Genomic DNA, 60948 nt, shown 5'->3' on the forward strand with positions numbered 1-60948 from the left:
GTTGGGGATAAGCATGGCGGATGTGTTGTTACCTACCCTTACCACCTGGGGGCGGCCCGTCAGGAAGTCCAGTGTCCAGTTGCAGAGGCAGGTGTTTAGTCTCAGGGTCTGTAGCTTAGTGGTGAGCTTTGAGGGCACTATGGTGTTGAGCGCTGAGCTGTAGTCATTTAGTCAGTTGGTCAGAGCATGCTCGGAGACTTCCCAGTTGGTCAGCGCATGCTCGGAGTACACGTCCTGGTAATCCGTTTGGCCCTGCGGCCTTGTGAATCATCATTATAAAGGCAACGTACTGTAATTTTCTGTGTTTTTTGTATTTTATTGCGAAATGTAATTCTCACATAAGTTAAAGTTATTACAGTTACTGAAAGTAGTATACACTCATTTGAAATAACACTGAAAACATTAAAAGAACAATAAGATCCATTTTCAATAGAAAGCAATATTGTGTCAGCAACACTGACAGCATTATCTCACTGCTTGGTGTTGTTCTCACAGCATCTCTGATGACATCCACGTCTTCCTCTAAACCTCTGGAAAAGTAAACCTTTTCCTTTGCGTCACCTGAGTAAGCAATCTTTGCTTATTCCTCATCATCTGGAGAGAGAGAGAGAGAGAGATGCAGACAGAGAAAGAGAGAGAGATACAGACAGAGAAAGATAGAGGGAGACATAGCAAAGGGAAAGAAACAGACCAACAGTGAAATAAAAATATGTATCAGATAAAATTACACATTCAGTATCGTCAATGGTATGGGCTATGTAGGAACAATGGTAGATGGTTATTGACCTTGTGCTTGAGGACAGGTTTTCTTCTTGTAGAAACAGGATGATCCCAGACAGACTGTCATCAGAAAGATGACCTCAGCAAGTTGGAAATAAACAAACACATTGACCCCTAGTCCTGGGGAAAGTAAGGTAGACACTAGATACAAGCTATATAAAATAATATATAATGCTATATTATAAACATACACACTATTAGTAACAATGCGCTGCATTTAAAAGGAAGGTAGACACTAGATACAAGCTATATAAAATAATATATAATGCTATATTATAAACATACACACTATTAGTAACAATGCGCTGCATTTAAGACACTTGCCACTAGGTCTGCATAAGAAGATTTCTTGATTGACGGTAACATTGCTGATATGGTGTTTCACTGTACAAGAGAGAGTCCCCACTACGCCCTTCTTCAGAATGACGGTGTCTGTCATGTCACTGAGAAAAGCCTTCATTCCGTTCAGTGTCTGTCTGTCCAGAGTCCAGCTGTACTGGGGACTGTCCCCCTCAGAGGAGCAGGACACCCTCATCTCTCCATGGGACAGACACTCAGAGGACAGCTGAGGAGAGGACACTGGGGCTGTGGAGGAATGAGAAAAGACAGCTATTATTTCATTCTATAAAACAGTCATGAAGGTTAGGTAATGGTTAAGGTTAGGGCTAGGGATAGTTAGAGTCAGTGGATAGTTAGTTAAATAGTTTGTTGACAGTTAGTTAAACATCTATAAACCATCTATTGGCGACTATCCACATAAAGTGTTTCAAAGTTCTATACCTTCAGTAACCAGGAGTAGGTCTATTTGTCTTGTGTTCAGAAGCATCCCCTCTGAGTTGTAAATGTTCAAGTCATATTTTCCATATTCAGTCGTCTCTGTGTTACTGAGCATCAACATCCCACCTTCCACATAGAACACTGCTCTGTGTTTTAATGGGGGGTTTGCCGTTTTGTCATTTGAAAACTTTTGTCCCTGTGATGTTGCTCCTGAATTCAAGGTCTTGTCCGCTGGCGTTGGTGATCAACTGGAGATAGACAGTTCCTCCCGGAGATCCATAACACTGAGCTCCATCCTCTCTAGCATCACAGGAGTTCTCCATGCCTGTGAAGAGAGAAAAAGGGCCGTTTTTAAGAAAATGATAACATTTCTCATTTACTTTTCACTTTGTGGCCAAACTTTACAAGCGAACATTGAACAAATTTGCATTGAAAAGAAAGATTGTTTATTGCTGATTTTAGTCAAAAGATGGAGAGACAATTCAAATGTATCTTTGAGACACTACATAAGTGATTTTGCTTGCCATAAGACAGTCCCACGGTCATCATTAGAAGTCCATACACAGGATGCATGTTGATAAAGTGTCTTTCTTAACAAAAGCCTGCAGCCATTGACTCACAACGGGCATCTCCACTTTGTATTACAAACAAAATGTCACAATCTTATTCAAATGGTCACTAAAGCTGCTTGAACAGTCTAGCTATGTATTGTGTTTGTAGGTTCTACAGGAAAGGAAGTGTTTAAACAGATACACTTTCATTTCACAGTGTCAGTAATGATTATTTAAGAACATTTCTAAAGATACAACAGTGACAGGGTATAAGCGGCCGGGTATTAACTTGAGTCGTCAACACGTCTCGATAATTTTATCCCACCATTCAAGGAAGGAGGAGACCACAGAACTGGTGCTCTTCATGAAGTGAAGCATTACAGTATGTGTGGTAACATTTCTTTCAGTGGGCCGATAGAACATTCTGAAACCCTGCACGTAGTCACTTAGTTTGTTGTGCTTCAAACAAAAAGTAGAAGATAATGACAAATTAGGTCCAAAATGTTTCAGAAGGAGCTTGCTTTTAATTTTCTATGCATTCAAAACCACACAGAGACATCGAATCAAAACATGATGGATTTACAGTCAGAAGGAAAGTGTCTTTATGTTACATGCCCTCATTTCAAAAGACTTCCCAATCTCATACATTTCTGTGACTGCACCATATCACAAGCAACATATAATTAAAGCTTCATTAAAAGGTTAAAATAACGATATTAAACATTTTCAACTGTGAGCAGTATTACATTATCATTAGCAGTTGTCATGAGGTGATCCCACTGTGATCCACTTCACACACTGCTGACCATCATCTGGAGAGAGAGAGTGAGAGAGAGAGAGAGAGAGAGAGAGAGAGAAAGAGAGAGAGAGAGAGCATTGAACAGAATAAAATGAAAACGTATCAAGCAAAATTAGACCTTAATTAAAAGGTACAATGCATGGATACTGATCTTGTGCTTGAAAATGGTTTTCTTCTTGAAAAACTAGTATGATCCCAGACAGACTATCAGCAGAATGAAGACTTCGAGAAGTGGAAAATAAACAAACACATTGACCCCTGGTCCTGTGGAAGACAAGAGAGACAAATGAACAGCAAATTAATAAAATATGTGAAAATGACAACATTAAACATACATGAGGCGATTTCCTGGTTGATGGTTTGATTGTTGATGTCATTTTTCAACGTGGGCCTACTGGCTGTTCTAGCCTCAACACACAGGGTATTGTCAGCTCCATTTACCCACTTGATATATTTGTATTGTTGGAGAAGGTGACATACAGTGAGGTGCAAAAGTATCTGGATAGTGAATGTTGTTTAGTTTTTGTTGGCTCTGTGCTCCAACACTTTGGATTTGAAATGATACAATGACTATGAGGCTAAAGTGCAAACTGTCAGCTTTAATGTGAGGTTATTGTCATCCATATCGGGTGAATCATTTAGAAATTACAGCCCTTTCTGTACATACAGTTGAAGTCGGAAGTTTACATACACCTTAGGCAAACACATTTCAACTCAGTTTCTCACAATTCCTGACATTTAATCCAAGAAAACATTCCCTTTCTTAGGTCAGTTAGGATCACCACTTTATTTTAAGAATGTGAAATGTCAGAATAATAGTAGAGAGAATGATTTATTTCAGCTTTTATTTTTATCATCACATTCCCAGTGGGTCAGAAGTTTACATACACTCAATTAGTATTTGGTAGCATTTCCTTTCAATTGTTTAACTTGGGTCAAACGTTTCGGGAAGCCTTCCACAAGCTTCCCACAATAAGTTGGGTGAATTTTGGCCCATACCTCCTGACAGAGCTGGTGTAACTGAGTCAGGTGTGTAAGGCCTCCTTGCTCGCACACACTTTTTCAGTTCTGCCCACAAATGTTCTAAAGGATTGAAGTCAGGGCTTTGTGATGGCCACTCCAATACCTTGACTTTGTTGTCCTTAAGCCATTTTGCCACAACTTTGGAAGTATGCTTGGGGTCATTGTCCATTTGGAAGACCCATTTGCGTCCAAGCTTTAACTTCCTGACTGATGTCTTGAGATTTTGCTTCAATATATTCACATAATTGTCCTGCCTCATGATGCCATCTATTTTGTGAAGTGCACCAGTCCCTCCTGCAGCAAAGCACCCCCACAACATGATGCTGCCACCCCTGTGCTTCACAGTTGGGATGGTGTTCTTCAGCTTGCAAGCCTCCCCCTTTTTCCTCCAAACATAACAATGGTCATTATGGCCAAACAGTTCTATTTTTGTTTCATCAGACTAGAGGACATTTCTCCAAAAAGTACAATCTTTGTCCCCATGTGCAGTTGCAAACTGTAGTCTGGCTTTTTTATGGCGGTTTTGGAGCAGTGGCTTCTTTCTTGCTGAGCGGACTTTCAGGTTATGTCGATATAGGACTCATTTTACTGTGGATATAGATACTTCTGTACCTGTTTCCTCCAGCATCTTCACAAGGCTGTCATTCTGCTCATGAACAAGGCAGTTAACCCACTGTTCCTAGGCCGTCATTGAAAAGAATAATTTGCTTTTAACTGACTAACCTAGGGTACTGCTATGGGATCCCCCATGGCTCCTAACTACGCTAATTTGTATGTGAGTTACATGGAGAAACAGTCCATTTTCAATCCTGTCAAAAACGTTTTCTTGCCTAATGTCATTATTTGGAAATGGTATATTGATGATATGTTTTGTTCTATGGAGGGGTGATGCAAAACAGCTCCAGGCATTCCATGCTTTTCTTAACTCTTGTTCTGAGCATCTGAGATTCACTATGCAATCGGACACACGTCAAATTAGTTTCCTAGATCTTCTGATCTTGTGTGAGGATATGTTCTATACACTGATTTTTACAGGAAACCTACTGATCATAACAGTTTGTTGAGGGCTGATAGTCATTACCCGCTTCCCTTGAAAAACAGTTTGCCCTACAGCCATTTCTGTCGAATCAAAAGAATTAAAAAAAGAATAATCCAGTTTTGACAGAAATATGGCTGAGACTCAAAGAAAATTCAAGGAGAGGGGGTACAAAAATGGTCAGATTAATACTGCCATTGAGAAAATTCAAAACAAACCGAGACATGATCTTTTTCAAGGACAGTCTCGCAAAAAGAAGCATTCTTGCGTTCTAACTACCCGCTATTCAAAGTGCTCTGAACAATTTAAGGGAATCGTTCACAAACATTGGCACATTCTAAGCTCCGATGACAGTATCGGTAATGTGTTTTCTGACCCTCCCTTGATCGTATTCTCGCTGGGCAGAAATCTCCGAGATCAATTGGTAAACTCTGATTTACCTCCCCAAGATATCCCTGCACAACGTATATTTGCGCCCCTACTGGATGGAAACTACAAGTGTAATGGCTGTGCTCAATGCAATGGCACTTATAAATGTAAATCCTTTAAACACCCCCAAACAGGGAAACAGATCCCAATCAAAAGTGTTATCACATGCTCCACTAAGGCAGTTATTTATCTTACCTTGTCCTTGTGGTAATAATTATGTTGGTAAAACAAAGTGCGAATTAAAAATAATAATCTCGGAGCATCGTAGCACCATTAGGTGCAAAAACTCGACTTACCCAGTTGCGGCCCACCTTTTGGAAGCCAACCACTCGATTTCGTCCCTAAGTTATATCGGCATCGAACATGTCACACTCCCAAGTAGAGGGTGTGACCTCGACAATTTATTGTTAAAACGAGAGGCTGCCTGGATCTTTAATTTAAAGACTCTTGCTCCCTTCGGTCTCAACGTATACTTTGATCTGAAGCCATTCTTGTGATTTTGCTATTGTAAATGTTTGTAGGCCTATGTAGCCAAATTGTATATATGATCATGTTTTTGGCATGTTATTTTTACATCTCAGAATTCACCAATGATATCAGGCCACGCCCGGCCATGATTACAGACACCTGTGTGTGTCCTTTGACACTATATAAACTAGTGACCCGCAGTGTTTGTCATTATACCCTGATGAGGACATCTTGTCTGTCGAAACATTGGTTATTAGGTTATTCAATTATTGCATCTGAGCTCCTAGAGCATGCAGCTCTTCAATTATTTTAGGTATGGTAAGTTAGCCAGTCTAATAGAGATCAAAACTATTAGTGGGGTGGTTCAATTGTGTATTTTGTTGAAGTTTGTACAGAATCTGATTTCAACCTATGCTTTGAACGACTAACTCTGCATAAGGTAAAGGGATGTTGGCAAAAATATTTACAAGCTGACAGCTAATTTACATGGTATTAACATTCATTGGGTCGTGTTTGTGATATGGGGTTACAAGTGGTTAGAGGTAGTCTGAGGACCACAAAGTACCTTCCAGACCATGTAATCAATTTAGTCTACCTCTCTTTTTATCTAAAACTCAGGTTATCTGGAGTCATTCCACAGTGCCCTGGTGGGTACACAAGCATGAGGGAGCAGACACACCTTGCGGCTATGGAGCATAACAATATTGTGGGGACAGAAACCAGGAAGGGACACCCGAAAGGCATCAAATCAACAGTAATGACACAACCACCTCATTCTTCTCTGCAGATTCTCAAAACAAAATACAAAGACATGTCTGCAAAAATCCCTCGAAGGCTACTATTGACAAGAATGATCTGTCAAAATCAATGGGCTGGGGAAGGTTTACAGACAGTACTTTGAGATGAGAAAGGTTTTATTTGGTTGAATAGGGTTGTGCTTAGACCACCGTTTCCCAAACTCTGCCCTGGGGAGCACATTTAGTTTTTTACCCTAGCACTACACAGCTGATTCAACTCTTCATCAAGCTTTGATTAGTTGAATCGGCTGTTTAGTGTGTCATGACATTCTCTCCTTGGTGAGAATCAAAAGGACCCATCAGCTAGGCAAAAGTTTGACCATAGCCAGAATCCCCTCTCCTGGGGGTGTTGGCCCAGTTTTATGACTTAACCGGTCGTAAATGGTTTCTAACTTTCTCCCTCTGCCTCGCAGTATCCTACAAAGGAATGTGCTGTGTGTAGATTGAGACTCTTGCCTAAAAACGAAAAAAATTACAATTGAGAGGAATATGTTAGTTAATGTAGAGACAAACGATTGTGCAAATTTTGTCAAAGTGAATTTACGAAAATCGCTATTTAGCAAGTTAGCTGACTAGCTAACATTAGCCAGCTTAGCTAGCTAGTGTTATGACATGAGTATGAAATTGTAATTCATGTTGTTTCATGTTTTAGGGACTCTTTGGCAAACCAGGCTGTCGTCTTGTGAAACAGTGGATGTAAAAAGTCTAGCTACCTTTCCTTTGCTGCAAATTGAATGTACAATTGTGTAAGCTTGCTTGCTTATATTTGCCATGCAATGCAGCTGAAGTAACATAGCGAACTATTTATTTGCTTATTGTGTAGTGGAGGATACAAATAACTGTATGGATGTGTAGCTACAGTATGTAGCCGATCTGTGTATGGACGCTAAAATGTTTGGTGTGAATATTAGTTCAGAACCTACAGTATGAGCATCAGATATCATAGTTGTTGTGTCGACTTAGTCTGAATGGCATTAATAAAGCCTATGGATTGAGTAGAATATAATAACTTTATTGTGCAAGTCCTATATACATGTAGTTATTACCACGCATGAGAGCCCCACATTGTAGCCTGTACATTGAATATATTCACTGATCATGTACTTTTCCTTGGCAAATAAAGGTGCGGTTCAGGTATGAATCTCTGTGAGACATTCTTTTTCAGTCATATCCAATACCAAGTGTATCAAACTCCATTATTTGAATGATGCTGTGTCTGTATTACAATTATACACTTCAACAGTGTTTAACCACTCCTGTTCCTTGGGACATCAATGTTTACACATTGTAACTATGCAATAGACTAGAAACATGATTTAAATAAAGGCTGATTTTGTAATTCATAATATACGGTATATACAGAAAAAAACAGTACACTACACATCCAATGCATATCTAACTCCCTTCATCTGCATTAATCTGAGGACACAGGATAGGTGTAGTATTTCAATGAGATACTTAATTTCAACCAGTGGAGAATGTGAAACGCTTTACTGAAAGTTCATTATCCAGGTGTTATAAATACATAGTACATGCATTATAAATATTGTAATCTCTTATAAATACAAGTTCAATCTGTACCTCAATGCACATATTGAAAGTTGAATGCATTATGAAAGTTGGGGAGAGAGGTAAAACAGAGGAGCAGGGAAGACAGCATGATTAATGAATTACAGTGCTACCCTAATATTCTCTCAGTTCATCACAATTACATAGAGTCTCTTGCGGTGTCTCCTATCCAGCCTTGGGCTCCCAGTCGGCCCAAATGTTTTCTTAAGAGCGGGTGACGGGACTGGCTTCCTCTCTCACATCAAAACATACCTGCAGATGAGAGATAGATGGATAGAGAGAGAGCATGATTCAAGCTTTGTTTTTTTAATTCTAACACGGTCAGTCATCATAATCATCAGGTGAAATGCAAAACTGACCTTGGATCATTAACTCTGGGACTACTACATCTCTGTCTGTATTTCAATGTAAAGCATCTCTTTAATAATACTTCCTGTATAATATCCCTTATAACAAATCATGATAACATTGGATAGATAGATGCATGTGCAGCATGTGACAACAGCAGGATCATATCAAGGATAGCTTCACAAATGAATACTTAAATACCACTTGAAGCTTGATGATCATTTCAATCAGCTGTGTAGTGCTAAGGCAAAAACAAAAATGTGCACCCTTTTGAGTCCCTAGGACAAGGACTGAGAACCACTGCTCTTCATTGGGACCTCTTAATCTGCAGACAGGCTTTCACATCTCTCTGTATCTGAAGACAGAAAACCTCACAAGAAATAGACTACACAAAAGTACCTGCTCTATCCAGAATAGGCTACTCTCACACTTTGACAGCTGGGCCTGCTATCCTTTCACCCTCCTCCAAAAATATTTGTGTTGCCATTATCAAGAGTGGTACTGGGGCACTGGGGCTAGGACTGCATCTAAAAAGCAACAGGGGCTTGATAGTCCAGTGAAAATGGCTGAGTGTTTGTGGTGTAAATCTGAAAATTAGCAGCTGACATCTTAAGGGTTTATTAATTAATGCATGAAAGACAAGTTCCATGTACAAGACACTTGTACAACAAGAACAGGCAGAGATGGAGAAAAAGAACACAGAACAGTTTAATTACCTCTGGTTATGGACACTTTTGCCAGCAATAAAGCTTCCACGGCCTGTTCCTTGGACAGTGATCATCTGGCAATATCTACATTTGACCCCTTGATCAGCTCGCACTCTGAAAGTAAAGAAAATAGCTTATTTTTTGTGGATATGAAAACAATAACTGAGATATGACCGTTCAATCTAAAGCAGCAGATGTCATTTTCAGGATACGTCAATACAGCACAGAAAGCTTAACACCAGACTGCTACTCTTGTTGTTCATTAGGTGATGGGAAATATAATACACTTAACTTCCTTGAAAATCCATCTATACCGCCAAAGATGACAATGTTGTACCTTGAAAAAAAGCATTGGAATTAAAAGTGAAATGTTGAACCGATTAAACCTGCTTCATTATTTATGTATTACCAGTTGATGATGATCAACTCCAATGTCATACATCATTGAACATTTGTCTACGAATAAGTAAGAATAAAAAAAGTTAAAATAACTTCTTAGATTTGATGGAGACATTATACATCTTAGTACCTTATCAATTTATGATTTGTATCAATGTGGACGAGAGACAAGGGTGCAGGAACAGAGTATTTTTGCCGAGCCACCATCTACACGCGGCAAAGACTCCCTTACTCTTCACCATTGTACACGATGGCCCATTGTTTGGAGACTTATTTTGACCATTCTAAAGCCCGCATGGGGCATCCTTGCCTCAATGGCCCTGACTTTCTGGTCTAACTCTTCATCTGACATATCAGAATAGCATTCCCTGACAGACATATTGTGTTCTTTCATACTTCTGTACAAAGAGCTAACCGTCACACTGTCATGAAATATGATTATATATCGACTATGAAACAAATAGGACATGGCCTGCTTATGAGATGCCATGAAAGAAAGTAGATGAATTCAACTGAAAATGGCGAGAACAGGCGTTCCTAGCTAAATGTTTCTGGTTAGCTTGAGAATAAAAATTGCATGATTTATCATTCTACGGTATGTACAGTTGAAGTCGGAAGTTTACATACACTTAGGTTGGAGTCATGAAAACAAATTTGTCAACCACTCCACAAATTTCTTGTTAACAAACTATAGTTTTGGCAAGTCGGTTAGGACATCTACTTCGTGCATAACAGAAGTAATTTTTCCAATAATTATTTACAGACAGATTATTTCACTTATAATTCACTGTATCACAATTCCAGTGGGTCAGAAGTTTACATACACTAAGTTGACTGTGCCTTTAAACAGCTTGGAAAATTCCAAAAAATGATGTCATGGCTTTAGAAGCTTCTGATTGACATAATTTGAGTAAATTGGGGGTTTAACTGTGGATGTATTTCAAGACCTACCTTCAAACTCAGTGCCTCTTTGCTTGACATCATGGGAAAATCAAAAGAAATTAGCCAAGACATCAGAAAAAAAACTTGTAGACCTCCACAAGTCTGGTTCACCCTTGGGAGCAATTTCCAAATGCCTGAAGGTACCACGTTCATCTGTACAAACAATAGTATGCAAGTATAAACACCATGGGACCACGCAGCTGTCATACCACTCAGGACGGAGACGCGATCTGTCTCCAATAGATGAACATACTTTGGTGCGAAAAGTGCAAATCAATCCCAAAACAACAGCAAAGGACCTTGTAAAGATGCTGGTGGAAACAGGTACAAAAGTATCTATATCCACAGTAAAATGAGTCATATATCGACATAACCTGAAAGTCCGCTCAGCAAGGAGGAAGCCACTGCTCCAAAACCACCATAAAAAAGCCAGACTATGGTTTGCAACTGCACATGGGGACAATGATCGTACTTTTTGGAGAAAGGTCCTCTGGTCTGATGAAACAAAAATAGAACTGTTTGGCCATAATGACCATCATTATGTTTGGAGGAAAAAGGGGAAGCCTTGCAAGTCAAAGAACACCATCCCAACCGTGAAGCATGGGGGTGGCAGCATCATGTTGTGGGGGTGCTTTGCTGCAGGAGGGACTGGTGCACTTCACAAAATAGATGGCATCATGAGGCAGGAAAATTATGTGGATATATTGAAGCAACATCTCAAGACGTCAGTCAGGAAGTTAAAGCTTGGTCGCAAATGGGTCTTCCAAATGGACAATGACCCCAAGCATACTTCCAAAGTTGTGGCAAAATGGTTTAAGGACAACAAAATCAAGGTATTGGAGTGGCCATCACAAAGCCCTGACCTCAATCCTATAGAACATTTGTGGGCAGAACTGAAAAAGCGTGTGTGAGCAAGGCGGCCTACAAACCTGTCTGAGTTACACCAGCTCTGTCAGGAGGAATGGGCCAAAATTCACTCAGCTTATTGTGGGAAGCTTGTGGAAGGCTACCCAAAACGTTTGACCCCCAAGTTAAACAATTTAAAGGCAATGCTACCAAGTACTAATTGAGTGTATGTAAACTTCTGACCCACTGGGAATGTGATGGAAGAAGTAAAAGATGAAATAAATCATTCTCTCAACTATTATTCTGACATTTTACATTCTTAAAATAAAGTGGTGATCCGAACTGACCTAAGCCAGGGAATTTTTACTTAAATGTCAGGAATTGTGAAAAACTGAGTTTAAATGTATTTGGCTATGGTGTATGTAAACTTCCGACTTCAACTGTATGTGCACATTATATGTCTTCGAGTAGTAAGCAGAATCAATACAAGCCATATATGTCTGGGCTATTAGACGTGAACTCTGAAGCCATTAATCAATAGGTCATTAGGTTAAGGGAAGGCATGTGTGGCAGGGTCATTAGGCTAAGGGAAAACAATAATCAATAGGTCATTAGGATAAGGGAAGCCATTACCTAGTCCCATGAGGTTCATTAGATGTACGTTAGGAGCGTAGGTTTGTATTAATAAAAGCACCATTAGACATACACCTGCATTAGAAGTGTGCGTGTCTGTTTATCTTTGTATCATTGCTATGGTTACGCCACCAAAATAATCTATGCCCTAAGGTCTATGCCAACAAGAAAATGGAAATCAAGCTGAAATAAGTGCAAGGCAAAAAGATAATGGTGGCTAAATGCCCAAGGGGATGAATCATTAACATAAAGAGGAGTGACTATGTGTGTAACGTAAGGATGGAAACTGTAGAAAAAGTGTGTGCCGAGGTTGGAAAGTCAGTTGATCCATGGACCAGCTCAGCTTGTTACTTTGTAATAAAGTCTATTTGAATTCACAAGCTCCGGTTTTTGGGAAATATTATTGAGCAAATATTTCTACGACACAAGCTGACAGTATTTTCTGTTTATTCTGTCATTACAGGAGCAGGCTATCCCGATACAGACATTCATATACAGACATCGCCTTTTTTTCTTAAATTGATTGTTTTATGTAGGATGCTACAGTTTTTGCCAGTTGCAATTGTAAAAATGCCAAATTAAAAACAATCCCACTGATATTAGGACATTTTTTTATTGTGAAAGATGCTGTTAAGCCTCATAGCCTACCTCAGTCAGTTAAGTTATTTCATACAGGCCGAGACTCGGAAGACATAGACTCCAATTAATTCCTCTTGTTTTTTGTAAAGTTAAATTAAAATAAAGATTTTTGTTGAAATGAATTAATTGGCTGGTGTAGGTTTTTTCCATCTGTTGCTGTTCAACACTTGCATAACAAGGTAGCTATATTTTCAGCACCAGGTGCTGTTCACCTCCTATTGATTGCGCTGCGGTTGCAGCTTTATGTTTCAGATTTACGTTTCAGCGCCACAAAATGGTCCGCTACCAGCTTTATTAGTTGACTATCTCCTGCATTCTCTTTTCCTCACGAATGAAGTTAAAATGTAACTTTTACGTTATTTAGGTAGGGTAACTTCCTTCTTTGAAGGTTTTTGCATCTCAGGTCTGAGATTTGTAATAGTTCTTTATTTTCTATTATGAAAGAAACATTCATAATTCATTTGGGGAGCCAAATAATATTGCTGGCTTGCCAGATTTGGCCCGCGGGCCGCCTGTTGGGGAACCCTGCTCTATGATGTTGTCACGTCTGCACCCGCTCCCCCTCTCTGGCGCTCGAGGTCACCATGTTTATCATTATGCACACCTGCCACCATCGTTACGCGCATCAGCGCTTCATTGGACTCACCTGGACTCCATCATGTTATTAATTACCTCCTCTACATCTGTCACTTCCTCAGTTTCTTTCCAGAGTTAGCATTAATGTCGTTATGTGTCCCTTGTCCAGACGCTGTTTGTGTTATGTTTCCTGTCTGTTTATTCATTAACTTCTCTAGGATATGTGGGATGCTAACGTCCCACTTGGCCAAAATCCAGAAAAAATGTAGCGCGCCAAATTCAAAAATATTACTATAAAAATCTATCTTTCATGAAATCACACATGAAAGACACCGAATTAAAGCTATACATGTTGTGAATCCAGCCAACATGTCTGATTTCAAAAAGGATTTACGGGTAAAGCACACCAAACAATTATATTAGCTCAGTACATAGCCACAGAAAAACACAGCCATTTCCCAGCAAAAGATAGCTTTCACAAAAAACAGAAATAGAGATAAAATTTATCACTAACCTTTGAACATCTTCATCAGATGACACTCATATGACATCATGTTACACAATACATGTATGTTTTGTTCGATAATGTGCATATTTATATCCACAACTCTCGGTTTACATTGGCGCCATGTTCAGAAATGCCTCCAAAATATCTGGAGAAATTACAGAGAGTCATGTCAAATAACAGAAATACTCATCATAAACTTTGATGAAAGATACAGGTTTTACATATAATCAAAGATACACTTGTTCTTAATGCAACCGCTGTGTCAGATTTCAAAAATACTTAACGTAAAAGCACACCATGCAATAATCTGAAAAAATAACAAAATTTCTCCGCCATGGAGTCAACAGAAATACGAAATTACATCATAAATATTCCCTTACCTTTGATCATCTTCATCAGAATGCAGTCCCAGGAATCCTAGTTCCACAATAAATCGTTGTTCTGTTCGATAATGTCCATTACTTATGTCTAAGTAGCTACTTTTGCTAGCATGTTTAGTGCACATGTCCAAACGCTCATGCAGATGCATGCGAACTCGGACGAAAACTTCAAAAAGTTGTATAACAGGTCGAATAAACTGGTCAAACTAAGTAGAGAATCAATCTTCAGGATGTTGTTATCATATATATCCAATAACGTTCCAACCGGAGCATTCCTTCATGTCTGTAGAAGTTATGGAATGCAAGGCGATATCATGAGGAAAGCGCATGACCAGGAACTGGCAATCTGCCAGACCACTAACTCATTCCCCTCTCATCCGGCCCCACAACACAGCACGTTCTACAGACTGTTGACATCTAGTGGAAGGCGTAGGAAGTGCAAACAGATCCATATCTTACAGGGAATTGAATAGGCGATGAGTTGAACGTTAACCAGTCTCAGAATTCTCACTTACTGTTTGGATTTTTTCTCAGGTTTTTGCCTGCCATATGAGTTATGTTATACTCACAGACATCATTCAAACAGTTTTAGAAACTTCAGAGTATTTTATATCCAATAGTAATAATAATATGCATATATTAGCATCTGGGACAGAGTAGGAGGCAGTTCCCTATGGGCACGAAATTCATCCAAAAGTTCATCCACAAGTTATCATAAAGAAGTTAACCTCTCTAGGCTAGGGGGCGGTATTTTCACATCCGGATGAAAGTGCCCAAAGTAAACTGCCTGCTACTCAGGCCCTGTCACGTTCGTCGTAGTGAGGAGACCAAAGCGCAGCGTGATGTGAATACATATTTTTAATAGAAGACGACTGAACACGAAGAACACTAACAAACTATACAAAATAACAAACGAACGTGAACGCTATAAACACGGAGTGCAGACATGCAACATCAACATAGACAATAACCCACAAACCAAACTGGAAAATGGCAACCTAAATAGGATCCCCAATCAGAGACAACGATAAACAGCTGCCTCTGATTGGGAACCAATCTAGGCCACCATAGACCTACATAATTCCTAGACTACACACACACACCTAGACATACCAAAACCCTAGACAAGACAAAAACACACATACCACCCTCGTCACACCCTGACCTAACCAAAATAATAAAGAAAACAAAGAATACTAAGGTCAGGGCGTGACAGGCCCAGAAGCTAGGATATGCATATTATTATTCGATTTGGATAGAAAACACTCTGAAGTTTCTAAAACTGTTTGAATGATGTCTGTGAGTATAACAGAACTTATTTGGCAGGCGAAACCCCGAGTACAAACCGTCCAGGAAATTCTTTTTCTGAGGTGACAGTGTTTTCAATGAAGTTTCTAAGGCACTTGCTTGAAGTTCCTATCGCTTCCACTGGATGTCAACAGTCTTTAGAAATTGGTTGATGTTTTTCCTTTGTGTAATGAAGAAGTAGGGCTGTTCAGAACGAGGGTCGAGTCAGTGTACTGTTGTGGTTGGGGCGCGCGACCTGAAAGTTCTCTCCACTTTGTCTATTGAACGCAGTTTATCCCGACTTAAATTTTATCGATTATTTACATTACAAAATACCTAAAGTTGTATAAGGAAAGTTGTTTGAAATGTTTGGACAAAGATTACAGGTAACTTATTAGATATTTTGTAGTCATGTTGCGCGAGTTGGAACTGGTGTTTTTCTGGATCAAACGCGCCAAATAAATGGACATTTTGGAGATATAACTACGGAATTAATCGAACAAAAGGACCATTTGTGATGTTTATTGGACATATTGGAGTGCCAACAGAAGAAGCTCTTCAAAGGTAAGGCATGAATTATATCGTTATTTCTGAGTTTTGTGTCACGCCTGGCGGGATGAAATATGATTCCCTGTGTTTGTTTGATGGGGTGCTGTCCTCAGATAATAGCATGGTTTGATTTCACCGTAAAGCCTTTTTGAAATCTGACACGGTGGCTGGATTAACAAGAAGTAAAGCTTTAATTTGGTGTATTGCACTTGTGATTGTATGAAAGTTAAATATTTCTAATAATTTAATTTAAATTTGGCGCTCTGCCATTTCACCGGATGTTGTCAAATCAATCCCGATTTGATCCCTAAGAAGTACTAAATAATCACTCCCTGTACTTACTTCTCGTCTCCCAGCGTCTGTCCTTACAAATGTAATATCAAAGAAGACAGGCACAGCTTTTGCTTGTTTTAAAACAACTGGATTTTATTTTCAAATTGCAATTTCCCATCACAGAGCGGCATCAATAATGAACCATAACAAGTGGTTCCACTGCATATTCCACAATATTACATTACATTATCAACACTTTGTTAGAAACATCATTATTTTTATTTCTCAACATCCTCTTCTCAATTGTTTATTTTAGCTTAACTTATTTTGATTAAGACTAACATATGGTGAAATAATTTATGCTTTAATTTAAGTTTTAAAAAAATATTTAAACTTTATTTAACCAGGTAGGCCAGTTGAGAACAAGTTCTCATTTACAACTGCAACATGGTCAAGATAAAGCAAAGCAGTGCGACACAAACAACAACACAGGGTTACATATGGAATAAACAAACGTACAGTCACTAACACAATAGAAAAAAAGAAAGTCTATATACAGTGTGTGCAAATGGCGTGAGGAGGTAAGGCAATAAATAGGCCATAGTAGCGGAGTAATTACAATTTAGCAAATTAACACTGGAGTGATAGATGAGCAGATGATGATGTGCAAGTAGAAATACTGGTGTGCAAAAGAGCAGAAAAGTAAATAAAAACAATATGAGGTAAGTAGATTTCGTGGGCTATTTAGAGATGGACTATGTACAGCTGCAGTGATCCGTTAGCTGCTCAGATAGCTGATGTTTAAAGTTAGTGAGGGAAATATAAGTCTCCAGCTTCAGCGATTTTTGCAATTACTTCCAGTCATTGGCAGCAGAGAACTGGATGGAAAGGCGACCAATGGAGGTGTTGGCTTTGGGGATGACCAGTGAGATATACCTGCTGGAGCGCGTGCTATGGGTGGGTGTTGTTATCGTGACCAGTGAGCTTAGATAAGGCAGAGCTTTACCTAGTATAGACTTATAGATGACCTGGAGCCAGTGGGTCTGGCGATGAATATGTAGCGAGGGCCAGCCGACTAGAGCATACAGGTCGCAGTGGTGAGTGGTATAAGGGGCTTTGGTGACAAAACAGATGGCACTGTGATAGACTGCATCCAGTTTGCTGAGTAGAGGGTTGGAGGTTATTTTGTAAATGACATCGCCGAAGTCGAGGATCGGTAGGATAGTCCATTTTACGAGGGTATGTTTGGCGACGTGAGTGAAGGAGGCTTTGTTTGAGAAATAGGAAGCCGATTCTAGATTTAATTTTGGATTGGAGATATTTAATATGAGTCTGGAAGGAGAGTTTACAGTCTAGCCAGACACCTAGGTATTTGTAGTTGTCCACATATTCTAAGTCAGAACCGTACAGAGCAGTGATGCTAGTCGGGCGGGCGGGTGCGGGCAGCGAACGGTTGAAAAGCATGCATCTGGTTTTACTAGCGTTTAAGAACAGTTGGAGGCCACGGAAGGAGTGTTGTATGGCATTGAAGCTCTTTTGGAGGTTAGTTAACACAGTGTCCAAAGAAGGGCCAGATATATACAGAATGGTGTCATCTGCATAGAGGTGGATCAGGGAATCACGCGCAGCAAGAGCGACATCGTTGATATATACAGAGAAAAGAGTCGGCCCGAGAATTGAACCCTGTGGTACCCCCAAAGAGACTGCCAGAGGTCCGGACAACAGGCCCTCCGATTTGACACAGATGCAGTCCATTAGACTGCTGCGCCACTCGGGAGGAGCTAACCAAATATGGTAATGTCTTGAAGAAAAACTACAGGATGTTGGTTTTAGCCATATTAATATTATCTTATTTGCTGTACAGGTACTGTGTGCTGTATAAAGATGATCATGTACTATCTTAGATATTATCAGAAATGTATGTGTGTGGATGCCAGGATGATGTTCCTCATAGACAAACAGGAAATAAGAGTATATTTTATTTTTAGCAATATCTCAAGATGTGTCAACAAGGGAGATGGACTGCAAATTAGTAAGTAAGTAGACTTTAATATCTGATACATTTTTGTTATGCAATTACAAAAAAATCCAACATTCTTTAAACATTATTTTAAATAACTATATCATACTTCTATCATGAAGTAAATACATGTAAGGTTTGGTGACATATTACATAACTGAAACAAGGAACATTTGAACACCACGCAACCATGTGGTAAAACAGTTTTTTAGGAAAGAAACGTGGTTTAGAAAAAAGGAAGTTATGTATCTAGTTCTTGGAAACAGACCGTAGGCCTATGTGCTCACTCTAAAGTGTGAACATGCAAAGCAAAGCTGTAACATGATTCAACATGGCTGTCGTCTGTATCAACTCTGGGCCTGTCAAGGTTGCGTCCCTATAACCTCTCATTCTTCCTGAAGTGTGCAATCGTTCACTACTCCCCACAATTTTTGTCTGTGATATGTGCAGCCAACTAGTATAATTAGTGTTTGTAAATATGGTGATTACTATTAAGGTTCTGGTCTTCTGCGATACAAACAGGTACACAACAAACCAGATAACTATACAATTACAGTGCCTTCAGAAAGTATTCATACCCCTTGACTTATTCCACAGTTTGTTGTGTTACAGCCTGAATTCAAACTTAATTAAATTGTTTTTTCCCCTCTCGCCCATCTGAACACAATATCCCACAATAACAAAGTAAAACAATGTTTTTTTTTATTATTACAAATTTCTTGAAAATGAAATACAGAAAGATCTCATTTATTATTCACACCTCTGGATTCACACCCCTGAGTCAATACATGTTAGAATCCCCTTTGGCAGTGACTACAGCTGTGAGTCTTTCTCGGTAAGTGTAAGAGCTTTGCACACCTGGATTGGAAAATATTTGCAGGGTCTGTCAAGGTGGTTGTTGATCATTGCTAGACAGCCATTTTCAAGTCTTGCCATAGATTTTCAATCCAATTTAAGTTAAAACAGTAACTAGACCACTCAGGAACATTCCATGTCATCTTGGTAAGCAACTTCAGTGTATATTTGTCCTTGTATTTTAGGTTATTGTCCTGCTGAAAGGAGAATTTCTTTCCCAGTGTCTGTGGGAAAGCAGACTAAACACAGGTTTTCCTCTAGGATTTTGTCTGTGCTTAGCTCCATTGCGTTTCTTTTTATCAGTAAAAACTCCCTTGTCCTTGCCGATGACAAACATACCATAACATGATGCAGCCACCACCATGCTTGAAAATATAAAGTGTTACTCAGTGATATGTTGTGTTGGATTTGCTCCAAACATAAGGCTTTGTATTCAGGACATAAAGTCAATTTTTTGCCACTTGTTTTGCTGTTCTACTTTAGTGGCTTATTGCAAACTGAATGCATGTTTTGGAATATTTTTATTCTGTACAGCCTTCCTTCTTTTCACTCTGCCATTTAGGTTAGTATTGTGGAGTATTTTGGTATTTGATATATTATTAGGATCCCTATTAGCTGTCACAAAAGCAGCAGCTACTCCTCCTGGGGTCCACACAAAACATAAAACATAATACAGAACATAAATAAACAAGAACAGCTCAAGTACAGAACTACATAAAAAAATTAAAGGCACATGTAGCCTACATATCAATGCATACACACAAACTACAGTATCTAGGTTATTCTGTGGAGCAACTACAATGTTTTTGATCCATCCTCAGTTTTCTTCTATCACAGCCATTAAGCCTCATGGTAAAATCCCTGAGTGGTTTCCTTCCTCTCTGGCAACTGAGTTAGGAAGGACGCCTGTATCTTTGTAGTGTCTGGGTGTATTGATACACCATCCAAAGTGTAATTAATAACTTCACTGTGCTCAAAGAGATATTCAATGTCTGCTTTTTTATTGCCTATCTACCAATAGTTGCGCTTCTTTGCGAGGCATTGGAAAACCTCTCTTGTCTTTGCGGTTGACTTTGTGTTTGAAATTCACTGCTCGACTGAGGGACCTTATGTGTGGTGTACATAGATGAGGTAATCATTACAAAATAATGCTAAACTCTATTATTGCACACAGAGTAAGTTCGTGGAACTTATTACGTGACTTGTTAAGTACAGTTGAAACTGTATTCCTGAACTTATTTTGGCTTTCCATAACAAAGGGGTTGAATACTTATTGACTCAAGACATTTCAGTTTTTCAGTTTTCATGAATTTGTAAACATTTCTAAAACATAATTCCACTTTGATATTATGGGGTATTGTGTGTAGGCCAGTGACCCAAAATCTTACATTTATCATACACTTTAAATAGAAAAGTATGTGGACACCGCTTCAAATTAGTGGATTCGTCTATTTAAGCCACACCCATTACTGCTATGTGTATAAAATAGAACACACAACCATGCAATCTCCATAGACAAATATTGGCAGTAGAAGTGTCTTACTGAAGAGCTCATTGACTTTCAACATGGCACTGTCATAGGAGGGGTGGCCTCCTATGACAGTGCCATGTTGAAAGTCAACAAGTCAGTTCATTCAAATTTCTGCCCTGCTAGAGCTGCCCCGTTCAACTGTAAGTGCTGTTATTGTGAAGTGGAAATGTCTAGGAGCAACAATGGCTCAGCCACGAAGTGGTAGGCCACACAAGCTCACAGAACGGGACCGCCCAGTGCTGAAGCACTTAGCGTGTAAAAATCGTTTGTCCTCGGTTGCAAAACTCATTACTGAGTTCCTAACTGCCTCTGGAAGCATGCCAGCATAATAGCTTTTCGTCGGGAGCTTCATAAAATGGTTTTCCATTGCCGAGCAGTCGCACACAAGCCTAAGATCACCATGCACAATGCCAAGCATTGGCTGGAGTGGTGTAAAGCTTGCCGCCATTGGACTCTGGAGCAGTGGAAAAGCATTCTCTTGAGTGATGACTCACACGTCACCATCTGGCAGTCCGATGGACGAGTCTGGGTTTGGCGGATTCCAGGAGAACACTACCTGCCCCAATGCATAGTGGCAACTGTAAAGTTTGGGGGGAGGAGGAATAATGATCTGGGGATATTTTTCATGGTTTGAGCTAGGCCCCTTACTTCCAGTGAAGGGAAATCTTAGTGCTAAAGCATACAATGACATTCTAGAAAATGCTGTGCTTCCAACTTTGTGTCAACAGTAGTAGTAACCAAAAAAGTGTTAAAAAATCGAAATATGTTTTCAATTTGAGATTCTTAAAAGTAGCCACCCTCTGCCTTGATGACAGCTTTACACACTCTTGGCGTTCTCTCAACCAGCTTCATGAGGTAGTCACCTGGAATGCATTTCAATTAACAAGTGTGCCTTGTTAAAAGTTCATTTGTGGAATTTCTTTCCTTCTTAATGCGTTTGAGCCAATCTGTTGTGCTGTGACAAGGTAGGGGTGGTATACAGAAGATAGTCCTATTTGGTAAAAGACCAAGTCCATATTATGGCAAGAACAGCTCAAATAAACAAACAGAAATGACAGTCGATCATTACTTTAAGACATGAAGGTCAGTCAATCAGGAAAATGTCAAGAACTTTGAAAGAGTCTTCAAGTGCAGTCGAAAAACCATCAAGCTCTATGACCAAACTGGCTCTCATGAGGAAAGGAAGACCCAGAGTTACCTCTGCTGCAGAGGATAAGTTCATTAGAGTTACAAGCCTCAGAAATTGCAGCCCAAATAAATGCTTCCCAGAGTTTAAGTAGACACATCTCAACTGTTCAGAGGAGACTGTGTGAACCAGGCCTTCATGGTCGAATTGCTGCAAAGAGACCTCTACTAAAGGACACCAATAAGAAGAAGAGACTTTCTTGGGCCAAGAAACACGAGCAATGGACATTAGACAGGTGGAAATTTGGTCTGATGAGTCCAAATCTGAGAGTTTTGGTTCCAACCGCCATGTGTTTGTGAGACGCAGAGTAGGTGAATGGATGATATCTGCATGTGTGGTTCCCACTGTGAAGCATGGAGGAGGAGATGTGATGGTGTGGGGTTGCATTGCTGGTGACACTGTCAGTGATTTATTAAGAATTCAAGGCACACTTAACCATCATGGCTACCACAGCATTCTGCAGCAATACACCATCCCATCTGGTTTGCGCTTGGTGGGATTATCATTTCTTTTTCAACAGGACCTCCAGGCTGTGAACGGCTAATTGACCAAGAAGGAGAGTGATGGAGTGCTGCATCAGATGACCTGGCCTCCACAGTCACCTGACCTCAACCCAATTGTGATGGTTTGGGATGAGTTGGACCACAGAGTGAAGGATAAGCAGCCAACGAGTGCTCAGCATATGTGGGAACTCCTTCAAGACTGTTGGAAAATCATTCAAGGTTAAGCTGGTTGAGAGCATGCCAAGAGTGTGCAAAGCTGTCAAGGCAAAGGGTGGCTACTTTGAAGAATCAAAATATAAAATATATTTTCATTTGTTTAAAATATTGTTGCTTACTACATTATTCCATATGTGTTATTTCATAGTTTTGATGTCTTCACTATTATTCTACAATGTAGAAAATAGTAAAAATAAAGAAAAACCCTTCAATGAGTAGGTGTGGCCAAACTTTTGACTGGTACTGTATCTGTTTGCAGTTGTATTTTATGGTGATATTTTTCATGAAATACATTTATTTCACTCTACAAGTCCACTTAGTGGACTTAGTGCTGTAATACATGTATTTGCTACAGACAAGAGAATATTCAATAGATAGGCATTTGGAAACCGTTCAGGGATTAGTCCAAGTATGGCACTCTTTGGGTCCTTTGCCAGGGAGCATTTAAATACCTTGTTTACAAAGTCAAAAAAAGAATGCTCGGGAATTCATCTCAGCCTGCTCGGTCTGTGCACGGAACAAAACCTCCACTAAACCTACAACTGGTCTGCTTCATCCTCTTCCCATACCCAGTCGCCCCTGGTCACAAGTAGCTTTGGACTTCGTCACTGGCCTTCCCCCATCGAATGGTAACTCAGTCATCCTCCCTATTATTGACCGATTTTCCAAAGCGGCTCACTTCATTCCCCTCTCCAAGCTTCCTTCCTCCCAGGAGACTCTGGACCTGCTGGTATCCCATGTTTTGTGGCTGCATGGCATCCCTAGTGACATTGTTTCTGACAGAGGACCCCCAGTTTACATCCCAGGTATGGAGTGCCCAGCTACCCTGGGTGGAATATGCCCACAACACCCTCATCAACGCCTCATCAGGTATGTCTCCCTTTGAGTGTGCTCTGGGTTACCAACCTCCCTAGTTCCCTGCCCAAGAGGTTGAAGTAGCGGTGCCCTCAGTCCAGGACCACATGCGCCGTTGTCATCGCACCTGGAGGAGGGCCCGGGCTGCTATTCGTGCCTCCGCCAGGACCCAATCCTAAGCTAACCGTCGCCGTGCTTCAGCCCGTCGACACTCCAGGCCAAAAGGTATGGCTTTCATCTAAGGACTTGCCCCTGAAAGTGGTTTCCAAAAAACTAGCTCCCCGATTCATTGGCCCCTTTGAGATTGATTGTGTCATAAACACCTCTGCTGTTCATCTGAGATTTTTAAAGGGTTAGCTAATTACTGTACCTTCAATAAACAGTTGTAGTATTCTGGTCCCTAATGTTTCCCCATCTGAATTAAATGTGTCTAGTCTATATTCAGCAGAATAACTGTTTTCTGTGTTATCTATCCTAAATGTCCCGTTGTTGATAAAGAAGTGTGCTCTGGTTTCAATGGATTTTCTTTCATATTTTTTTTCTAATTTGGAGTATATTTTTAGCAGCATCATTGGAGTCGGTTTTTAATAAATGTCAGGGACTCCACTGACAATGGCCATCAGTGTCACGCCCTGGCCTTAGTTATCTTTGTTTTCTGTATTATTTTAGTTAGGTCAGGGTGTGACATGGGGGATGTTGTGTGTAATTGTCTCGTCTTGGGTGGTTGTATTGTATAGAGGGTTTTGTAGAGTGTATGGGGTTGTGTTCAGTGTAGGTATTTAGGAAAGTCTATGGTTGCCTGGTTTGGTTCTCAATCAGAGACAGCTGTTTATTGTTGTCTTTGATTGGGAGCCATATTTAAGGCAGCCATAGGCATTAGGCTGTTGTGGGTAATTGTCTACGTCTAAACGTTAGTAGCTTGTGTGTGCACTTTCTTTTTGTAGCTTCACTGTTGTTTTGTTAGTTTGTAAAGTGTTTCGTTTCGTGTTCATCTTCTTCGTAAATAAAAAGAGGATGTATTTATATCACGCTGCGCCTTGGTCCACTCATTCACCAGAAGACGATCGTGACAATCAGCTGGAGAGAGTCAGTTCCATAACACTGAGCTCCATCCAGTGTAGCATCACAGGGGGTCTCCATGCCTGAAAATCAACAGAAAATAGACACTGTAGTGACTATCACTGTCCTAGTTTTAAGGTTTCATTTTATGGATGAGAATACAAGCAAGCAACGGTATAACCAAACCAACGACATCAAGGTATTAAGAAACATAACAGTACCTCAGTCAGTTATAATTATCACAAGACAATGAATAACGAGACATCTGTCTTTTTCAGTGTTTTGAATATTGTCTCTGTATCTATCATTAGTCATTATGAGAGGGATTCATTTGACAAAAGTGATTCTGAGTAGCCTATAGTATACCACAAAGAGCTTTGATCAAGTGGTTCACTTTCTGCATGATACAAACAAGGCACTTTATATCATGTGTAAAACAAGGAAATCGACACATAAAGAAACATCTTATCAAACAAAGCCTCTTCACAACACAGGGCTCAAGTTAGCAAATTAATCAATACTGTACTGTACCAAAATCCTAAATATTTCATTCTGTGCTGAATTTCCATAAGTTCTAACTCAGAGGAAAGAGGAACTTAAATTCATGTCTCTTGATGTGTAATATCAGATAAGTTGTAAAAAAGTGATGTGAGAATACAAAAGTTTATATCTAGAACTTAAAAGTGTTCTTCGGCTGTCCCCTTTCCACGGAGGGTTCTACATGGAATTCACCTCTAAGAGTGTACTTTTGAGTGTAAAGAAATATTCGGCCTGAGAAAATGACACCTCGTTTGTTTTTGTCAGGGCACTGGTCAGCTCTAACATACTGAACAAGCTGTTCGTCACTGACATTAACACTGTACCTTCTTCTTCACAATTAGTCGGCTCTATCAGTCCATTTAAGATATTGACATTATAAAAAAATAAATGAAGGAGAAAGAAAGGGGATTTAAGAGGAGGAGAGGTGAGAGAAATAAAAAGTGAAACAGAGGACCAAATGTATAATGTTTCCCAAATGGTTGTTTGTGACTGGGTGGGTGGGGTTATATCCTTCCTGTTTGGCCCTTTCCGGGGTTATCATCGGATGGGGCCACAGTGTCTCCTGACCCCTCCTGTCTCAGCCTCCAGTATTTATGCTGTAGTAGTTTGTGTCGGGGGGCTAGGGTCAGTTCGTTATATCTGGAGTACTTCTCCTGTCTTATCCGGTGTCCTGTGTGAATTTAAGTATGCTCTCTCTAATTCTCTCTTTCTCTCTTTCTTTCTCTCTCTCGGAAGACCTGAGCCCTAGGACCATGCCTCAGGACTACCTGGCATGATGACTCCTTGCTGTCCCCATTCCACCTGGCCGTGCTGCTCCAGTTTCAACTGTTCTGCCTGCGGCTATGGAACCCTGACCTGTTCACCAGACGTGCTACCTGTCCCAGACCTGCTGTTTTCAACTCTCTAGAGACAGCAGGAGCGGTAGAGATACTCTTAATGATCGGCTATGAAAAGCCAACTGACATTTACTCCTGAGGTGCTGACTTGCTGCACCCTCGACAACTACTGTGATTATTCTTATTTGACCATGCTGGTCATTTATGAACATTTGAACATCTTGGCCATGTTCTGTTATAATCTCCACCTGGCACAGCCAGAAGAGGACTGGCCACCCCTCATAGCCTGGTTCCTCTCTAGGTTTCTTCCTAGGTTTTGGCCTTTCTAGGGAGTTTTTCCTAGCCACTGTGCTAGGAAAACACCTGCATTGCTTGCTGTTTGGGGTTTTAGGCTGGGTTTCTGTACAGCACTTTGAGATATCAGCTGATGTAAGAAGGGCTATATAAATAAATTTGATTTGATTTGATTTGACTCCTCGATGGCATTGACCGGTTGTAACTGATTCCTTTTGGGTTGCAGCTAGACAGAATAACAATAAATCATTATGGACTGCATTTATATAGCAATTCCTGGGAGCTCAAACCGTGATGAATTGGGTTTGTTCATTAGAAGCAAATTAAGAAAATAACCAAAAAAAGGAACCATTCTTCCATGGAGGACACACTAGCGGGCCATCCTTTCAATCACAAACTTATTCAGAGAATGACAACTTTTACTACTGCACAATAACCTTGTTGAGAGTTTGTAAAAAAGAAATAATACATCAATAAATAAAACATGAAATCAGTAACAGAGAGACTATGACAAATGTAGACAGTCCATTTGTTGGGTAATTTATTTAGGTAAAGAATGTACAAAACCCGCAGCATTGAATGTCATGAAATATAAACAGTAATATGGGAAAGTTAATCCAATTCGTTACAGTAACAAATGGAGAAACAAGGCTTCAGTACCACTTCTAAAGACCAACCCTTCGAACATGCAGCTCTCATTGGCCAAGCTGTATTCCAGCATACAAAGTCTCCTCCTGCCCCTCAGGCCTGTCTCTCTCAGTGTTTGGTCTGGCACCCTCCAGCACTACAATCTGTCCATACAACACCTCCTCTGGAACCTCTCTCTGTTTCTCCGTCTTCTTTAGAATAGTGATGTCATCACATTCCAGTTCTGGACTCTCATCAGCATCTGTGTGGAGATGTTGACAGTAGTTTTTTTGAGGGGGGGGGGGTAGTAGGATATTGCACAGATCATTTGTTGACATTTAACATTTGAGGTATGGAAGCAACCCACATACGCTCTAATGTTGATTTGCAGATTTAGAAATAGCATCCATTCACCTCCTTCACATGCACTTGAGCAATCTGTAGATCTGGAAACAGGCCTATCGAAATGTGTCTAGGCTAAAAAAATCTAAATTGAGCCACAACACTGAAACAACAGTCACATGAGCTGACTGAGTGTTGTAATCAGTGGTGTGGATGTTTATCTTTGACGTTTGTTCGATGTGTTAGATTGTTAGGCTGTCACATTACTGACCTGGTGCCTGTGGAGGGTTCCTCCTCTTGCGAATACAGTAAGCTCCCACCACCACTGCAAGGACCAGGACCACAGCTACTAGTGACCCTATGACAGTGCCATAAGATCCTCCTGCATGATATGGTGAGGAGAAATAGCGGTGGTGGGGGGGGTTTGACACAGTCCCTCACAAATCATGCATGACAACGTTCAAGCGTTCAAGATAAATTGCATTCGGCTTCTATGGAATATTCTTATTTGACAAATAGATGTGAGTTCTTTTTAGCTCCTCACCTCCGATGGTCAGTTGTACTCCTCTAGTGTCCAAGTAAGTTCCATCTGAATTGTGGATTTCTAAAGAATATTTAGCAGAATCACTCCACTCTGTGTTATTTATTTTAAATGTCCCATTATTGATAAAGAACTCTGATCTGGCTTTAATGAATTCATGGATTATTTTGTTTTGTTTCATTTTGAATATCTCTTTATTAGCACCAGTGGGGTCTTTTTTGAATGTAATTTCAAATCCTGTGGCATCATTCATCAGCTGGAGATAGACAGTTCCTCCCAGAGCTCCGTAACACGACACGTTCTGTGTAGCATTACAGTATGTCTCCATGCCTGAGGATAGAAAAAAATAGCTGTTTTGTTGATAGTGATAATAAGTGTAAATCCTTTGCTAAAACTTTATCAATACCATTTATCCAACTGGTGGGTCTAATCCTGAATACTGATTGTTTAAAACCACATCCCAGCAGGTGCCTATTACACAAGTTACCCATGACGTTAAAATGCCTATTTACTCTGTTCCATCTGACTGTGCAATCAACTGTCTCATCAATGTTTTTAATTCAAATATGTCATCAATATTTGAATATGTTGGCAACCCATTGTATGAATGTGATAATTCCTTTGAAGCCGGTGTTTGGAGGATATATTGGCACGGTATGTCGGCTCTCGACTTTGTCTCGGGACTAACAACACCCGTGCCAATATATCCTCCAAACACCTTCTTCTCGGGAATTATCACTTAATTCACTTTGTGACATTATGATAGCCCGAACTGATCTTTTGACAAGTAAATCATTTTCTTGAGCTTGTCTTTTAAAATAATTAACCATAAATTTATACTGAACAAAAATATGAACTCACCATGCAACCATTTCAAAGATTTTACTGAGTTAAAGTTCATAGAAGGAAACCAGCCAATCAGCATACAATCCCCACAAAAGGGATTTTATTACAAACAGAAACTCCTGAGCTCCACCCTCACCCTCCTCAGACAATCCCACAGGTAAAGAAGCCAGATGTGGATGTCCTGGGCGGGCGTGATTACGCATGGTCTGCGGTTGTGAGGCCGGTTGGATGTACTGCTAAATTGTCTAAAACGACGTTGGTAGAGAAATTAAACACCTCAGGTGGACATTCTTTCAGTCAGCATGCCAATTGCATGCTCCCTCAAAACTTGAAACATCTGTGGCATTGTGTTGTGTGACAAAAGTAGCCTTTTATGGTCCCCAGCACAAGGTGCACCTGTGTAATGATCATGCTGTTGAATCAGTTTCTTGATAGGCCACATCTATCAGGTGGATGGATTATCTTAGCAAAGGAGAAAGGCTCACTAACAGTAATGTAAACAAATTTGTGCACAAATGTTGAGAAATAAGCCTTTTGTGCATATGGAACATTTTTGGGATCTTTTATTTCAGCTCATGAAAAATGGGACCAACACTTTACATGTTAGGTTTATATTTTTGTTCAGTATACATTGCAATGCTCTATGATCCGACATAAGTGGCATTGATTTGTGACTGTTGCTTTTCTCTTCATGATAGAGTGTTGCATGCTGCTGTAGTTATTCAGCATTTATAACACTGGGTTGTTGTTGTTTTAATATGCATGACCTCCATAGACCAAAGATATGTATCTCAGGATAGAAAAAAAAGATGTATCTTACCATAAGAGGGTTCTGCTGACATCATCAGAAGTCCAAACATCATAAACATGTTCCTTTATAATAGGTATCTACTGATGTGGCAACTATAGATTCACTATTGAAGTCCCAAACTAGGATTACAAACAACAAACTACCAGCCACGTTCTAAGTCAGAATGTCACTCGGCTATTTGAGTAAAACATGTAAATGATTGTGTCATTTCAGGGATGGGGAAGGAAGTGTTTGAACATCATCTGGATGATCTATCTCACTTCTTCTTTTCACAGACCGATGCATAAACATTTTAGTATATATGATAAGGCATTCCATAAGATACATTTATTTTTACCTTTATTTAACTAGGCAAGTCGGTTAAGAACAAATTCTTATTTTCAATGACGGGCTAGGAACAGTATTTACTTGTGGCGCTATGCTAGGCTATGCTAGTCAGCTTTTTTACTGATGAGGATGCTCCCTGAAAGAGTGTAGACAAAGAAGAGCTCTCTAGTAGATGTTCCCAAACATTCGAGGGCCATTTTCTATAAAGTGGGGTTACAAGTTTATCAACTTTCGAAGCAGAATTACTTTTCCATTGTCCCTCAACTGCAGTTTATGATATATCATTTTCTAGCTCTGAGTCTCTACTTTTATACAATGTAAAAAAAACACCCCGATTCGATCTTATGTAGCAAATTTTAAAATTGTGTTTTTTTACATTGTATAAAAGTAGAGACTCAGAGCTAGAAAATGATATATCATAAACTGCAGTTGAGGGACAATGGAAAAGTAATTCTGCTTCGAATTCCCATAAGCAATCATTTCTGAAGAAAAAACACAAATGTGAAAACTTGGTGTATACAGCGTTTTGAAAATGTTTATCTATTAACGATAGGGGCCACAGAAAATGTTGGGGCCGGTCAGATATTTTCATCTGGATGCTATTGCTAAAAAAGCGATCATACATGCTACCGTGGTCTCATACTATATGTTATTCAAATTTGAGTCATTAGCAGACACTCTACTTACAGTAGTGAGTGCATATATTTTCAATCTGGTCCTCCTTTGGGAATAGAACCCACAAATACAATAATCAGTACCATAAGTACTGCATCAGCTAAATATAATTTTTACCACCATAAAAACAATAGTAGCCTACTTTCAGGTGCATTTGCAATCTGAACATGTATTTATTTAAGTGAAAGAGCTGTTATTATAATTATTATTTAGAAAAAAAGATGCAATCTATGCTGAACAAAAATATATTAGATTGCAGTTTGTCTCAAAGACCACCTGGTGTCAGCCTTGTTGCGTCTCAGAGTAATCAACATACGTAACTGTCCCCACAAGGCTCTGAGTGTGGATAGATGAACAAAAATATAAATGCAACATGCAACAATTTCAACGGTTTTACTGAGTTACAGTTCATAGAAGGAAATCAGCCAATTGAAATAAATAAATTAGGCCCTAATCTATAGATTTCACATGACTGAGCAGGGGCGCAGCCATTGGTGGGCCCGGAAGGGCATAGGTCCACCCACTTGGGAGCCAAGCCTAGCCAATCAGAATAATTTTTTTCCACACAAAGGGGCTTTATTACAGACAGAAATACTCCTCAGCTTCATCAGCTGTCCGGGTGGCTGGTCTCAGACGATCCCGCAGGTGAAGAAGCCGGATGTGAAGGTCCTGGGCTGGCGTGGTTACTCGTGGTCTGCGCTTGTGAAGCGGTTGGAAATACTGACAAATTCTCTGAAATGACATTCGAGGCGGCTTATGGTAGAGAAATTAACATTCAATTATCTGGAAAAAGCTCTGGTGGACATTCCTGCAGTCAGCATGTCAATTGCACACTCCCTCAAAACTTGAGACATCTGTGGCATTGTGTCGTGTGACAAAACTGTACATTTTAGAGCGGCCGTCTATTGTCCCCAGCACAAGGTGCACCTGTGAAATGATCATGCTGTTTAATCATCTTCTTGAAATGCTACACCCGTACAGTGGATGGATTATCTTGGCAAAGGACAAAAGCTCACTAAGAGGGATGTAAAGACATTTTTGCTTTTTGTGCACATGGAACATTTCTGGGGTCTTTTATTTCAGTTAATGAAACATGGGACCAACACCTTACATGTTGCTTTTTTATTTTGGTTCAGTTTAGAACATAAAAGGTTTCTTCAGCAGTTCGTATATGAGAACCCTTTGAAGAACCCTTATGGTTCCAGGTATAGTGGTGTCCCATCATGCAGGACAGGTGGGGCAGAGCCTGTTTAGCTGTTTTGCATGTTATTTTGGCAATAATATGTGTCACATATCAGTTTGCAAACCGTGTAAAAATTTTACATTTTTTATTAATAAAGCCGCATACAAACATGATCTTTTTTTTTCTTTCTTGAGTAAGGAAGGTCCAAAATGCAGGTGTTTCAGCCTAGCTCAGTGCTTTCTGTGGTGGAGTGGCAGCCAGCGGAAAATACAGAGCATAGGATTTGGTAATGTTCTCTAGTTACTCCGTGATTGGCTCAGTGTTCTGTCACTCATGGGGACACTAGGTCACTGCAGACTCTACAGGGAGAGCTAGGCAGTTCATGCCCCTTTGGGTGCTGCCATAGATTTACACTAGAAGTGCCCATCCAAAAAGGCTCAAGGTCATTGGCCACAGATAAAATTACGTCAAATCACTTTATATCTACCGTAGCTTTGATTGGACTGATCATGTCAACATCATACTTTCAAAATCTTAGCTAGCAAGCTAGACAAGCCATCATCTTCATGAATCACAATCTACTGCCAAATCCTTTTCAAACCTTGTCATACGAAGAGAAATTATAGATAAAACGTATTGGTGCTCATCGGCCATTGGACATAAACATTACACAGCAAGTTGGAAATCACAAATTCAACAATGAGTGGTTTGGAAGGAATCAGTGTCTAACTGAAAACGTTGCAAAGTAATCACTATTTTCTTCCCCTGCCGGCTATTTGTTGGTGAGGATATGTGGTCCAAGTCTGGGTTTAAGGATCTCTTTTCCAAGCTAAAAGGATAAACATTCACACCCAACACCATGGGCCAGAAAAGGTTGAATACATTGGCCATATAGTCATTCAAGTATGATCTCTGCCACGTTCAAAACAACTGGAAACTCGGAAATCTCAGATTTCAGTGAGTTCAGGACAACTGGGATCTCGGAAAAAAACGAACTCCAACTGGGAAAATACGTTTTGAGCGGTCATTCAACTCGGAATTCCAAGTTGGGAACTTGGGCTTCTTTCTAGAGCTCTGACCTGAAGATCACTGACGTCATGATTCAACATAGTTTGTTTTTTGAGTTCCCAGTTGTCTTGCAATCACCATAAATCCAGAGAATGCCAGACTTTGATGAAAAGTTTGACGACAAAATTTGCCCAAAAAAAGGCACCACCTTCCTGTGAATATTGCAGCATAAATTATGTAATATGCCAGGGAGACATGTATATTGTAGCTAAGAAACTAATACTAAGTGTATGTTGTGTAGTAAGCTATTAGTAGCCCATGTGCCTCTCCTTAATGATTTGGTCTCTTTCCTCATATGAATGAATTTACTGAACATAAATGCAATAATGTTTGTGTATGGTTCAAAAGTAAAATCTCTTTTTGGCGTTTGTTATTATTGAAGGAGAATGTGGTTCTTATCGACTTACACAAATCCACAAGGAGTCAGTATAAACCATATTTCTTTAATTAAGGATCCAACCCTTTTTTTCAATTTTCACCTAAAATGATATACCCAAATCTGACTGCCTGTAGCTCAGGACCTGAAGCAAGGATATGCATATTCTTGATACCATTTGAAAGGAAACACTTTGACATTTTTGGAAATGTGAAATGAATGTAGGAGAATATAACACATTAGATCTGGTAAAATATAATACAAAGAAAAAAACGAGTTTTCTTTTTTGTACCATCATCTTTGAAATGCAAGAGAAAGGCCCTAATGTATTATTTCAGCCCAGGCACAATTTAGATTTTGGCCACTAGTTAGCAGCAGTGTATGTGCAAAGTTTTAGACTGATACAATGAACCATTCCATATCTGTTTAAAATGTTGTATCAAGACTGCCCAAATGTGCCTAATTGGCTTATTAACCTTTTCACACGTACCAACAAACGGGTGTGATCATTCTATTGTGGTCCCTGTTGCATATGATAAAACCGGTGTGATTAGAACTCTTGATTAGAAAGCTTATTTAGTATGTCCATTTTTGATTGCAGCTATAATCAGTATTTGAGCAGGCAACACTTTTTTCAAATAAATATTTTGTACAAACATGGTCCTTATAAAGTTATGTTCAGAATGTGACCAGTTTATTTTTGGATGCAATGTTCAGACATTCACAGAAGTAGCTACAGCATACACAATCAACCAAACCGGAAAATGTAGGCTACATTTGTCCTAGCGCTAACTGAGAAAGATTGACGTAACACAAGCGGTCATATGTTTACAACTCTTGGCTGACAGAAACTACAATATGAATTAGCTAATAGCAATTACTAATTGCTATTATTAATCACATCACGGGTGAGCTCACCATTGATCGAAATAATTGAATGAAACACTTTCTAGAAATCGAAAGTAATCCGACGATGGTTAGTTTTGCGCTTCGGAATGTTTGCTTTTTCGCATCAACCAAAGATAATAAGAGGAGACAACATGAGTTTGGTCTGTTTATAGTATGCATGTTAAAGGGGGTGTGTCATCTACGATCATCCACGTCCCTTCATTCACTTCCGGAAGTGTACCCGAAAGATGAGTGAACCATTCCTTCACCTCATTATAACATCTTTGGTCTGACGGATTACGTGACACCCAGAATGAATTGTATAATGTCAACAAACATGGCGCCATACGTAGCTGGCAAAAAGCTTAGCTCATTATAATCAGTACAACCTACACACATCATAGGTGTCCATTACAATATATGCAATATCGTAATGCATTATTTGCCACCAGTATACATACATACATACATACATACATACATACATACATACATACATACATACATACATACATACATACATACATACATACATACAGTATTTTTTTATTTTTTTTTATTTTTTTTCACCTTTATTTAACCAGGTAGGCTAGTTGAGAACAAGTTCTCATTTGCAACTGCGACCTGGCCAAGATAAAGCATAGCAGTGTGAACAGACAACACAGAGTTACACATGGAGTAAACAATAAACAAGTCAATAACATGGTAGAAAAAAAAGAGAATCTATATACAATGTGTGCAAAAGGCATGAGGTAGGCAATAAATCGAATAATTACAATTTAGCAGATTAACACTGGAGTGATAAATCATCAGATGATCATGTGCAAGAAGAGATACTGGTGTGCAAAAGAGCAGAAAAGTAAATAAATAAAAGCAGTATGGGGGGTGAGGTAGGTAAATTGGGTGGGTAGTTTACAGATGGACTATGTACAGCTGCAGCGATCGGTTAGCTGCTCGGATAGCAGATTTTTAAAGTTGTTGAGGGAGATAAAAGTCTCCAACTTCAGAGATTTTTGCAATTCGTTCCAGTCGCAGGCAGCAGAGAACTGGAAGGAAAGGCGTCCAAATGAGGTTTTGGCTTTAGGGATGATCAGTGAGATACACCTGCTGGAGCGCGTGCTGCGGGTGGGTGTAGCCATCGTGACCAGTGAACTGAGATAAGGCGGCACTTTACCTAGCATAGCCTTGTAGATGACCTGGAGCCAGTGGGTCTGACGACGAACATGTAGCGAGGGCCAGCCGACTAGGGCATACAGGTCGCAGTGGTGGGTCGTATAAGGTGCTTTAGTAACAAAACGAATGGCACTGTGATAAACTGCATCCAGTTTGCTGAGTAGAGTATTGGAAGCTATTTTGTAGATGACATCGCCGAAGTCGAGGATCGGTAGGATAGTCAGTTTTACTAGGGTAAGTTTGGCGGCGTGAGTGAAGGAGGCTTTGTTGCGGAATAGAAAGCCGATTCTTGATTTGATTTTGGATTGGAGATGTTTGATATGAGTCTGGAAGGAGAGTTTGCAGTCTAGCCAGACACCTAGGTACTTATAGATGTCCACATATTCTAGGTCGGAACCGTCCAGGGTGGTGATGCTAGTCGGGCGTGCGGGTGCAGGCAGCGAACGGTTGAAAAGCATGCATTTGGTTTTACTAGCGTTTAAGAGCAGTTGGAGGCCACGGAAGGAGTGTTGTATGGCATTGAAGCTCGTTTGGAGGTTAGATAGCACAGTGTCCAAGGAAGGGCCGGAAGTATATAGAATGGTGTCGTCTGCGTAGAGGTGGATCAGGGAATCGCCCGCAGCAAGAGCAACATCATTGATGTATACAGAGAAAAGAGTCGGCCCGAGAATTGAACCCTGTGGTACCCCCATAGAGACTGCCAGAGGACCGGACAACATGCCCTCCGATTTGACACACTGAACTCTGTCTGCAAAGTAGTTGGTGAACCAGGCAAGGCAGTCATTAGAAAAACCGAGGCTACTGAGTCTGCCGATAAGAATATGGTGATTGACAGAGTCGAAAGCCTTGGCCAGGTCGATGAAGACGGCTGCACAGTAATGTCTTTTATCGATGGCGGTTATGATATCGTTTAGTACCTTGAGCGTGGCTGAGGTGCACCCGTGACCGGCTCGGAAACCGGATTGCACAGCGGAGAAGGTACGGTGGGATTCGAGATGGTCAGTGATCTGTTTGTTGACTTGGCTTTCGAAGACCTTAGATAGGCAGGGCAGGATGGATATAGGTCTGTAACAGTTTGGGTCCAGGGTGTCTCCCCCTTTGAAGAGGGGGATGACCGCGGCAGCTTTCCAATCCTTGGGGATCTCAGATGATACGAAGGAGAGGTTGAACAGGCTGGTAATAGGGGGTGCGACAATGGCGGCGGACAGTTTCAGAAATAGGGGGTCCAGATTGTCAAGCCCAGCTGATTTGTATGGGTCCAGGTTTTCCAGCTCTTTCAGAACATCTGCTATCTGGATATGGGTAAAGGAGAAGCTGGGGAGGCTTGCGCGAGTAGCAGCGGGGGGGGCGGGGCTGTTGGCCAAGGTTGGAGTCGCCAGGAGGAAGGCATGGCCAGCCATTGAGAAATGTTTGTTGAAGTTTTCGATTATCACGGACTTATCAGTGGTGACCGTGTTACCTAGCCTCAGTGCAGTGGGCAGCTGGGAGGAGGTGCTCTTGTTTTCCATGGACTTTACAGTATCCCAGAACTTTTTGGAGTTAGAGCTACAGGATGCAAATTTCTGCTTGAAAAAGCTGGCCTTTGCTTTCCTGACTGACTGCGTGTATTGGTTCCTGACTTCCCTGAACAGTTGCATATCGCGGGGGCTCTTCGATGCTATTGCAGTTCGCCACAGGATGTTTTTGTGCTGGTCGAGGGCAGTCAGGTCTGGAGTGAACCAAGGGCTATATCTGTTCTTGGTTCTGCATTTTTTGAACGGAGCATGCTTGTCTAATATGGTGAGGAAGTAACTTTTAAAGAATGACCAGGCATCCTCAACTGACGGGATGAGGTCAATATCCTTCCAGGGTACCCGGGCCAGGTCGATTAGAAAGGCCTGCTCGCAGAAGTGTTTTAGGGAGCGTTTGACAGTGATGAGGAGTGGTCGTTTGACCGCGGACCCGTGGCGGATACAGGCAATGAGGCAGTGATCGCTGAGATCTTGATTGAAGACAGCAGAGGTGTATTTGGAGGGCAGGTTGGTCAGGATAATGTCTATTAGGGTGCCCATGTTTACGGATTTAGGGTTGTACCTGGTGGGTTCCTTGATGATTTGTGTGAGATTGAGGGCATCAAGCTTGGATTGTAGGACTGCCGGGGTGTTAAGCATATCCCAGTTTAGGTCACCTAACAGAACAAACTCTGAAGCTAGATGGGGAGCGATCAATTCACAGATGGTGTCCAGGGCACAGCTGGGAGCTGAGGGGGGTCGGTAGCAGGCGGCAACAGTGAGAGACTTATTTCTGGAGAGATTAATTTTTAAAATTAGAAGTTCGAACTGTTTGGGCATAGACCTGGAAAGTATGACAGAACTTTGCAGGCTATCTCTGCAGTAGATTGCAACTCCTCCCCCTTTGGCAGTTCTATCTTGACGGAAAGTGTTATAGTTGGGTATGGAAATCCCAGAATTTTTGGTGGCCTTCCTAAGCCAGGATTCGGACACGGCAAGGACATCAGGGTTGGCAGAGTGTGCTAAAGCGGTGAGTAAGGCAAACTTAGGGAGGAGGCTTCTGATGTTGACATGCATGAGGCCAAGGCTTTTTCGATCACAGAAGTCAACAAATGAGGGTGACTGGGGACATGCAGGGCCTGGGTTTACCTCCACATCACCCGAGGAACAGAGGAGTAGTAGGATGAGGGTGCGGCTAAAGGCTATCAAAACTGGTCGCCTAGAGCGTTGGGGACAAAGAATAAAAGGAGCAGATTTATGGGCGTGGTAGAATAGATTCTGGGCATAATGTGCAGACAGGGGTATGGTGGGGCACGGGTACAGCGGAGGCAAGCCCAGGCACTGGGTGATGATAAGAGAGGTTGTATCTCTGGACATGCTGGTCTCAATGGGTGAGGTCACCGCATGTGTGGGGGGTGGGACAAAGGAGGTATCAGAGGTACGGAGAGTGGAACTACGGGGTCCATTGCAAACCAAAACAATGATAATGATAACTAGCCTGAACAACAGTATGCAAGGCATATTGATATTTGAGAGAGACATACAATAAGGCATAAAGTGATTGCAGGTCTTGATTGGGAGAGCTAGCTAAAACAACAGGTAAGATAACAGCAGCAATAACAGGGTGCTAGTCTAACACAGCGCCAGTATGCGCCTACATTAGAAAATACAAAACGATATACAGAAAATAAGGAACTTACTTTGATCGGAACGCACACATGTCCAAAGTTATTATTTGAAAGGAAAACAACAAGGAAGGCAAAGCGAGCGCAAGCAAGAAACTGGTCCAATTCTTGCAAGACTGCGCAAATTGATGCATACTTGATCTGTGCAAACATGAGTGTAGTGCGGGGGGCTTTCATCGAAGGGAAAGTTTATCAGGCTCAGTAAAGCCTCAAACATAAATTGTCCGCTACGCTGAATGTGAATTAATGAGGAAGCGGAACACACCTCAATTCAAACTGTTGTTAGAAAATACAACTTGTTAGAAAATAATTTGAAATTGACAAATTGAAACACAGCCTACAGAGAATTAGCAGGCAGCGCGTGTAAACTGTAAACTGTCCTGTCACATTTTGGAACAGTGAGTGCATTCTGGCATCACGTGCATAAAACAACTCACGCTGGGGCGACCGTTAGAGGTATTTGGAACTCACATGTAAAAAGGTTAATACATTTTCAAGTTCATAATTGTGCACTCTCCTCAAACAATAGAATGGTATTCATTCAAGATGTCACCATGTGGGAGAAGTTGGTGCTCAGGAGGTTCCCACTATTAATTACCAGTTGGAGGGCCATTCAAGTGGATTTTTCCCAGTCGTATGTGGTAAATTCCCACTTCCCACATGGTCATGATAGCACCATTATTCTACTTCTGTGATTTTTAAATGGCGGTTGGCAACCAATAGATGCATTACTGCCACCAACTGGATTGGAGTGTAGATCCATTACACTTTGTGAAACCAAAAGGGGCAAAGGGTAAAGAATATCACCCTTCCGACTGTTGACATAAAGACATGTTTCTACCAGCACAACTATTTATACCCTCCTTTAGGCAAAGTCTCCTCCTTGCACCTCTAAACACTACATCTTTGTTGCTAGGCAGGAAGTTAAGTGGTGTGTAATTAAACTGTTCGTTCTCCCTTCATCTAACCTGACCTGGGCCCACATTCCTCACTCATCCAGAGCTATCCAACCTTATCAGTGATTGCCTTTTCCCTTTTTCGCTACCAAGTGATTGCCTTTTCCCTCACAAAGTAACTTTCCAGACCCATACTTCTTATCCAACCTCCATTGACCCCACCATATACATTCTTCATACATGTAATTGTTAACTTCTAGTATAGCAAGTATTTCAAACTAGAACCCAACAGTACCTCCTTTTTGAATAGTAATTCCATACTGTTCAACATCACATGAACTTTGAAATTACTTATAAATTAACAGAAAATAAATAATGATCAAAAAATAAAACTTGATTAACATTCACAGTTGATTTGTATATTTACACCGATTAGTATATTTACACATATGTACTCTATAATCACACTATGCACACTCTTATCCCCCCCACCCCACCCCCTCGTTGTACAAATAATAATGACATTTCAACTGGAGCTTTTGACTATCACCATTTCCTCCTTCGGGTTCCTAAGATTGTGATAGCACAAGACTTCAAAACATAAGTATTAATAATGCGATAAGCTATGCATGATTATATATGCAAAGAAAAAACAAAGTTTAATAACATGACTATTCCCACTCTTTCTTAGCCTGACTCTATACCTTCGGGATACTTTTCTGCTGGGTTCCACAAAAAGGAAGGCCCTAAAAAAAACTCATGCTTTCACCCAGTCTTCCCCCGTTTGGCCACATGTTACAAAAGGTGCTCTAATGCCATATTATTTTCACTTCGCTCCCATCTTCTTCTTCCTCCATGGCCACCCAGTGACCTTAACCAACTTTATCTCCTCTTGAGTCAAATTATCACTGTATATATGTTTCAACATCAATTCCCTCATAAGGTGATATCCCAGCAACGCTACCATGGTAACCCCTGCTATGATGCATACTTCAAAATACCCCTAATTTGCACCGCAGTCCAGTTCCATGCTGTTACTATAGCAGCCTTCACCACTACTACTGCTTTTTCCGATGCTGTCCCTACAGCAACTGCCGTGAGAATATATTGCTCCTGATCCCCTATTGCTTTTGTGGTTCACTGATAGATCTAGGACGGAATCTTTCAGATACTCCCTACCTGTCTCCCATGGTATTCTAGCCACCAACATCTCCAATGACATCCTATGTTCTGATGCAGTCGGTATCTATGGATAATACTTCCCTGTGCTCAGGTTAGGTACACATCTCTCATCCCAAGGCCGATCTACACCACTTTGTGAACACCCTCGTCACAGTGTAATCTTTGGGTCCCAACGGTTGATAAGCAGCAACCTTCGGACGCTTTCCTGTTAGCGTCACTCGGTCCCACTGCAGGTCGGTTAGGAATGAGAGAGAGATTCGTGCCTGTTGGAATATCCAACCTTGCAAAACTCTGAGTCACATGTTTGTGCTGCTGTCATTACATCAAACTTCCCCTCTGGTGAGGTGGCCTCCTCGACACAGAAATCTGTAGCTAGTCTTTCAAGAGTTGTACCTTCTTCGCTGCACTTCTCACAAAAAGTTGCAAATTGTGTCTCAAAAGTTAACACTATCTCTGCTACTCCCACCGGGATCTGGGTGTGTGTGACTTTCGACTCGACTTCATAGTAGTCTCTACATCGTGCATATTTAGCTGTCCTTCCTCTCCTACAAACTATCCCCTGGTATTACTATACGCAGAGGAGTGGTATTGTTTGTGAGCCACACAGATCTCCACCCCAGTCACATTCCAATCCGCTCTTTCAATTCCCTGTAACATTAATGCCTTTTTTGGAACTCCATATAACACACTGATATCGGTTCTGCTCGAATCTGCCACTAACACCCTTACGCAAACATTCTGTCTCAAACACATGTACTATGTACTTTGCCTCTGGACACAAATACATTTGCACATAAAATCATTCCATCTAACCCATAACACATTAGTCACTACTGCTAGTCCACTTATACAGTTATAAACGTACTAAAACATGCTCAAGTCAATTAGTCAGTTTCCAACAATCCCTAATCTGCAACAATGATCATTCAAATGTTCCACGCCACCTAGAAAACATATTGACTTGAACAGGGAAGAGAGAGAATACATGTTTAATCATTTCACACCACCCTTGATGAGAATGAGATTGGAGCAAGGACCGTCCATCCGTTCTGTTCTGTGCCAATGGGATGCTAGTCTCCCTGCCAGTCTCCTTCATCCTCAACCTCGAGTATGAGGAAACCCTCCCTAGACTCGATAAATTCAAGCAGTGCACCCTCCCCTCACTTTGTGCTCTCTTCACAGCTTAGGGGCAGCGCTCTCTCTTTCTTCCTCTCCTTTCTGAATCATAATTAAAACAATTGATAAATTCTCCAACTCAAATTTAGAATGACAGTCCTAAGTGCTTCACGTTGAGTCTATCACTCAGATTGAAGAACCTCAATTTAGCACATACTGACACTGTTTGAATGTATGTTTACAGACAGGTAAAATATATAGACAGTATGTACTACTTATATTACCGGTTAACTTTTCCCATCACGGCCCCGGTTTATCCCTGTCTTACACTGTCACGTTAATGACAGTGTTATGCCCTGATCTGTTTCACCTGTTCCTGTGATTGTCTCCACCCCCTCCAGGTGTCGCTTATTTTCCCCAGTGTATTTATCCCTGTGTTTCCTGTCTCTCTGTACCAGTGTATTTATCCCCGTGTTTCCTGTCTCTCTGTGCCAGTTCGTCTTGTATGTTTAGTCAAGTCAACCAGCGTGTTTTTCCTGTACTCCTTTGCTATTCTCCTTTTTCTAGTCCTCCCGGTTTTGACCCTTGCCTGTTTCTAAACTCTGTACCCGCCTGCCTGACCATTCTGCCTGCCTTGACCACGAGCCTGTCTGCCACTCTGTACCTCCTGGACTCTGATCTGGTTTTGACCTTTTTGCCTGTCCACGACAATTCTCTTGCCTACCCCTTTGGATTATTAAACATTGTAAGACTTCAACCATCTGCATCTGGGTCTCGCCTTGTGCCTTGATAGACGGATCAGTATCTCAATGCATTTTAATGTAAATTACAATACATTTCCCAGTGTGTAGACCTTCTCAATCAACCTGATACCCATATAGACTGTTTAGAGAAACCCTAAATCTAAATTGATTTACGGGCACAGTTTACCACTCCCTCCTTCCCGGCACTCATTCTCCTGGTGTCTCTTCATTTCTTCTTCCCATAGCGTTACAGTTCATCCTCCCAAGGCACCTATGTAACTCATGCCTGTCACCGTTGATAGCTTATGATAATGTCCCTGTCACGATCGTGTGGAGGAGAGACGGACCAAGGCGCAGCGCGTGAAAAGAACATCTTCTTTTATTAGAAGAGGAAAAAACACGAAAACGAACACTACACAAAACAAAACAACAAACGACCGTGAAGCTATAAACGTTAGTGCACACAAAAAGCAACAAACGTTCAACATAGACATAGACAATTACCCACAAACACCTAAAGCCTATGGCTACCTTAAATATGGCTCCCAATCAGAGACAACAATAACCAGCTGTCTCTGATTGAGAACCAAATCAGGCAACCATAGACTTTCCTAAACACCTACACTCAACCATAGACATACCTAGACACATACACTCAACACAAACCCATACACTACAACCAACACCCCCTATACCATATAATCACCCAAAACACACACATACCCCATGTCACACCCTGACCTAACTAAAATAATAAAGAAAACAAATAATACTAAGGCCAGGGCGTGACAGTACCCCCCCCCCAAAAGGTGCGGACCCCGGCCGCAAAACCTGACATATAAAGGGAGGGTCCGGGGTGGGCCCTAATATGGCGGCGGCTCGGGTGCGGGACGTGGCCCCCACTCCAGCATTGTCAATATCCGCTTCGGTGTCTCTGGTAGATCCTGGCTGACTGGCGGATTCAGCCGATCCCGGCTGACTGGCGACTCTGGCTGCTCATGGCTGGCGGGCGACTCTGGCTGCCCATGGCTGGCGGGCGACTCTGGCTGCCCATGGCTGGCGGGCGACTCTGGCTGCCCATGGCTGGCGGGCGACTCTGGCTGCCCATGGCTGGCGGGCGACTCTGGCTGCCCATGGCTGGCGGGCGACTCTGGCTGCCCATGGCTGGCGGGCGACTCTGGCTGCCCATGGCTGGCGGGCGACTCTGGCTGCCCATGGCTGGCGGACGGCTCTGGACGCCCATGGCTGGCTGACGGCTCTGGACGCTCATGGCAGGCTGACGGCTCTGGACGCTCATGGCAGGCTGACGGCTCTGGACGCTCATGGCAGGCTGACGGCTCTGGACGCTCATGGCAGGCTGGCGGCTCTGGACGCTCATGGCTGGCTGGCGGCTCTGGACGCTCATGGCTCGCTGGCGGCTCTGGACGCTCATGGCAGGCTGACGGCTCTGGACGCTCATGGCAGGCTGGCGGCTCTGGACGCTCATGGCTGGCTGGCGGCTCTGGACGCTCATGGCTCGCTGGCGGCTCTGGACGCTCATGGCAGGCTGGCGGCTCTGGACGCTCATGGCTGGCTGGCGGCTCTGGACGCTCATGGCAGGCTGACGGCTCTGGACGCTCATGGCAGGCTGACGGCTCTGGACGCTCATGGCAGGCTGGCGGCTCTGGACGCTCATGGCTGGCTGGCGGCTCTGGACGCTCATGGCTCGCTGGCGGCTCTGGACGCTCATGGCTCGCTGGCGGCTCTGGCAGATCCTGTCTGGTTGGCGGTTCTGGCAGATCCTGTCTGGTTGGCGGCTCTGGCAGATCCTGTCTGGTTGGCGGCTCTGGCAGATCCTGTCTGGTTGGCGGCTCTGGCAGATCCTGTCTGGTTGGCGGCTCTGGCAGATCCTGTCTGGTTGGCGGCTCTGGCAGATCCTGTCTGGTTGGCGGCTCTGGCAGATCCTGTCTGACGAATGGCTCTAGCAGCTCCTGACTGACGAACGGCTCTGACGGCTCGGGACAGACGGGCGGCTCTAATGGCTCGGGACAGATGGATGGCTCAGACGGCACTGGGCAGACGGATGGCTCAGACGGCACTGGGCAGACGGATGGCTCAGACGGCGCTGGGGAGACGGATGGCTCAGATGGCGCTGGGGAGACGGATGGCTCAGATGGCGCTGGGGAGACGGATGGCTCAGATGGCGCTGGGGAGACGGATGGCTCAGATGGCGCTGGGGAGACGGATGGCTCAGATGGCGCTGGGGAGACGGATGGCTCAGATGGCGCTGGGGAGACGGATGGCTCTGGCCGGATGAGGCGCACTGTAGGCCTGGTGCGTGGTGCCGGAACTGGTGGTCCCGGGCTGGAGACACGCATCTCAAGGCTAGTGCGGGGAGAAGGAACAGGGCATACTTGACCCTGGAGACGCACATTAGGCCTAGTGCGTGGTGCCGGAACTGGTGGTACCGGGCTGGGGACACGCATCTCAGGGCTAGTGCGGGGAGCAGCAACAGGATGCACAGGACTCTGGAGACGCACAGGAGACTTGGTGCGTGGCGTAGGCACAGGTGGTAATGGGCGGGAGACACGCACCATTGGACGAGTGCGTGGAGGAGGAACAGGGCTCTGGAGACACACTGGAAGCCTGGTGCGTGGTGTAGGCAATGGTGGAACTGGACTGGGGCGGGGAGGTGGCGCCGGAAATACCGGACCGTGCAGGCGTACTGACTCCCTTGAGCACCGAGCCTGCCCAACCTTACCTGGTTGAATGGTCCCCGTCGCCCGCCCAGTGCGGGGAGGTGGAATAACCCGCACCGGGCTATGTAGGCGAACCGGGGACACCATGCATAAGTCTGGTGCCATGTAAGCCGGCCCGAGGAGACGCACTGGAGACCAGACGCGTTGAGCCGGCTTCATGGCACCTGGCTCAATGCCCAATCTAGCCCTACCAGTGCGGGGAGGTGGAATAACCCGCACCGGGCTATGAACACGTACAGGAGACACCGTGCGCTCTACTGCGTAACACGGTGTCCGCCCGTACTCCCGCTCTCCACGGTTAGCCTGGGAAGTGGGCGCAGGTCTACTACCTGCCCTCGGCCCACTACCTCTAAGCCTCCCCCCAAGAAATGTTTGGGTTGTACTTGCGGGCTTCCAGCCTTGCCTCCGTGCTGCCTCCTCATATCGCCTCCTCTCGGCTTTCGCTGCCTCCAGCTCTTCACGAGGGAGGCGATATTCTCCCGGTTGTGCCCAAGGTCCCTTACCATCCAATATCTCCTCCCATGTCCATGAATCCTTTGTTCCTTGCTCCTGTTGCCACTGATCACGCTGCTTGATCCTTGTTTGGTGGGTAATTCTGTCACGATCGTGTGGAGGAGAGACGGACCAAGGCGCAGCGCGTGAAAATAACATCTTCTTTTATTAGAAGAGGAAAAAACACGAAAACGAACACTACACAAAACAAAACAAAACAACAAACGACCGTGAAGCTATAACCGTTAGTGCACACAAAAAAGCAACAAACGTTCAACATAGACATAGACAATTACCCACAAACACCTAAAGCCTATGGCTACCTTAAATATGGCTCCCAATCAGAGACAACAATAACCAGCTGTCTCTGATTGAGAACCAAATCAGGCAACCATAGACTTTCCTAAACACCTACACTCAACCATAGACATACCTAGACACATACACTCAACACAAACCCATACACTACAACCAACACCCCCTATACCATATAATCACCCAAAACACACACAAACCCCATGTCACATCCTGACCTAACTAAAATAATAAAGAAAACAAATAATACTAAGGCCAGGGCGTGACAGTCCCGATTTTAATATCTGGGGAATTATCAGATTTTCCCAAGCACCCATCTCTAACCTGAGACACCACCACCATTCTGTACTGTCCAGTCTGTCTGGTCCATTTTCCCACGCACCAGTAATATGGGAGAAGCTTGGACGTGATCTCTCTCCATGCTCACTCCACATGTACGGTCTCAGGACCCATGCCACACTCCTGCCGCTCGTACACAGGTTGCTGGCTCAGACTCTGGTTTCAGGTACAGTAGGAGTGGTGAAAGACAAGGCCATAATGAACGCCTTTGTTGAAATTACTTCAGACGGTTAGAGGGGGTGAAGCTCACACTGTTCTCAGTCAAATTATTCCTTCCATGCATCTAGATACCATCTGTAGTCACTATCGTCATAACTTCAAGAGAGGACAGGCCAAAACAACAGTTTAAGGCATTTCTGATTCAGAAAATCCAAACAACTATTCACCATATGACAAATCATTACATTCCAACTTTTCTTAATACAACATTTCTAAGACTAATGTCAAAGAGCATAACATCACACTTCTGAAACCATTTTTCTAATTGGCTTTATACTCCTGTCAAGATGGCTCCGAAGAGGATGGCTGACGTTTTACATGCTCCGAACCAACTGCTATTTTGTTATTTTTTTTTGCGTTGTTTGTAACTTGTTTTTTTAACTTATTTTGTACATAATGTTGCTGCTGCTGTCTCTTATGACCAAAAATAACTTCTGGACATCAGAACAGCGACTACTCACCACGAACTGGAAGAAGCTTTTTCCTTTAACGAGTCTGACGAGAAGGATATACTGCTCTCCCAGGAACAGGCCCAAATCCCTGTCATTTTCATGAAGAAAAGACGGAGGAAAAGAGGGCGCAGATCGGGCTGCCTTCTGAGAATCTGTAGGTGAGCGAGTAAACTTCCATTGCCATCCGTTCTACTTGCTAAGATGCAATCATTGCAAAATATAATTGAGGGAAACCCAAACGCGAGCTGCCGAGTGACACGAGCCTACCAGATGAGCTAAATGCCTTTTATGCTCGCTTCGAGGCAAGCAACACTGAGTCATGCACAAGAGCACCAGCTGTGCTGGATGACTGTATGATAACGCTCTCTGTAGCCAATGTGAGCAAGACCTTTAAACAGGTCAACATTCACAAGGCCGCGGGGCCAGGCGGATTACCAGGACATGTACTCAAAGCATGTGCGGACCTACTGGCGCGGACCTACCTATGTGTCTTCACTGACATTTTCAATCTCTCCCTGACCGAGTCTGTAATACTTACAGTTGAAGTCGGAAGTTTACATACACTTAGGTTGGAGTCATTATAACTTGTTTTTCAACTACTCCACAAATTTCTTGTTAACAAACTATAGTTTTGGCAAGTCAGTTAGGACATCTACCTTGTGCATGAGATTACACAAGTAATCTTTCCAAAAATTGTTTGCAGACAGATTATTTTACTGTATCACAATTCCAGTGGGTCAGAAGTTTACAAACACTAAGTTGACTGTGCCTTTAAACACCTTGGAAAACTCCAGAAAATGGTGTCATGGCATTAGAAGCTTCTGATAGGCTAATTGACATCATTTGAGTCAATTGGAGGTGTACCTGTGGATGTATTTCAAGGCCTACCTTCAAACGCAGTGCCTCTTTGCTTGACATCATGGGAAAATCAAAAGAAATCAGCCAAGACCCCAGAAAAAGAATTGTAGACCTCCAAGTCTGGTTCATCCCTGGGAGCAATTTCCAAATGCCTGAAGGTACCACGTTCATCTGTACAAAATATAGTACGCAAGTATAAACACCATGGGACCACGCAGCCGTCATACCGCTCAGGAAGGAGTGGCGTTCTGTCTCCTAGAGATGAATGTACTTTGGTGGAAAAGTGCAATTCAATCCCAGAACAACAGCAAAGGACCCTGTGAAGATGCTGGAGGAAACAGGTACAAAAGTATCTATATCCACAGTAAAACGAGTCCTATATCGACATAACCTGAAAGGCCGCTCAGCAAGGAAGAAGCCACTGTTCCAAAACCGCCATAAAAAAGCCAGACTACAGTTTGCAACTGCACATGGGGACAAAGATTGTACTTTTTGGAGAAATGTACTCTGGTCTGATGAAACAAAAATAGAACTGTTTGGCCATGATGACCATTTTTATGTTTGGAGGAAAAAGGGGGATCCTTGCAAGCCGAAGAACACCATCCCAACCGTGAAGCACGGGGGTGGCAGCATCATGTTGTGGGGGTGCTTTGCTGCAGGAGGGACTGGTGCACTTCACAAAATAGATGGCATAATGAGGAAAGAAAAGGATGTGGATATATTGAAGCAACATCTCAAGACATCAGTCAGGAAGTTAAAGCTTGGATGCAAATGGGTCTGCCAAATGGACAATGATCCCCAAGCATACTTCCAAAGTTGTGGCAAAATGGCTTAAGGACAACAAAGTCAAGGTATTGGAGTGGCCATTGCAAAGCCCTGACGTCAATCCTATAGAAAATTTGTCGGCAGAACTGTAAAAGCGTGTGCAAGCAAGGAGGCCTACAAACCTGACTCAGTTACACCAGCTCTGTCAGGAGGAATGGGCCAAAATTCACCCAACCTATTGTGGGGAGCTTGTGGAAGGCTACCCGAAACGTTTGACCCAAGTTAAACAATTTAAAGGCAATGCTAGCAAATACTAATTGAGTGTATGTAAACTTCTGACCCACTGGGAATGTGATGAAAGAAATAAAAGCTGAATTAAATCACTCTCTCAACTATTATTCTGACATTTCACATTCTTAAAATAAAATGGTGATCCTAACTGACCTAAGACAGGGAATTTTTACTTGGATTAAATGTCAGGAATTGTGAAAAACTGAGTTTAAATGTATTTGGCTAAGGTGTATGTAAACTTCTGATTTCAACTGTACATGTTTCAAGCAGACCACCATAGTCCTTGTGCCCAAGGATGTGAAGGTAACCTGCCTAAATGATTACCACCCCATAGCACTCATATCGGTAGCCATGAAGTGCTTTGAACGGCTGGTTATGGCTCACATCAACAGCATCTTCCTGGATACCCTAGACCCACTCCAATTCACATACCGCCCCAACAGATCCACAGATGACACAATCTCAATCACACTCCACACTGCCTACAGCTCAGCATTCAACACCATAGTGCTCACGAAGCTCATCACTAAGCTAAGGACCCTGGGACTTAAAACCTCCCTCTGCAACTGGATACTGGACTTCCTGACAGGCCACCCCCAGGTGGTAAGGGTAGGCAACATCACGACTGCCATGCTGATCCTCAACACTAGGGCCCCTCAGGGGTGTGTACTTAGTCCCCTCCTGTACTCCCTGTTCACTCATGACTGCATGGCCAGGCACGACTCCAACACCATCATTAGGTTTGCTTATGACACAACAGTGGTAGGCCTGATCACCGACAACGATGAGACAGCCTATAGGGAGGAGGTCAGAGAACTGGCAGTGTGGTGCCAGGACAACAACCTCTCCCTCAATTTGAGCAAGACAAAGGAGCTTATTGTGGACTACAGGAAAAGGCGGGCCGAACAGGCCCCCATTAACATCGATGGGGCTGTAGTGGAGCGGGTCGAGAGTTTCATGTTCCTTGGCGTCCACATCACCAACAAACTATCATGACCAAACACACCAAGACAGTCGTGAAGAGGGCACGACAAAACATTTTCCCCCTCAGGAGACTGAAAAGATTTGGCATGGGACCCCAGATCCTCAAAAAGTTCTACAGCTGCACCATCGAGAGCATCCCGACTGGTTGCATCACCGCCTGGTATGGCAACTGTCCGGAGCGTCACGTCTAGGACCTAAAGGCTCCTTTAACAGCTTCTATCCCCAAGCCATAAGACTGCTGAACAATTAATAAAATGGCCACTGGACTATTTACATATGGGTAAAAGAAAATATATACAAAAAAAATATTACAAAAAGAACAGTATTTCTTTTAATTTTACCTTTATTTTACCAGGTAGGTTAGTTGAGAACAAGTTCTCATTTGCAACTGCGACCTGGCCAAGATAAAGCAAAGCAGTTTGACACATACAACAACAGAGTTACACATGGAATAAACAAACATACAGTCAATAATACAGTAGAAAAAGTCTATATACAGCCTGTGCAAATGAGGTAGGATAAGAGAGGTAAGGCAATAAATAGGCCATGGTGGCAAAGTAATTACAATATAGCAATTAAACACTGGAATGGTAGATGTGCAGAAGATGAATGTGCAAGTAGAGATACTGGGGTGCAAAGGAGCAAGATAAATAAATAAATACAGTATGGGGATGAGGTAGTTGGATGGGCTATTTACAGATGGGCTATGTACAGGTGCAGTGATCTGTGAGCTGCTCTAACAGCTGGTGCTTAAAGCTAGTGAGGGAGGTAAGAGTCTCCAGCTTCAGTGATTTTTGCAGTTTGTTCCAGTCATTGGCAGCAGAGAACTGGAAGAAAAGGCGGCCAAGGGAAGAATTGGCTTTGGGGGTGACCAGTGAGATATACCTGCTGGAGTGCGTACTATGGGTGGGTGCTGCTATGGTGACCAGTGAGATGAGATAAGGCGGTGCTTTACCTAGCAGACACTTGGAGCCAGTGGGTTTGGCGACGAGTATGAAGCGAGGGCCAGCCAACGAGAGTGTACAGGTCGCAGTGGTGGGTAGTATATGGGGCTTTGGTAACAAAATGGATGGCACTGTGATAGACTGCATCCAATTTGTTGAGTAGTGTTAGAGGCTATTTTGTAAACGACATCGCCGAAGTCGAGGATCGGTAGGATGGTCAGTTTTACGAGGGTATGTTTGGCAGCATGAGTGAAGGATGCTTTGTTGCGAAATAGGAAGCCGATTCTAGATTTAATTTTGGATTGGAGATGTTTAATGTGAGTCTGGAAGGAGAGTTTACAGTCTAACCAGACACCTTGGTATTTGTAGTTGTCAACATATTCTAAGTTAATTATTTTGGAGCTCCCTTTACGGCGGGTATCTTTATACTTTATAAAACTGCAGAATTTCACTAACTGCCCTCCCAAGACAACAGCCTCAGGAAACATTTCATAAAGAGAGATAAGGACACCCCATCCTCTCCTGGAAGAGAAAGTGTACATTTCGTTAGTATTCACTATGCTAAATCTTAAATCAGCAACACAAAAGTTTTAATTACAAACGAATCAAAACATGATAATGATATTAGAATGAATTGTTTGTTTTAATCCATCCCAACATGTTTGTAGCCTGTAACTACTCTTAGACATGGCGGCATTTCTCTCGCCACCGAGTCTTAACGATTTACTCCTGTATATGACTGGTCTCTTTTTTCCCCATGACTTTGCGTAACCACTGCACTACAATGTCTTCCCTTTCGTCTATTCTATCACTCTATTTCAGAAGAATTTAATTTAGCCTATTCCGAGCTCCCTTGCCCCACTACACTCACTCTTCCAAAGACCACACACCTAAAACAGGGCTCTGACACTCTGCACGTTGGGATAGATTTAATGCCCTTTCCTCCCTGGAAAGGCGATTTTTTTTAAAGTAAATGGGAAAAGTGGTGAATGCCAAGATGCTGCTAGACCTAGCCCTGCTGGGGAAAAAACAGCGTAGACCAGCATAGGCTGGTTATGCATGCTGGTGACTAGTGCTGGTGACCAGCCTTCACTGTGTTTTTGCTGGTGTCATCGATGTGTTTTTGCTGGTGCCATCGATGTGGTTTTGCTGGTGCCATCGATGTGTTTTTGCTGGTGCCTTCGCTATGTTTTTGTGGTGCCTTCCTTGTGTTTTTGCTAGTGTCTTTGCTGTGTTTTGGACACTGTTGACCAGCCTTCACGGTGTTTTGTAAACTGGTGAGCAGCTTTCTCTGTGTTTTTGCTGGTGCATTCGCTGTGGGTATCGTTTTCTTAGCAAGGGAGGAGAATTCTCCACCTGGGCATACTGTGAGAGGATCACATACAAACGCAATGATATCCTTGGGCATGCTGTAGGCTTCAAATCTGGTGGAGAAGTTGTCTGGTCCCCTGTCGTTCTTCAGTGTGCTGAAGTGCAGTCCAAATTGAACAACTCAAGCTTCCTAGTAAAGGCCTCAAGTTTTTCCATCATGTCCACGACTGTTTTCCCACTTGTAACTGCAGATTTAACCCGTTTAAGTAACAGAATTTGTCAGCGCAAAAAGCCATGTGTGTTGCTTGCAGTTAATGCTTCAATGTTTCTGCGTCGGGCCTCTGTCTGGGGCGGGAAGGCCACTTAGAAAGTTCCATGCTTAGATTCACAATGACGTCTGAGATTGAATTCTTTGCAAACCGCAACATACAAATTGCAAATAAGACACAAATATTGAAACAATTTTCATTATCCACCTTTCTTTTGATACTTTTTGAGAGCGGAATTTTCTCTAGCTATCAAGCTAATTGTTCTGAAAGAATGTTGACATTACAAACAATAGTGTAGCCTACAGTAGGCTACGTAGACCTGCAAAGAGAAATATACAAAAATAATAATTGAATAGAGACATGGTGATTTTATGAGCGTAATCAGAACAAAATTATTATGTTATTGTCACTGAGTTTATTATGTACTAACCAGATGTGTTAAATGTTTTGTTAAATTTGTCGTGTAGGCCAAATAATTGTACTAATATCATATACTAACTATGTTCTGGCCCGTCCGACTATTAGCTCCAAAAAAAAATTGTCCCAAGGCCTAACCTAGTTGACGAATCCTGAACTAGGGTGTAAACATGTTTTGATTCAACTCCTGTATTATGGTGAATCTAGGCCTGTTCTCAAATCAAATTTTATTTGTCACATGCGCCAAATACAACAGGTGTTGACCTGACAGTGAAATACTTACTTACAAGCCCTTAACCAAAAATGCAGTTTTACGAAAATACTCCCCAAAAAACCTAAGAGATAAGAATAACAAATAATTAAAGAGCAGCAGTAAATAACAATAGCGGGGCTATATACAGGGGATACCGGTACAGAGTCAATGTGCGGTGGCAACGGTGTTGAGGTAATTGAGGTAATATGTACATGCAGGTAGAGTTATTAAAGTGACTATGCATAGAAAATAACAGTAAGTAGCAGCAGCGTAGAAGGGGGTAGGGGGCAATGCAAATAGTCTGGGTAGCCATTTCATTAGCTGTTCAGGAGTCTTATGGCTTGGGGGTAGAAGCTGTTTAGAAGCCTCTTGGACCTAGACTTGGCGCAACCCGTCAGGATGCTCTCGATTGTGCAATTGTAAAATGTTTTGAGGAGCTGAGGACCCATGCCAAATCTTTTTAGTCTCCTGAGGGGGAATAGGTTTTGTTGTGCCCTCTTCACGACTGTCTTGGTGTGCTTGGACCATGTTAGTTTGTTGGTGATATGGACGCCAAGGAACTTGAAGCTCTCAACCTGCTCCACTACAGCCCTGTCGATGAGAATTGGGGCGTGCTCGATCCTCCTCTTCCTCAAGTCCACAATCTTCTCCTTTGTCTTGTTCACGTTGAGGGAGAGGTTGTTGTCCTTGCACCACACGGTCAGGTCTCTGACCTCCTCCCTATTGTCTGTGTCATCGTTGTCGGTGATCAGGCCTACCACTGTTGTGTCATCAGCAAACTCAATGATGGTGTTGGAGTCATGCCTGGCCAAGCAGTCATGAACAGGGAACACAGGAGGGGACTGAGCACGCACCCTTGAGGGGACCCTGTTTTGAGGATCAGCGTGGCGGATGTATTGTTACCTACCCTTACCACCTGGGGGTGGCCGTCAGGAAGTCCAGGATCCAGTTACAGAGGGAGGTGTTTAGTCTCAGGGTCCTTAGTGATGGGCTTTGAGGGCACTATGGTGTTGAACGCTGAACTGTAGTCAATGAATAGCATTCTGACATAGGTGTTATTTTTGTACAGAAGTGAAAGTGAAATGGCAATGTGGAGTGCAATAGAGATTGAATCATCTGTGGATCTATTGGTGCGGTATGCAAATTGAAGTGGGTCTAGGGTTGCTGGGATAATGGTGTTGATGTGAGACATGACCAACCTTTCAAAGCATTTCATGGCTACAGACGTGAGTGCTATGGGTCGGTAGTCATTTAGGCAGGTTACCATAGAGTTCTTGGGCACAGGGACTATGGTGGTCTGCTTGAAACATGTTGGTATTACAGGCTCAGACAGGAATGTCAGTGAAGACACTTGCCAGTTGGTCAGCGCATGCTCGGAGTACACGTCCTGGTAATCCGTCTGGCCCAGAGGCCTTGTGAATATTGACCTGTTTAAAGGTCTTACTCACTTCGGCTGCGGAGAGCGTGATCATACAGTCATCCTGAACAGCTGATGCTCTCATGCATGTTTCAGTGTTACTTGCCTCGAAGGGAGCATAGAAGTTATTTTGCCCGTCTGGTAGGCTTGTGTTACTGGGCAGCTCTCGGCTGTGCTTCCCTTTGTAGTCTGTAATAGTTTACAAGCCCTGCCACATCCGATGAGCGTCGGAGCCCGTGTAGTACGATTCGATCTTAGTCCTGTATTGACCCTTTGCCTGTTTGATGGTTTGTCGGAGAGCATAGCAGGATTTCTTATAAGCTTCTGCATGTGTCCATGTGTGTAAAATTGCTTTGGCTGAGAGGGTAGACTACCGGCAGTGGTGTATGCCTTGTGGAGGGTAAACGCAACTAAACACAGTTTACCCATCTCCTTTTTCAGAAAAATGCATTGGAAGTTTAGGGAGCGTTACTTTTTTCACCACGACCAGCAATCAGAGTTGACTCACCAATTGGTTTACCACTCCATCACTGGCTACCGGTAGGCCTATTTAAAGTTCATGGTAATAGGCCTACACATTGTAGCCTTTTCTAGTAAATTGACCATGTTAGGGTGACCATCCTGTTTTTCCCAGGAGTTTCAGCCCCATTTCAGGTGTCCTGACTTTTCAGGTACATTTTCAGGTACATTTGTCAGCAAGACATATCAATTAATGTCGCCCTAATCAATGGCAATCGCCGAATGTCATTAGGCACACTTGTTGGTGTTTTGTAAAGAGATGTCTATTTCCATTAAATGGTCATTCATTTTTACCGTTAAATTACATCTTTATTATTAGGCCCATAAAAAAAAATTTGCACCCACCCAATAGATCCCAGAATTGCACAGTGTAATTCGTACTCAGATCACAGGTCACCGTGAGTGAGGATAAGAGTGAAATATATTTTACTGGTATAATTGTTCATAATCTAATTATCAGATGTTGTGGCTTAAACATTCCAATAACATAAACTTATAATTGTTACAATTCTCTAAACATATGAAGAGAGAAATGGACATTACAATGATGTTCTCTATGGCATTAGTAGGAATAGCTTTTGTCATGAATATGTTTTCCATTCAACAATAATGCATCTGTCATTATTAGGGGACACTAGAAATCAAAACATTATACTGTGATGTGGAATCATTGTGAGAAATACTTCATGAATGAGCCTAGACATATTTTTATGACCTTATGATCAATGCATATCAGGACAACTGCATAAGAACTCTAACAATAAACTTACCATGAGACACTCCTGCTAACATCAACAACAATCCAAATACAGCCTCCATGTCTCTTCTTGTGGTTGCAAACTGGTCTCAACGCATTTCCAACAAGAGGAGAAAGGCTTAATAATAGTTTGACTAGACAGTGCCTTCAGAAAATATTCAGACCCCTTGACATTTTCCAAATTGTTCCACACATGGATTTAAAAGTAATAATAATCCTCAGCAATCTACACACAATACCCCATAATGACAAAGCGAAAACAGGTTAAAAAAAAGAAAAACGCAAATACTTTATTTACTTAAGTATTCGGCACCTTTGCTATGAGACTCGAAATTGAGTTCAGGTGAATCCTGTTTCCATCGGTCATCCTTGAGATGTTTATACTGTTTAAACTTGATTGGAGTCCACCTGTGGTAAATTCAATTGATTGGACATGATTTGGAAAGGCACACACCTGTCTATATAAAGGTCCCACAGTTGACAATGCATGTCAGTGCAAAAACCAAGCCATGAGGTCGAAGGAATTGTCCGTAGAGCTCAGAGACAGGATTGTGTCGAAGCACAGATGTGGGGAAGGGTACCAAAACTTTTCTGCAGCATTGAAAGTCCAAGAACACAGTGGCCTCAATCATTCTTAAATGGAAGATGTTTGGAACCACCAAGACTCATCCTAGAGCTGGTCGCTTGGCCAAACTGAGCAATCGGGTGAGAAGGGCCTTGGTCAGGGAGTTGACCAAGAACCTGATGGTCACTCTGACAGAGCTCTAGTGTTCCTCTGTGAAGAAGGGAGAATCTTCCAGAAGGACAACCAACTCTGCAGCATTCCACCAATCAGGCCTTTATGGTAGAGTGGCCAGAAGCCAATCCTCAGTAAAAGGCACACATAAAGACTCTCAGACCATGAGAAACAAGATTCTCTGGTCTGATGAAACCAAGACTGAACTCTTTGGCCTGAATGCCAAGCGTCACATTTGGAGGAAACCTAGCACCATCCCTACGGTGAAGTATGGTGTTGGCAGCATCATGCTTTGGGGATGTTTATCAGTGGCAGGGACTGGGAGACTAGTCAGGATCAAGGCAAAGATGAACAGAGCAAAGTACAGAGAGATCCTTGATGAAAACCTGCTCCAGAGCAATCAGGACCTCCGACTGGGGCGAATGGTAATCTTCCAACATGACAACGACCCTAAGAACAAAGCCAAGACGACACAGTAGTGGCTTCGGGACAAGTCTCTGAATGTCTTTGAGTGGCCAGCCAGAGCCCAGACTTGAACCTGATCGAACATCTCTGGAGAGACCTGAAAACAGCTTTGCAGCAACGCTCCACATCCAACCTGACAGAGCTTGAGAGGATCTGCAGAGAAGAATGTGAGAAGCTCCCCAAATACAGGTGTGCCAAGCTTGTAGCGTCATACCCAAGATGACTCAATGCTGTAATCACTGCCAAAGGTGCTTCAAAGTATTGAGTAAAGGGTCTGAATACTTCTGTAAATGTCATATTTCATTTTTTTATTTCTAATAAATAAGCAAAAATGTAAAAAAATGTTTTTGCTTTGTCATTATGGGATATTGTGTATAGATTGATGAGGAAAAAACAGTTTAAAACATTTTAGAATGAGGCTGTAACGTAAGAATGTCAAGCGGTCTGAATACTTTCCGAAGGCAATGTATCTGGCTGCGTACAGTCTGAGCATCTAAGAGTTGTTCCAGTCTGTAGTTTAGAGAACTATCTGAACGGTACCGGTTTCTTTTTGAGTAAAATGAACTAATATAATTACTAATATACAGTACATTTTACATTAAATAGCACTTCTTCTCTGAAAAGAGGAACCCATAAAAAAAAAGTGTGAGGTTTAATAACTTCTTCATTTGAAAAAGTAATACAGACTCATTCTGTTTATTTCTCATGAAAAAAAAAGTATTAAAATACAATTAGTTTCCATTTATGGAGGGAATGTACTCATGTAATTTAACGCCACTGCCAATTCATAGCTGGCAAAATAACTGATAAAACTGATAGAAACAAGCCAATGCCATAAGAAATACTTATTAGAAGTCAATGAATGCATACAATGAAAGAACAAAGGAAACAGGTACTGGTATGCAGTGTCATTTTGATTATGGTTGTGCCTCTTGGTACAGCGGTTCCCCCCAAGGTATAAAATACAATCTTCTGACCTCTCAGAATAAGAGCCAGGATTATTCTGAAACTTCCACCTAATATTAATCTTGAACCATCTCACTTTGATGAACTGAAACGGCTCAAGGTCACCCAGTTTAAATTGTGGTTTGACAACAAAATGATTTTAGCCGTATAAATGACACCAATCTGTATTCCACCAGAGGGAACTTTGTTCCCTGTAGATTCAAGAGCTCCATGGTGGATAACTATTTCCTGTATTCTGCTGCAGTTCTGTGGAACAGTTTTACCAAGCTAACTGAAAACTCTGTCATCATAGAATTGCTTTAAGGTGACACTAAAAGCATACTTGAAAAATAACATGTCCATTTGATTAAGGGTATTATTTGACGACGTGACTCAAACGGGACCTCTGTGCTGTTGATATTGTTCTAAATTATTTTAAATGGATATTGTTGTAAATTGTTGTAAATGGCTACTGTTGTTCATTTTAATTGCATTGAGTGCATGAAAAGTGTCAGTCTTGCCCACCTGCCCTCTCACTGCCAAATGAAGACCCCAATGGAAATAAGACTCCGGGCTTTATTGTGTTTTTATCCTCGATAATGTATTAATGTATGTAATGTGATCTCCGGTTGGAGCACAATAAATCAATCAATATGTTCTCTCTATTCGAGTTTCTTATCAATAACCTCTCTCTGCTACTGTAGGTCTACTAATGACTCCACAACAGTGGAGGCTGCTGAGGGGAGGACGGCTCACAATAATGGCTGGAATGGAGTCAATGGAATGTTATCATACACATGGAAACCACGTTTGATACCATTCCATTGACTCCATTCCAGCCATTACTATGAGCCGTCCTCCCTTCAGCAGCCTCCACAACCTCTATCTCCTCTCCGTTATAGGTTTCCACAGGTTTGATCGCTTCCTTCCTCATTCTGAAGGCTGAAATCCTTTGAGTTCTGCATCTGACAACGTGAGATGAGAGTGAAATCAGTGATTTAATGACAGTTTAATCTTAGGTATTGGTGACACACACCTGCCCTGTGCTGTAGCCCTCATTGATTAACCTATGGTAACATTATGGGTGGGGTGCCTGCTGTGTTCTAACCTGTGGTGTTGAATATTCTCCTTCTCCTTCTCCTCCCAATACAGCAGCCTACCAGCATCACTGCTAGGACGACGCCACCAGCTGACACTGACCCTAAAATGAGCACCATGGGTAGACATAGTCCTGGGTAGAAGAGAGGTAACACGTTGGAGAGGTTATCAGCATTAATGGTAAATCACTACACACAACATATATTTATAGCTGATGAGGACCCCTGACCAAATTCAGGCCACGGTTACCAGGCAACAACACTAATCTACTGAAAGTGGCAACTGCACAAGCACATACAGTACATACAAGGCTTGCAACTTCCTTTATGAGAACGTCTCCCTAATTCTACAATCCCAAACTGGATGTGTAAATTATTCTTTAAATGAAATCCAGTAATCATTGTTTGCATACAATGATTACATGACTTTTAAGCCGCTTGTACACATAGGCCTACATTTGCAGAACCATAAATGTTTAGGGTTGACACACATGCTAAGTATATTGTAATCAGCTAAGTTACACAATTTGTTTCAATCTTACTGTATTTCCAACCGTTTAAGGAAATGGTTACCGGTACTATGTCTGAGGAAGTAGTCACTATCTGTGTAACTGATTATTTGTTACTATTATTTATTATTCTTTCTTCTTCTTCTTATAATTTTTTTATTTCCTGCATTTTTGGTTATTGCTTGTAAGTTAGCATTTCACTGTAAGGTCTACACCTGTTGTATTCGGCACATTTTACATAAAATTTGATGTGTTTTTGATTTTACTGGGCAGTAGGGCTACTTTGTTCTGCTCCCAACTTATTCCATTTGCTTTGTATTTGGTCATTTAGATAGATAGGGTATGAATGAAATTGTCTTATGATGTTACTTGCCTTCAATGTCCAGTTGTACTCGTCTGGTTCCCAAACGTTCCCCTCCGGAGTCGTAGATCTCCAAGAAGTATTTCCCAGAATCAGCCCTCTCCACGTTGGTTAACCTAAAGGTCCCGTTGTTCATAAAGAACTGTGATCTGCCTTCAGTGGGTCTCTTGAAGGTCACCGTGTTTCTTTTCAGTGAGAATATCAGTGTCGGACCATCAGTGAGGTTCTTTTTAAACAGCAGTTCACATCCACTTGCATTGGTCATCAGCTGGAGATCCAGAGTTCCACACAGAGCCACAGAACACTGGGATGAGTTCTGAGTAGCAGTACAGGTGGTCACGTCTGTAGCTGAGAGGGAGAGAAAGGGGGGGGGGGGGGGGGAGAGGGGGGGGAGAGGGGGGGATAGATCACTTCACTGACTTTTTTTGTACATTTTTGATAGAATTGATAGTGATTTCGCATGTCAATGAAAGACATGACGCACAACAATAAGATTGAGATGACACTGTGGCAATGAGCAACAGCGGCACTGATCTAATGCATGATGCCGTATGTGCATTCAACTCAATAACCATTTATATCTCAACAAAACACTAAAACATAATATAATACATGTTATAATATAAATCATATAATACAGCTTACCATGAGACACTGCTGCTAACATCACCAACACTAGTACAAACACAGCCTCCATGTCCCTTCACACAACAGTCTTCCAACTCCAGTTACTGTTAAAAACTTGAACCGTGTTTAGATGATCTCATAAAAAAAAGAGTTAAGTGATCTTTAAAGCCAGAAGTGTATTGATGAACCTAGTTGTCAGATGAAGTAGTGATGAGGTGTGAGAGTCAGGAAACCAAGTGATGGTGTTGCCTCTGAGCAGGGGAGGTGTTGAACACAAGGGTCATATCTCACTTCTACATTCCACTGACAAAGTCTGGCATGCCGATATCATACTGCTCTCAAATAAAAAACGCAGTTATGCACACAGTTTTAAAAAAAATCCCAATCTCCAAATAAAACATCGAACAGTTGCGTAACTGCAGTAACAGAATTACGGAATGACTTGACGTTTTAATTACGCCATATGGCGTCGTATCTTAGCTGTCAGTCAAACTCTACAAAGGTTGAATTAAAACGTACGTTTAGGCATTCATTCCGAATGGTTAAGATTAGGGTTAAACTTCAGTTCAGGTATTAATTCTGAGTGGTTAAGGTTTGGAAAAGGCTTAAAACAAAAAAAACAAAAATTGAGTGCCTACCACTGGGATTGAACATGTTGTCGTGTCTTTGGCATCATTAAAAGTGAAGA

At 42.1% G+C, this 60948-nt stretch overlaps 1 protein-coding gene across 1 annotated transcript; it reads right to left on the reverse strand.

Annotated features, from left to right (window-relative positions):
• Positions 1-26730: 26730 nt before the first annotated feature.
• LOC139572628 (uncharacterized) lies at positions 26731-60530 on the reverse strand. The gene is made up of 7 exons (XM_071395311.1): positions 60279-60530; positions 59646-59981; positions 58775-58897; positions 30993-31112; positions 27725-28051; positions 27452-27562; positions 26731-27100 (listed from the first exon to the last, which is right to left on the reverse strand). The coding sequence occupies exons 1-7, from the start codon at positions 60328-60330 to the stop codon at positions 26907-26909; spliced, it is 1263 nt and encodes a 420-aa protein (XP_071251412.1). The 5' UTR covers positions 60331-60530; the 3' UTR covers positions 26731-26906.
• Between the last annotated feature and the right edge of the window lie 418 nt (positions 60531-60948).

Source organism: Salvelinus alpinus, chromosome 4, assembly GCF_045679555.1.
Source record: "Salvelinus alpinus chromosome 4, SLU_Salpinus.1, whole genome shotgun sequence".
NCBI classification, from domain to species: domain Eukaryota; kingdom Metazoa; phylum Chordata; class Actinopteri; order Salmoniformes; family Salmonidae; genus Salvelinus; species Salvelinus alpinus.

What these genes read in the sequence shown, in the direction of transcription:
- LOC139572628 (XM_071395311.1), bottom strand. Translation starts at nt 60,330, where the DNA reads ATGGAGGCTGTGTTTGTACTAGTGTTGGTGATGTTAGCAGCAGTGTCT. An exon ending in GTTAGCAGCAGTGTCTCATG is followed by an intron (nt 59,982 to 60,278) that starts GTAAGCTGTATT and finishes TCTCCCTCTCAG; the next exon opens with CTACAGACGTGACCACCTGT. An exon ending in GAACCCTCCACAGGCACCAG is followed by an intron (nt 27,101 to 27,451) that starts GTCAGTAATGTG and finishes ATCTCCACACAG; the next exon opens with ATGCTGATGAGAGTCCAGAA.